We start from the raw sequence: 72089 nt of genomic DNA, 5'->3' as shown, positions 1-72089 counted from the left end.
AGCTGCAGAAATCTGACTCCCACAAAGACAGAATTCTGAGTTATAACTGACCAGCCTGAAGTTTGTCAAGTTGTGTAATTTGCACATGATATACAGTAATGAAGGTAAATGCAGTGGACAGCCGAAAGTACCGGCACTCTGGTGGGGCACTTCTCAAATCAGAGGTTGCAGATTTATCAACATAGGTGTTGTTGCACCGCCACAAAAGTAGGGCCCTCGTCTCTTAGTCCTTGGTCTCGTTTTCTTTTTAAGAGCACAATTGATGGTCCTCTTGCAACAACCACTGCCTAATTAGATCATGAATTACCCTTGTTTTTATCCTTTATTCTATTTGCTTAAACAGGCCAATCTAAAATTAAACTGCAGATCTTTGAATATTAGACCATAAAGAGCAGGCTTGCAGTCCTCTTTAACTTTTAACTGTACACACAGCACCTATTGCACTCCCCACATTACTCGGAGTGCTTTAATTTTCTAAGCATTTACAAACAACACCTGCTCTAAACACCGGCAATACATTTTGAGTTAGCTCTCCCCAGCCAGTGAGCCGTGTGGTCTGAATGGCTCATTGGCTTTATGATGATTGCATTTTGTGAGATAACCTTTTCTTGCTTTCCACAGATGTCAGTAATTTGGGGGGCAGTTTCTGCTAATAGTCGGAGCTCTTTGGTATCCAGCATCCTCAGAAATCAGTGTCGGCTGAGCGTAAATGAAATCTTCAATCATCACCATCCCCGTTTGAAGGTTAGATGACAATATAATGTACAGTAGATGGCACGTTGAATCTGAATTGAACTCCTTTTTATGTTCAACACTATTTGTTTCTTCTAAAATCTTATTTGCTCTGCTTCTCTCTCTCTCACCGTCTTTTCCCAGTGAGCTAAAAATGGTGTAAGTTGCTTCCTAATGACCGATCCTCTCATGCATATTTTATGCAATGTTCTCATTCACATTTGAAAAGAGGCTAATTCACAGCATAAATATTTGATACGGACCTTTTATATCCCCACCTCCCACATTTCAATTAACTGCAAAATGTATCTTTGGGCTCACCATTTGCGGCTTTGTTAGCCACCATGGAAACTATTCCCCTCATTACCGTTATGTTTGTAATGCTACCATAAAAACAGGCAACACAAAGCATTAGTGAGATTGCATTTGCCATTGATTAACCTTTGAAAGCCTCCTCAAGCCATCCCTGTTGACCACGTTAAGCACACTTCACAGGCCATGAGCAGACTTTTAATTTCCGATGATTCCAAGACAAGTGGCCGTGGCTTCATAAGTTGTGCAGTAGCGTCTCGGTTTCACTGTTAGACCAGAGAAACAGGAGGCCAAAGCACCTCATCAATCAAACTAGGAGTAATCAGACACAGATTGCAGCAAATCGCCCAGGAGGATGAGGATCAATGTAAAGCAAAATTAACCCGGGGACAAAATTGACAAAGATGAAACAACTGGTACAAAATTGGTTATGAATTCCAATTATGATAAATACCAGGGCTCAAGGCGCTAGCCCTTGTTTGTTGTGTTGGCAGTGGGTTCTTTAAAGGACGCCAAGTGGAAATCTTCTGCATGTGTTGATAAGGAAGGAGACTGGTCTCCTGACTAAAACGAAATCAAAAGTACCCGTGTTCACCTTATAAACTGGACCTCAGTGAAGATTATCAGGGCACCTTGTAAGACCCCGATGCTAGTATGATACTGCAGGTCACACTGCTTGTTTTAATACAAAGGAAAGAGCTCTTGAGAAAACAGAACACAGAGCACTTTGTTTCTGCATTTATCAGCAGACTTGTTTTCAGTCATTGTTTTTCATTTCATTCAGGAGTGTGAAAGGAAGGGTGCCAACAGTGAATCTACAAAAAACTAATGATGAATTCAGGAGGATGGACAGCACTGACAGATATAGAGTATCGCATCTGGATTTGTAAAGATCAACAGATCACTGGTTTAATGCCCTACCAACTGTCAATTGCATTTTCAAATTTGTCTCAAGAGGGATTTCTCAACAATAGCTTGACTTTATTATTTTGCTTGCAGGTCAGTGTTTGGTGTCTTATTTTTCGGTGAACACTATTTGAACTGAGCCAAACCAAAAAATACCACACTTCTGGGAATCAATAATAAACAACAAAAGATAGAGATTCAGTCTGTTATAAAATGTGGTTTCTCAAATCTGCCCATAGTAAACCCTCTTCTTAAACAAACCAATAAAGGATCTCTGCAGCAGCAGGCTGCTGGTAAGCTAGCTGTGTTGTCTGTTTTGCAGACACTGCCTTTGAATTTGATGATTGAAATTGGAACCAGACAATTTTTTAAATAGTGCAAGATAAATACATGCAGTCCTCGCCTACTGTGTGCTCTTAAAATTGACGGTTATGGTCTTTTGAAGTGCATGTTCAAAATGTGCCTGTTACTTTACATAAAAACTTAAATAAGCTGACAAGTCGTTGGGGACATCCAGCACTATTGTTTTGTGATTTTTTTTTCTCACTTGCTTACTGCAGCAAATTGTTGCATCATGCAAATCCCCATTTTGTTTAAGTCTGCTTCTCCATGAGATCACGTGATGTGGGGGATTCGCTCCCTCTGGTGCGATACCCTTATCTGTAGTGCGTGACTTGCCATTATTTGAAAATCTTGCCGTGTGTGCGTGTTTAAAATCGGAGAGAAGAAATCCGTTGAGTTCGTCCTTATGTTTGGGACAAAACCCGATGACAAAATCAATTAGGATTTTTAAAAGTCCTGTAGGGTGAGCCCAGCTTCAGTCTGTAAAGCCAGGAAGCCAGAGCGCTGACGCCACGGCCCCACCACTGCACAGAGCAGTGTTCACTCTTCATTCAAAATGTTTGTTGTACGTCTACTTTTTGTTGTCTTTTCTGTGTGAAATCCTTTAACTGATAATGATTCTGATTCTGATAATAAAATTATTAATTAATGACAAGACACAATCATAATTTATGACATCTTTTTAAAAAGCCAATATCAGTATAACCCTGACATGCAGTGTGTCAGATTTTCCAAAGAACGAACCGGAAGCCTTGACAGGCGTCTACAGCCTGAATAGAACCGAGCCATCCTCTCTATCTGTGACAAGCCACTGAACCCCAACCAGTTTAACTGATCCTTTCTAGAGCCGAGTTCTGCCGTACTCTTATCTGAAGGAGTGTGTTGATGTGACTGTGTCATGATAATGAAGTTAGGGCCACAGAAGCCTGTCTCAGTGACTGAGTGATCGCCTGAGGGCTTCTGCCACCACCCTCATTCATCACAGCGATGATAGTTTTCCCTCTCTCTTTTTTCCCCCTCTCTCTCTCGTTCTCCTTCTCTCCATCTGTCTCTCTCATTTCCCATTCCCAGTCCCTGCATTTGCATTTGTACCCTCTCAGCTGTTCATTAACACTTGATGAATGCTGCCGTGTAAAAAGGTTTCCTTAAAGTCATTTAGTTTGTGAGTCATGAATATTTTCTGCAATAAAACACACCACACCCATCATACGCTCTTTTTCTGGCTACACAGCTACAACAAGGTTCCTAATGCAGGTCATCTGTCAGACACCCACTCCTTATTGTCTGCTGCCTCTGTAGATGTGACACAGTCCTGGGCACCAGCACCTCCTTTCACCCCCGAGCAACCTGAAACCTTTGAATATGGGCAGGAGATTGGTGTGGCCTGACTTCACATCACCATAATGTCCCTCTATTTCACCCCACGAAGCAGAGAGGGTGCACGCCAAACATGCCCCCCCTTCCCCCCCTATTTGATTCACAGTTTTTGTCAATTGCTCAGACACATTTCTTAAAATTATGCTCCATTTCTTAAAACTCTAAACACAAATGCATAACTGCACACTCATCCTCACAAACTTCAAACTTCCATGTCAAATCCACGTTCTCTTATATCTAACCAACCTTTGCCTGTAGACCTCACACAAAAGCTATCAAATACACATACACTACAAAATAGCCATAACACACTGATGAGATCAATTCAGATTACTACCAGTTACACAGAAAGGACCCAAACACAAGAAACACAGACAGGCAGCTAATGAAACAAAAAACCAAAATTCAAACATCCAAAAATCCAAAAGTGCAAACAATAAAAAGCAATGCAACAAAGGAGAATACAAAAGTAATACAAAAACTAAGGACAAACCAGAAAACCATTAAATTTATCACACCAGTGTGTAGATGATGCTCGGTAAGAGATATTGTATGTTGGCTGTGTGTATTGTTTTGGTGGAAAGAATCAGTTTTGACAAGAGAATGTGTTTTGAGTGCAGTGTTTCATTCTGCAAGAGATATGTGGAGTTTTGTCAAAACGATTGTGTTGTGTTTGGAGTTTCTAGACCATAGACCTTCCACAGCCATGCCGAAAAAAACACTGCTCTCTGGGGTTTAGGTTGGGAGAATACGCAGGTAGAAAGATGTTGCTGAAACGTGTGCTGTTTGTGAACCAGCCCTCTCTAACTTCAGATGTTTGTGCAACCATTGTTCCAAAACCTTTGAGCTGAACCATGGCCCTTTTACCTGTCTGCCCTGAGGTGCAGATTGGTGTGTAAACAATTTTGACTGTTGTGTCTTCATGGGTTCAAGAAATGATGTGTAAAAAGAAGGAAATTATGTTTATAGTTGTGGGAAATGTGTCGTCTTTTGGTAGATGGTGTCATGGTTTGGGATGTTTAGTTAAAAGGCTCAGTTTAATTGTGTAAGCAATCGAGGAAAACTGCAACCATTTTTGTTGGAAAGTAAATCAAGTTACCACAAAGAGGCACAATAGATCTAAAGAGACATAAAACGACCACAAAGAGACAAAATGTACAATTAAATAACTCATAACGACAGCAAAGAGACAAAACGACAACAGCGAGATGCAAAATGACTACAGAGATCCGAAACAACTGAGATGTAAAATAACTAACAGATGCACAACGACCATGAAGACACACAAAATGACTACAAAGACATGACAAACAACTATGAAGAGATTCTGCTCTACTATAAAGCAATGCAAGATGCCCATGAAGAGACAAGAAACGATTACACTGAAATGCAAAACGACTACATAAAGATCCAAAGTGACTATAAAGAGATGTGAATGACTATGACAAAAGACTATAAAGACACAAACAAGTCTTTCAGTCTGGTGGCCTTGCTCCTATGTGGGAGGGTTGGGGGAGTGTTAAGAGGTCTGACTGTCGGCTATTTAGAGTGTTAAGGTGGCAGCTATTACTGAGAGTTCATATTAGATTACATTATTTCATTAATTACAGAAGAATTACATTCAAGCCAAAATAAGCATTAACACAGTTTATTATTGCCAAGAACCAAGGCTTTAAATGTGTCCTAACACATTATTGCCCCACTTCCCACCCACCCCCTTTCAAAGGTTCTGAAGCCCACGCCTGCCCATACGTCACCTCTGCTCGCAGTTTTTCCTGTCATCCTCCATCCTTTTTCAATCACTTCCACTGTCATCTCTCTCCTTCTCGCTCACTTTTTCGCCTCTTGCTACTCTTCCTCCTCACATGCCCTGATTTTGCACTTTACTGCTGCCATTAGTCTAAAGTACTGTCTCTCATGCATTAACCTTTGGCCCACATTGGCTCCCATTGGATCTGCCATGTCTCACGGAGGAAGAGCTGAGGTGTTGGAGGACAGACTGAGTGCACGGGCCTGATGCTTTCACAACAGCCACAGGAACGCAAACTAATCCTGTGCTGATTAACATCGTGCTCAGTCATACCTTTAGCAAAAGTTAATGCTTTACAACGGGAGGGTTTATATTAGCAGCGACAGAGGAACAAGATGAAACACGCGCTTTCATGAGCCTAATGACTCGTATACTAATTGTGATTGGTTGATTTGCTGCGCCGCTGCCAGATGTAATACCGATAGAGAGACAGGAGCGTTTTGATGATGGGAACATGAATGTTAAGACATTGAGAATGACCTTTATCAACCTTCTGCACCTGTTGGCTCTCTAATTGGCAGCGTTTTGATGTTTCACTTGGTGTAAGTAATTCAAATCTTTATTAAGTCCTATCTACTTGCACTGCCAGCGTAATATTAGCAGATAGAGGCAAATGTCGACTTACTGCAGTCGTATCTGCGGTAAAAAGGGTTTGTTGCATTGATTCAACCTGTGTAGTATCTGTGGATATCCACCACGGACTGTATTTTCAAAGGTAACGACCTCACAGTTGAACTTAAGCCTTGCTTTGCAAAATAAACAGCCTGAAATTTGGGCTGGAATTAGTCAAGGTCAGTCCTAAAAGGGTGGGACGTTGTAACGTGTTAAATAAAGATTCAAGCCTGTGCTTTCGTTGTAGTTTTTTCTGACAATTACAACTCCATTCTGCTCCTGCTGATTACATTTACAGCAGGTATCAATTAGCCCCAATAACAGTTGTTATGAAATTATGTCCATGTGAGTGCTTATGTTTCACCTAAATGCTGCATTGTAATTAAACACCAGCTCTGTCTACCGCTGTGTTGATGCTTTCTCTCAGGCAGATTTCACAAAAAGTTCATCTGTGTGGTTCTTCTGTACATGTGTTCAAAACTGGTCGTTACCAACAGAATAAAGTCCTGAGGGGTATCCAAGAGCACGTGACAGGGGGCAGAATTTAATGTTTGCTAAACTCCTCCCCCAAAACAGCAGCTGCCCAATCATAGCTTAGCAACCGTAACTGCTACAGTAACGTGTTCTCACTCCCAACTCGTCAAATTTGGCAGCTTGCTCAGTGGCATTAAGCTTTAAACTATCACGCTCTGCCTACTCCTCTAGCGTCAGTTTTGCACGAGAGGCTCCACTGTCAAGTTCGAACTTATACATTATATGCAACATCTGGCTAGACTTTCAAAATAAAGGCGCTGTGGACAAGTTTGCAACGATATGAAATGTACAACTTCTTGTCAGACTGCAAAAAAAGTGTACTGACAAACGGTTCACATTGTATTGCATATAATGACTTTTCGAATTGTATTAACAATGTCAAACAGCTGTGGTTTGGTTAGGCTAAAAAACGGAAAAAGATCATTCTGTCGGTTAAAATAAGTAACCTAACTCGCTTCACGTACCTGACATCAGTTTCTTCATTTACGTACGTTCACTTACATACATTACATAAATTAACAAATCACTCTCGACTCTTGGTCACAAAAAGGACATGAACCCTGGTCTACGGAGGGAAAGTCCTGTGAAAGTCCCGTCACCATATTAAACAGATTAACAATAATAACATTGCTGCAAAACCACAGATAAGTTAAAACTGTTGTAACTTTGTTTCTTTGGGATCAATTTCCAGTTTTTTCTCTCGTCACAATGCTCTGCTTAGGTTTGGCCACAAAAACCACTCAGTGAGGGTTTGGAAATCATCATGTGTAGGCTTAACTGCTAACATTTTTTCCGGGCAGACTTTATTGTCTTAAATGACATCAGTGGACTGAAACCGTAAACTTACTGGGAATTAAATCATTCTAAATTATTCGAAGCATTTTTCTGTATTGTTATCCGAGTTTTCATATGGGTGCACCTCGTGCAACATATACGCCTATAACCAAATATATTTGTAATAGGTCAATATCCTGTGGTGTAATCCAAGCCTCTGGAAGCCCGAGATCCAAAATTGATTTGAAAAGACTTCATTTTCACCCTTGATGCACAATTGTGCACCCTCTTGGGACGGGGCGACGTTAACACTTTGAATTTAGCAGCTACTCTGAAGATTTTGGCTTGGGTGTGAATAATGTGTTTATAAATCAATTAAGGATCTCGGGCTTTGGGAGACTTGGATGATGCTTGACGAGCTGTATGGAGACATTTTATGTTTTTTGTTTTGCTCTGAAGCTCCAGACATTTTTTGTTGACTACAAAACTTCACCCGACCTTCCATCAGTGGGCTGAGCACTACTCACCCCCTTATTAAACTGCTGAATTTTCATCGTTGGGTGCACTTTTCCCTAAAGTAATGCATTACTGTAACACATTACTCTTTTATTGCATTACCTTTAACACCGGTCACAATCTGTCCCCCAGTGGAAGAATCAGGTGTCGCCTGTTTAATCAAACCAGTGGTAATGAACGAGAAAGAACATATTTAAATCATCTTTCATAATCATAAAAAAAAAACATTGTATCAGATTAAAATACTTCTCTATTGCCAGCTCAGTTTGTGTCTCCAGTTAACAGACGGAGGCTTGCAGGTTGGATGTGGCTGTGACAGGTGATAATACACTAGACAAATGTGCACACTGTCATTGGAATAATACAACTAGATACCAGCTAGGTAATTAAAAGCCAACTGTACACCTTTCTAACCTGTATTGTGTAATCTCTGTGTCGTTCGGCAGTCATTTCCTCTGATTTTTAGAAAATAACATCTGTAAATAGCATAAAATGTTAGAACATTCAACTTTGTAATTCATGTTAGTGTAGTCCATGTCCAAATGCCATTGACATCCTGACAACCTCAAAAGAGATTTAAAGGCTTTGTTACATGCACACAATGTCTGACAGAAAATTTGTGATAAACCCTAAAACAACAACAATAAATATGTCCTTAGGACAAACTAGACGCACACAAAATAGAGTCGTTAAGTGGGGAATAAATAGGGTTTGCCTGCAATAAGACTGCAGTGTGGGCGTTGTGTAGTTACAGGATTTTCTGGTGTGACAGCCTCTGTTAGCATGTTGGATTAAGCACAGTGAGCTCTGTAATACCCCAAACCCTGCAGCCAGCAAACAGAAACACTGTGAGGTGGGCTATTGTAACTGAGAGAGACAGCTTTGGCGCTCCTCGGTCAACTTTGAATTCCTGCTTTATCAAAACATTTTGAACTTAAATCAGTTTGCAGAGACACTGCAGATTCCTAACTGCATATATTTTTGTGTGTGTGAAATGATGTCTCTATTTTGAGCTCTTGGTGTGCTGCCTTCCTTGCAAAGAGAATGTTTGTTTTCCTTTTGCTACTAAAACAGTCTCTTTGAATCCCCGCAGGACTCGGAGGCCTCCACTCTTGCAGCCTTGATATTGATGCAATTTGATGTTCACATCTGTGTATCTGTAAGGCATTTTTTTCTCTGGCTGGTTTCTTCAAGCACAATCTACAGTATACTTCAGTTTCCCTGCTGGAAAGATGATATAATTGGCCCGCACACAGTTATGGTTGCATCTTTTCGCAGGAGCCAATCAGGCATCATTAGTATATAAGCTAACCAAGAGCGTTCCGTGTGTCAGTGTTTCTCAGTACAAGCTGCTCTTGTTTTCTATCCTACCGTGCTTATTCAGAGGATCAAGAGTCTTTCGCAGCACGACGTGCGACACAGAATTGCAGACGCTTACCCGCACACATACACATGGTCTGAGACAGAATTGCTTTTAACCCACTGGCAAATGGAGAAGCAGGAGGAAGAGTTCAGGTTCAGAAACCGCGTTTAGTGTGACTGGCTTACATTCAGAGTGTATGTATGGCGGCCAGTAGGGTTGTAACACAACCTGTCTGTGTTTGTATGCGTTTATCTCACAACATGAGTCTACAGTCATGCTAGTGGCTCCATGAGGCTGCACTTAAGCACAGCTGTGTTACGTTACATGCTCACAATGAAACATGCTGGTGTTTAGCAGCAGCCCAGTGGCCATTACAAAATGTTGGCAGCTACCATTTCCATAAACCACTGAAACATTCATATTTGTTCATGTCATTGGCCTGCGTACTATATTGAAATTTCTACAAAACATGTCAGCACATTCACAGTACATGTTTATGACTTGACTTTCCAATCGGGAGGTGGAGGTGATGGTGCTGGAGGTACAGGTGAGAAGGCTGCCAGGCCAGTGACTGCAGTTCAATACTGTGTAAGAACATTTGTAAGCACGACATCACTGGATATTTTAAAGTGATAGTTTGGGTCTTTTGATGTGGGGTTGTATGAGGTACTCATCCCTAGTCAGTGTGTTACCTGCAGTGGATGACCTTCAGCTCTCCCCCTGCGTGGAGAAGCAGCGCGTAGCACCGTACTGCTGTAAACGATACCGGCAGCAAGCATATTTTAGCCACCTAAAAGAAGGCACGTATCCGTTTAAGTGAAAATTTTTGGCGCTTTACATCACTGTCAGACAGCCGCTGAAAGTCTCACCCAAACAGCTGATCTGTGGCGTACTACAGCGCCTGGGTAGGAATACAGACATTGTATGGTTGATGGCTGTCTGACAGCAATGTAAATGTAACCTTTTTCTCAGTCTTCTTGGGTTCGTTCTGATCAACTAGGTTCGGGTAAGGAGACTGGCAGTAGCACTGAAGCACGAGAGCAACTGATCTCCAGCCCACATAACACACAACACAGAATATGGTATAAATGTATATATTTAAATGTCAATTTCTCTCTTAACATAAAATAGTCAACCTTACACTCATTAAATGAAATGCAGTTCTTTCCACATAACTTAAATTCACAGAATGAAATAAAATTAGCTGACCCAGGTAAGTACCGGTATAGAAAAAAATAACAAAAATGTGTTTCTTTCCCCTCTAATGGGTTAAATTGTCTTTATTCTTCCCTGTTTCCGTTGTCTGTTTCAGTTTATTCATTGTCTTTCAGGGTCCTCCAAGAAGAAAACAGTTCTTTAAGTTCCTTTGTCAGATTGTTTTTTTTGCAAAGGGGTGAACAAAATAATTAAAAAATAAATTAAAAAATACTGAGATCTCAGAAAAAAAGTGCAACTAAAATGTGTCACTCCTCCGGACTGAGCCTTGTCCTACCACACTGATGTCCACACTGCGGTCCCGATGAACCGAAGCCTCCGTGCAGCATGGCGGGTGATACAGGTTGCAGTTGAACCAAGGGCCTTCACGCGGCAATGGCGGGTGATGTGGATCACAGTTGGGCAGAAGAACTCGTCCCTCAAAAAAACCAGCCTGCATAATATGCAGCGTAATTATTTATCAGCTTAAATGACTGTCTCTTTACTTCTTCCAGTGTACATTGAACAATACAGTTTCATCACTTAGAATATAAACAGCTCAAATACAGAAAATAAAAAACACATGAAATGCTGCGTCATTGTGGTATCTGAGCTACAGCGACAGCTATGGCGCTACGCTCGGCCTCATTACCAGGCCGCAGCTAAGCTAACAGCTCGGAAAACTGCTAACCGTTCGTCACGGTAACACACAATAACAACATATCACCACAACATCACAAAAAACACGTCTCAATACCATTAAACATTTATTGACTATCCTGACTGGCTTTTTCTTTCTGTACTGAACCAGAATGATACTGCTAATCAAGCTAACGGTGCAGCTAACTCACCAGAATAGTTCAGAAAAGTTCGAGGAAACACTGTCGGAGTTGCTCCTGGGATCGACTTCACTTCCCACCAGGTAAGTATCTCTTCACACTCACTTCCTTAACGACAGTTTTATCACAATATTCGCAACTATGATCACATTTGGTCGCCGAACGAGGACACTTTGCTCCGCGGCTACATGAGGTTTCTCCTTTCTCTGTTGCTCATCTTCTCACACACCGAGAGCTGCGGGTGATGCATTCAGGTAAGCTCAGAAATGACACTACCAGACGAGAAACAACTACGATACATTCAAAGGGTTCTGTAAATTAGACTACTATGAAACAAACCAGGGTTACATAAAGTATGGACCTGAATTTTTTTCTTGATTTCTAAACTGATTTATGGACATCAGATATCCTAAAGTCACTGCATAGTGATCTGCCGACTGTTGGAAGGTTTAGCATGTAGCAAGGTGTTTGTGTTTATGATGTTTAGATCGGACTCAGCTAGCACTGAGAAGTAGTGTTGTGGTGCTTGTGACAAATTCTGTCCCACTTGATCTGTTCATATCCTGATAATGTATTCATATTTTGCCTTTGCCCCTGTATTAAGAATACTGGACTCAAAGCTCTAGATCCCTGCATTTGATGAAGAACACAACCATTCCCTATATTTTATTTAATCATATCATTGCAGGCTTAACGTCTACAGTATCTACAGGGTGGACACCAAGCAAACATCCTGGATATGTTTCCAGTCCATTGGAGCTCAGACACACATTCAAGCAGACAGCTGACAGCTGAGGAAGACAGTTAGACTGTTTACTGCCTGAACGTCAAAGAAGAAGAAAAAGGCAAAGAAATAAGAACAAAATGGCGAGCTGGAATGAGCAGATGTCAGTTTTTATTCCAATGGTGTATTCAGATTGTGAATATGTGAATGCTTTGGTCGGGTAGGTGGTTGGTGTAACTGCTCGGTTGGTTTGAAAATCATTTTGATTACAATTCAAAACCCTTTCATCCTGTGACCAGTAAGCAATATTCATCAACAAGAGGAAATATGATGATGTGTGTTGTAAGTATACTTGTGCATACTTCCTGTATACTTGTGTGTAAAATGAAACTAACAATGAAAGGATGCTGTTACATTTGTTGAGTTTAATACATATCTAAAATGTATCTGTTCTCATGATTGTGTGAAGTACCAAGTGGTTTCACGTCCACAAATACTGAAACACCTCCTCCAACACTGGCAGCTGGCTTGGCCGTCCCGCCTACTTGTCACAACGCCACCGTTCATGCCGACTCTGGATGTCGTGGCAATATCTTGTGAACAGAGGACCGACCGCAGGAGAGAGTAGTCTTTCTTTATTCAAAGACCTGCAGGTGGACGCTTCAACATGCAATGTTTCTGGCTGAAGGCGCAATACATCCTCTTGTGGGTTTTCTTATATATACATGCACACAACCCAAACTCACACCCACATCTGGAGTCTATACATCACCACACTTGACAGTTATTACCTGTTGGGGCTCCAAGCCAAGTATGAGACAAAGGGGGATTGGTAACATAAGAAACACAAACACAGGGCATAACTCCTAACCCCTGAAACATGTCAACTCCACACAGAACGTGTTGTCAATAAACATAATCCCTGCCTTTTAGAGGCGACGCTGTGAGTTCCTGTGATGCTCATATTGAATTTGTTGATGAGCATCAGGACCTCTAATGAAAATTAAACAGCCCCTCAAGTGTTTATAGTCCTGGAATAAATTAAATCTTAGCCCAACAATTCTCTCTTGTTCTGTCCCTCATTTGAGAAAATAGGTGGAAAAGCTGGGTGAAGAAACAAAGAAAACTCTTGCTGGATAACAATGAATCTCATCTAAAACTAATCTCCTGTTATTCTCTCCTCAGAGATCCGACCCCGTCTTGCCGCCCCGTCACTCCCTCTTCCTCCCATCCCTCATCCTCTCTTTCCTTTCGTTCTCCCTCTTACCTCTTCAGTTTTAATGCCAATTCTCAGAGGCCTGACTGTGCATATAACCCTCCATGTCTTGATAAGCCTCTGATAAGCAGTCTGTCTCCTCTCCCCGCGGACCCGGGGTTTGAGTTTCTCTTTCTGACCTCTCTTTGAGGTCCAGGTTTCTTCCCTGCGGAGCAGCCAGACCCAAAGCTCTCATCCGATGACCCGTCCGAGAGAGCCATGCAGAGCTGACAGGATCAAAAGCAGAGGCGTCGAGCTCAGGGAATAGAAAGCTCTGTACATGTTCAGACTGGAGAGGAGGGACAAGACTCGCCAGCATTTCATGTACCTCTCTCTCTCTCTCTCTCTCTCTCTCTCTGTCTCTCCTTCTTTCTCTTCCTCTCTCTCCCTTTCTTATAGCGGGTTATTTTTTACTGTACACATGTCCAGTCGGATGTGCTGCTGCATACTAATGTGTTCACGCTCTCCGCGGCTTTGAGTTTTTTCCTTTGCTGACGTTCCCTGGCAGAGGTGTGATGTGCTGACCACAAGATGTTAGTAGGTAGATGTAAACAGAAGCACTGAACCAGAAAGAGAGGTGGACATGTTTTCCCACAAGGCACAACAACTAATCACATGATATTGTGGACGGATCCCACAGCTGCTGCGCAAAGAATTACACAAGTTTGACAAAGGCAGTGTGCACTTGAGAAGTTGAAGCCAACGCAACACGTTATGACTCTTTATTTCTTTATTCATTATTTTTATTTTCATAAACTTTGCGTGTGTTCGTGGGTCAGTCCATCAAAATTCAAAAAAGACATTTTCAATTACATCTGTATTATCATCTAGCCATGCAGAAGGAGTTTGACTTAACCTGAGTTTGACACTTCTGTTGCCAAGCCGACATGAAGAGAGTGAACGGATTTGTTTCCATTGTACTCTAAGCCCTGAAAAACCCTGTACCAAGAGGCTGCACTTAGTGACAGTGGTGCAGTGGGACTACTTGCTAAAATGCTCACAGTGACACTGCGAATATGTTCATGTTTAGGAGGTATACAGTAATGCTAACTCTAGTCTTGCATAGACAGATCTATATCCACAGCACTGTATCAGATAAGTGCTGTTTTTTTTTAATGGGTTTTAATTTAAATGATTAAAATAAGGTCTGTGGTTACCTAAGGCTTAACACATTTACATGTTTTGTTCTGCGACATAAAATACATCACTATATGTCCCACAATTAAATTATAAAGCGCTCACGTGTCTTACAAATGGCGGTTGATAACAAGTGGCTAAATGAGACTACAGAGGTCGTCAGGGACATTACACATCGTCTACTCACTAGTCCGTCTTTAAAGGCCGACTTTAGTTCTAAATTATTCTAACTGACTGCATTGTAGTCTGTCTGTAGCCTTACATTAGCTTTTTACTTTTAGCGATTTAATTTATGCCTTGAAAAACATAAAAGTGGTGTTCATCTGTGAAGATTATCTTGCTGAACAAAACGTGTAAGTATCATGAACTTGTGTTTTTCACAGAGCTTATTTTCAGCTATAATCCAAAATCCAATTAAAAAATCTCATAGGCTTTTTGTCGAGGGAACCAGGGCGATGCTAACATCTGGGTTAGCCTTCAAAATATGTCATCCCTACACCACTCTATTCTGGTACAGGGGGAAATAATGCTTTGCCTTGTTTGCGTGTCTTCAAACCGATCACAATCATCTTGGGCAGAGCTAAGCCCAGGACGTAGTCACAGTGCCCTTGCAAAATAGTATTCAGAGGGACGTTTTGCATGTAGGGAGGCGAGTCCTAGCATTAAAATGGCTAAATCCCGGCAAAAGAAAAGGTAACAGCTTCTAGCTTGTTCACGTTGATGCCGTTAGCAACCAGTAGACAGATTTCAGGAGGAAGGGGAAAACAGGGCTCCAGTGATCAACAGTCTACATCTATTAAGTAAAGATTATTCTTACACAAGCTTACTTTTGCACAACGTTGGTTTCTAGTTGAAAACTGGGTGATGTGTGCTTTGAACATTTAAGAACCAAAGCTTAACTTTTTGAAAAGGTGTATATTAACTCAAACCATGTTCTCCTGAACCTAACCAAGTAATTTTGTTGGCATAAACATTGTGATCTTGAAGAAGGCCTGAGGGCCAAAATGTCATCTAATTAAAGAGAACTGCATATGGAGCCAGCGTGTGAGATGATTTTTTCACCTTCTTGCCTAAACCTAACCAAACAGGGACAGTAAACTGAAAAGAAAGGGAAAAAGTGAACTTGAAATTTATTGAGAGTCCTACATTTAACCAATCCAGCTTTCTGGCTTTTCACGCATCATTAATTATGATGATGAAGGAACAACAATACGAGCCGCAAAGCAACAACATCACAACAGCATGACTGACCTCTGAACATGCAAAGCTCCCTGAGTTAGATGCCTTGCAGAGAGGAGGTGAAGAGGGCACCAGTGCTTAATATCACACTGTTTTACATTCATGTGATAATTAATTCTATTCAATGTGAGTTGGCTGACTGAACTATCTGCATAGTTATATACTACCCAGGATATATTTGACAAAATGTTAAATTGAATTTAGGTCAGCTGACCCTTTAATGTAAAACAATTAACTGTTTTGCTTTCTTTTCATTGAAGAACTTCCAATTCTCTTTCCAACTGAATTCATTGACATTCAGGACACCTGCAGCATGTTACATGTTATCTGTGAGAAAACTCTTGCTTCTGCCTTCATGGAATTCCTGGTTGTGTGCTTTCTTGCCATTCCTGAAATTTGTCAAAATTAAATCTGGATTTAGTGGAGATAATTTCTACTCCCACCGGCAACCTATAATCTCCTTCTTTTAGAGGCCTGTCACCCGACGAGATCTAACTGTGAGGAACAAGTTACTTAAATCATAAATTACACACGTCTTAATGGGATCTGAAGAGGTTTTTCCATTTCTTTTTAGTCTTCTGTACTGACGTGTGTTTACCAAATGTTTTTGCAATCGTAACGCTCGATTTACGTAGGACTAATTAAGATTTTCTACTAGATGATGGTGCTGAGTGAAAGCCAGAGGATAACCAAAGTCTTTTCAATCCATCCTGATGGGAATATCAATGTCTTTGTTAAGTTTCAGGGCAATCCATCCAGAAGTTGTCTTATGGTGGCGCTAGAGGAAAAGTAAAAGGATCACCAAAAGTCATTAGAAATCATCATCTGTGGACTATTACACCGGATCTGTGCAGTAGATCGGCCTGCAGTTGATGCTAAGAAGTAGAATTTGTTATCCATCCTGCAGGAACAGGATTCTGGACCTCCTGGATTGGGACCGGCAGCTATTTCATTGGATCCAGCACCTCCTTTGTCACCATCAAAATCTGCAGGCTAAATAAATTTTGTGTAATATTAAACATTTCCCATATAGTTAAGTCATTGTCAATATGCTTGTTTGCATATTTTGGATGCATTTTAAATCTGATTTAAAGAGAGACAGTGAATGTAGTCAGGTCACGCATTGATGCCTGAACCTGAGAGGTTTCTTGCACGTCACATGAGCAATGCTGGCATGTGGTCTAATGCTTTTTGGTGTCTAAATATTTTTACATATGATTACTGTGCAGGTACACAGCTCCTTCTTGAAACAAAGATTCTTAACGCGTTTTGGCCTTTCGTACACTTAAAGAAGTTTTAGATCCCTGAAAATGGGCCTTTGGAAAAACACCTTCCAGGGTGAAGATATTCGGAAATTCTATCAGTGTTTACGTATGGACTGGCAGAAATTGAGAAACACAAGTCCGTCATTGTATGAAGCATCGTTGGTAAATGTGAACTCAGAGTATGTGTTATGATGATGTTGGAGTATGTGAGTTTGTACAGTGACAGAATGAATGTTATATTGTTTGATGTAAGACACCATCTCTTATTTGAGACACAAACGGACATCGATAATACAATGATGGAAAAGAGAGACAAAAACGGCTGCTTACAATGTTTTTCTCCAAGAAGTGTGAGGAGCAGTCACGCTTCCCTCGTTCATGTATTTTCTGTACACAATCTGCTCCCTGTTTACAAAGGCATGTGTATGCCCAGTGTACACGAATGGCCATTTGTTATGTGTTTTCAGGTGTGTTGTGTTGATGGAGAAACGATGCTGAAACGCTCATCTCGACAGATTTTTTTTTTTTTTTTTAATGTTTAATTTAGCTCTGTGCAGAACCTGCAACTTTGATTCCAAACATAAAACTACACCTTCACAGCAGGGCTGCGGTGCCGTTTAAATCTCATGGTGCATTAGAGCGGCTGCTGATGCACACTCTCATGACAAGGTCTTTCGTGCCTGTGCAGACAATGTGGTCGAGGCATCCAGGAGATAGAGCCTGGCAGAGACTTGCTCGACCCAACTCTGATCACCAGCAGCGAAAAAGCAGATAAGAAGTGACAACGCAGTCTCCAAGATAACATGGGCTGGATTTAGGTGACAGTAAAACAGACTTGGGGCGGTTTTCTTTTTAAGTTTCAAGAGAAAGAACATTAAAAACAACATCAAAGGTCAGAAGATAAAATGCCAGTGTTAGCTGTGGGGGGGCTTCACCAAACCCAGGCACAAAATGCAAACGTAACAGATAGTGTCTCTAAAAAACATAAAGATCAATTATTCATAGATAGAAGAAAATGCAACTGGAGACATACTGAGAGTGAAATAGAAGCCATATTTTCAAACTATCTGAGCTAAATTCAGACACCAGAATCAAACTGAATATAGAGGAGGCACAAATGTCACTGCACAGTATTTGCAAACAACACATCAAGTTCGACAATAATCTACAATATATGTGCTATTTTGGGGGGTTTCTGTCTTTTTATCAAATCTGAACATCATGAAAATAAGCTTGTTACTACTCTAACTTCACTCTACAATCACTTTACTTTGGCAGGGTAGGAAAATTCTTTTCTCGATGCTTGAAGAATAAATCAGTCAACAGTATATCTGCCTGAGTAAACATTTCATAAGTCTTTTCACTTCTGCCTTTCTTGGTAAAAAATACAAGAGAGACAGAGTTCCTGGTCTGATTTTCAACATAAATGGGACAATAATCTTTGCTCTGAGATTAACTCCTGGGTCCTTGGTACAGCACGCACCATAACTGACCAAAGCCATTATGAGTCATCTTCCGAGCACCATGAATGTCTGTACATAATGTCATTGCATCCATGTAGTAGCTGTTGAGATATTTCAGTCTGGACCAAAGTGATGCCTCAACCAAGCAACAGACTTACATCCTTAAAGCAATATCAGCATCTCAAGAAACACCAAGGTTACGAAACTCCTTTAACCTACATAACATTAATATGTCCAGGTAATTTCCACTTCTGCTAAAGGAAAAGTTCCCAAAAAATGAAAATTCAGTCCTTTTCTATCCATCCCCATGCTGATGGAAAGTCGGGTGAAGTTTGTAGTACACGAAACATTTCTGGAGCTTCACAGCAAAACAACGTTGCAGCGTTCTCCTAAACGAGTGAAGTTGATGGCAACTTGTGTGAAAATATAAACGGCTCCATACAGCTTGTTAGGGCACGGACGCCCCCTGATCCCAAATTGATTTGAAAAGATGTCATTTACCCGCTTTCAAGCTAAAATCTCCACTGTAGCTGCTAAGCTAAAAGCCTGAACCGTGGTCCACTGACTGCTTGGTTAGTGCGTGACGGCTGCGTTGCTGATCTGCTGCTCACTCGCGTGTTCGTGTTCACATAGGTTGCATTACTGCTGCAGCGCAGCTTCTGCCTGCCCTATTTGTTTACATGGAGTTTGCCTTTGGTAATTATCAACAAATATGATGACGTGATTTTCATTTAACCCAGCTGAGAGTGAGAAAGCGGGAGGGAGGGAGAGAACGAAAAAGTGTGCAGGAAAAGACCTTTCCTTTGCCTTTCACCTGTTGTGTGTATTATCTCAATGTCTGCGACAGTCTACAGATATACATATCGACATCATACCAGCGCTTCACTACAGTTTTAATGACTTGATTTCTCAGGTCTGTTTTTGCCAAGAACTGCATGTGTCACGGAAAAATAGGGACTGCTCATGCAGGCTTTGTTAGCGCCTGTTAGCATGCACTTCATCCAAAGTGTGTGCATGAGTTTTTTTACATTTCAAAACAAGAGCCCAGCTTCTTCAGTTGTTTAGGAGAGTGCTTCTACGCTGTTTAGCTGTGAGGCTCCAGAAGTGTTTTGTGAATTACAAAACATCTTTGTAGTCAATAATGACTAAATTGTAATTCTTGGGTGAACTTGTCCTTTACAATGGATTGATTTTATCTAGAGCAGCAGAACCAGTATTTGTCAGGTCTTGGTGGACATCTGACGAATGCTGGACACATCTACAGAGCCTCGGGATAGCTGATAGCAGGACCCAGGTAACATTGTCTATGTTGCACAGTACAAAACTTTAGTACAAAGCCTTGTTTGATCCGCTCCTGTTGGCCCTGTTACAGTTACTGAATTATGCTGTTAATCAATGAAAAGCCAGTGTAAAGACACCCTTCATTTCTGAATAAGGCTTTTATTGTGGAACATTTGAAGGAACATGTTGTGGACAACTTATTGAATTGAAGGTTCCCACATGCACTTGAGAATGCTTTAGAAACTTTAGAATAAGCAAAGTTAAGTTGAACGGGCAAATGAAAACACAAAGAGTCACAGATGACACGGTGGATTATGGTGCTGCTACACTCTCATTCATGGGCTCTCATTATGTCCAACTCGGGAGCGGCTGAGTCATGTGCAACACCAAGTGGTAAAATTCTGTATTACCGTTCCGGTCCGGTTCTTGGCCTAATACCAGTTAAATAATAAAGCTGTTCCTGTCATTACATTATCCGTAGAAGAAATGGAGTCAGATGATCTACAAAGGAACTTAATACTTTAATTGCAGTAAATTAATGATTCAGTACAACAACAAAATGTCCAAGATACTTACATGTATTTGCTGTTTATTATTATTACATATTATTATTATTATGACTGCCAGGTGTTACAAACACCTGGCAGATAGAAACAAGAGTTGAGATCACATTCAACTTGAGCCATCAGGTCTTTACGACATCACCTCAAATGCACCTACCTGTGTACCTGTGATCATTCGTTCTTACTGTACCCCAGAATGTCAAACAGCAGCACCCATGACATCTTGAGTGCACGTCTCTCTGCCTTAGCTCATTAACAGCAACCGTAAGGATGCATGTATACATATTCAGTGACCCGGTTTTGTGTAATGCTGCTGTTGCTGCAGCTGAGCACGAACACAGGGCCATCTATAAATAATAGTGCAGCAGTGAGTTGGCTTCAGTTTGTCCTGACCCCGCAGAGTGACTGATTTTAGAGCAAGTCTCCAGGGGAGCCACTGACACTGACATCAGGGAGCACCTACAGTATGTGCAGTTCAAGGGGTTTGAGGTGGGAGGCTACAGTAGGTTTCCAGTTGTCTCGTGGGGTTAGTGCGACTTGTCTACTATCCCTCGTTGTCTTCTACATGAATAGCCAAAATTGTGAGAGCAGCTGGACAAAATCACATTTAGAACAAAAAAAAAAACATCTGCCCTCTCAACCTCTGTGACCTGCTTCCAGTTGGAAGCCTGTCTGAGCCTTCATATACCAAGCAAGGAAGACAAGTACGTAAACACACAAACACATATTGTAGCAGCGCTGAGCTTTACGCCCACTCTGTTTCAGTGGATACTGTACATGCACAATGAGGTTGAAACAAATTCTCCTGCTTTTGGAGCAGCTGGCAGGTTAAGTGCCTTGCTTCGGGGTATTAAGAAATTACATTGTTGCTGATGGAAGAGAGAGCAATACTTCCCATTCATGCAACGGCAAAAAAAAAAAAGGCACACAGTTTCCTGGCCAGTGTAGGGATTTCAGCAACACTGTGTAGTATTGGATCAGCAACAGTAAGACAACAGGGATCCTCGGCAGATATCACTGTGACTTTAGACTACTGTGTCGCTTTATCAAAAGCAAAGTGCTACATTCAGTGTAACTGTTATTGCTGCTAATCTTGCCCGAAAGCATATTCACAATCACATTCACAAACAAGTTGTGCAGAAACTTCAATGTCTTTGAATTTCACACCAGCTGGAAATCTTTATTTTGCTTCCAGGTTTTTTTTTTTCAACTTCTCATCTCGTTGCAGTGTCCTTCAGGTGTGATTGACACACTGTTATGTTTTTCACATATGAACGCCGGACAGTTATCCAGAGAATCAGATCAGGATATTGTCCACACTTACTTGTTCACACATGCAGCACACAACAGGAGATTGTCCGTGTCAGACAGCTATGACTTCTCTGTAATGATGACTGTTTTTGTGTTGATATCAGTACCACATGTATTTGGACATATCTGCAATATAAACAAAAGAGTGGAAAGTAATAAACAGGCAAGCAGAGAAGAGGAAGAGGCAGGTACACTCCGTGCATGAAGATCCCACTGTGGAAAGAACGCTGCAGCATTTTGAATTTGTGTCCAGCAGCAGCATGGCCATATGGAGACACGAGGGAGTGAGCGGGGTTATACTCTGGGCAGATGTTTTGCTGAACTTTCACAATGAGCAGTTTGAACACCATTTTTGCATGTCCTGGTGTACAGTTCAATTTGTGTTACAGCTGACTAGTGGTGTGTGGCAGTGTGGGTGGGGAAGCCTCGTTAAATGCACCGCGGTTGACCCCACATGCTCGGCTCTGCTGTGCACTATTTGTCCCCCAAAACAGAGACGACTGCCCAGCATATATCTGCAGCGCGAGTTTGGTCTTTCAGCTGTTTTTCATCATTTCTTCTTCTTTTTGAACATTTGTTCTATAAGTCAGATGAGGGGGAAATCATTAAGTTTAGACTAAATGTGTGTTTTTTTATAGTAGATGTCATTTATGTTCAAGATACAGTATCAGTTGCCATACCGCCAGACTATGGAGCAGCTTGATTCCCCAGGCTGTGTCAATTCATCATTAACACTCCATTATATATAATAGATGTAGCACAAAGGACTCAGACATAGTTTTGTTGTTTTTTTAAACCCTTGTGTTTTCAAAGATGACAGTAAATTGACCTTGTACAGTAACCTTTTATAAAGCTATACAACAGGCATGGAAAACTGAAAATAGTTATGAAGATCACACTGTTGCAAAGGCAGCATTAACTGGCTCTGATTTCAAACAATCTTAACTTCCACAGTTATTTCTGCTTCAACAGCAGCGCTGCTTTTGAAAAATATTTCCACTGATCAATCTCATCAGCAAACGATTCATCAAAGTGGCAAAACAATGGCTTCATTAAATTCAGATTTTACAACCACTAATCACAAAGCAATTGTGGTGCAAAAGAACCCACAATTCACATATTGCTCACATGTTACTCCATGGTAATTTAACACAGTTTACTTTGCATATAAATCCAATGAGTGCAATTTCCCAAGTCAGTGACAAAGCTGGAATCCAAAGGTAAGTGACAAGTGTTTCTTGCGGACATATTTGACGCATTCATCACACGAAACAGGAACAACGTTGTTAAGCTCAGTGGAAGAATCACACACAGCAAGCCTTTCATTCCCTTTCAGCCCTCTCTGAACTAATGAAGAGTTATTACTGAGGTTAGTCGACCACAGGAAAACCCTGTCGCTGACTCGCCTGCTGTGGAATTAAAGTTAATTGTCTGTACCGGGGATTAGGTGTAGGCCAAAACCAAATCAGTCTGCTGTTCGAGGTGCAAAGTCATCCCACATCCTCAAATTGAAGTATTACTTTCAAACTGTATAACATCACTGTCCTCCATATCTTTGTCACTTTTAACATCTCCTGGTAGCAATGGTGCTTTCTTTTTTTTTTTAACTACCATTCAGTTCAAAGTGAGCTTAGACCACAAAAACCATGACTTTCTTATTCCAAACCTTTCCCCAAGGATGATAATTCTACACTTAACGTAAGACTGTAATAATCAATAACTCATTCCAGCTTCGTGTTTTATGCCCCGGTGTCATGCTGCCAACTGCTCTGCAACTGATAAGAGACTGCTGAATTAAAACATACGTAGTCTGCTGAAAGAGAGCAGTACAGCATATTTTTAACGATTAACAGGGAAACTGGATGACTTCAAAAATACAGATTTACCAAAGTGTTTTTCTTTGTATGGCTTAAACTAACCAACCTTATCCACAACCAGAATGTATGAGTTGCAGTTGGGGTCTAAATTAGGGTAAATCGATCCACAACAGTGTAAGTCACCTGTGTAAGGGCCCTGACACATCAGGCTGATTGATTGGCTGTCAAGGTCGTTGTTGAGAGTCTGCGATCGTAGTATTTGCGATGTGTACCACACTAGTGGCACTGCTGTAACAGTAGTATAGTAGTATGCTTGCTAGCATTAGCCTCAAGGGCTAGACTATTTGACGTTGATTGGCAGCATTGTCATCTACCACAAGATGCCTCTCTCACTGGCTGTTCAGAAAAAGTACAGATGTAATCATCCAGATTATTGTAAATATCATAAATGTTTGATATTATCAGGGCAGCTTAATAATGGATGTGTAAACCTCTCATGATAGATCATCTGTGCAGAACAAATACATAATAATAATATAATACATAATAATTGTACAGCCTACAGGAACAGCGTCATTAGACTCATCAACACAAGCAGGAAATATACCTATTTTGAAATACTTACTTTGCTAACTGTACCCAGTTCACATTTTCAATGTCACAGATGTTTACTACAGGTTAAATATAATAATCCTTGATAATTTAGTGTGTTACAAGTGACACATGAACAGCCAATCATATAACAGACAAATCCCAGTTGTGCTTCTTCCCTAGCTCATTTAAACAGCCTATCATATCCCTGCTAGGGTTGGGCAGTACCAGAAAATGTTGGTTTCGATCCGATACCAAGTAATTCAAGGCCAATATCGCCAATACCGATACAAATACTTTTTATTATGAAAACAGGACAGTTTTTAAAGGCAAATAACAAAACTACTTATTAATGTAAAGTGAAAGTGCACACATACAAAAAAGGTTATCATATAAAATAATTATTATTATGACTTTATATTTAAAAAATGTACTCTATTCAGCCATATTCATATTTCAGGTTTTTTTTTTTTTCAGTTTCATTAAAATAAAGGTTGTAGGTAACAAGTTGCAATGGGCTCAATATATTATTTGGATGTTTGAATAAAGTCTGCTATATTTAATCAGTTTGACTAAAACATATATTTTACTGTATATACCTGGATATATTTCCTGCCTCTCTGCCAGTGAACTCTGTCTCAGTGTCGGGGGTCTGGGTGCTGATGAGGCATTTCCCTCCTTCTCCTCCTCCTTTCTTCTCTGCTGAGCTTCGTGTTCTCTCCCGTGTTTTTGTATGTGTTTAAATAAGTTTGTGGAGTTGCCACAGTCGTGAACAATCATCATTTCCATTTATAGCTGTGAAGTAGCTCCAAACGAAGCTCCTCTTGTGGTCAGCCATCACTGCATGTCGGATGAAACATATAAATAAATGAGCAAAATGTACAAAAGTGAAACTGATCCCTTTATATCGGTCCAATTGAAGTTTGATCTACAAAAGGAGTACGTAGTATAGGTAATATCAATATTTTTTGGATCGATCCGTCCACCGACTCTGCCTGCAAAACTCAGCCAGTAGCTCTGGGAATGTTGAGTTTTCTTGCGGTCTGACATGGCAGTTTTTGAGCTGTAGTTGCGCTGGTAAACACACCAACCTCATTGGCCTCTGTCCCTGTCTTCTACTGCTCCTCTCGGGGTCACTCATCCTCCAGAGCTGCCCTTCGCTGCAGGAATGTCTCAGGGCTCGTTAGGCAGAACAGACATGCTCCTGCCAAGGTGCCTGCCACTGCTCCGCCACCCGGCCTGTTTGCACTACCTATGAGCCCAGAGACACTGCAGTTAGGACAAAGTAGCAGGTTTGATTATCAGGGTAACTACGACTCACAATCTATACTATCAGCACCTAGCTGAGAGATAAATACAAGCAGAACCCATTAACACCGGAGAGAGAAAATGAGTGCTGACGGAGAGGAAATTGTGACTAAGCAAGATAGGTCAGCTTGTAATTTTATTTGTGGGGTTTTCCTTGTGTGCCAATACATAAGTGTTTGATGACACAGGCATCAATACATCACAAACATATCAGACACAAACTACATGATGTTTTAGAGCCAACTTAGAAAAATCCTGAATTGTTTCGAAGTGACTTATCACTTGCAAGCTTTTCATTTTGCTACTCCAAACATTAGGCTGCAATTTCTTAATTTTAAGGTGTCCAGAGTCAAAGTTAAAACTAATTAGACCCCAAAAACCCAACCTTTCGTGAGACCTTATGTATTACCATAGGCCACAGCCAGTTTGGGCTTAAGGTTGATACAGATAATGTTTAAGCTGAGATTTTTGCCAACAGTCAATCTATCTCCACATAATGCTCTTCTTTTCAGGCTGCAAAATGACATAAAGTTTCTGTCTGTCAAAGTATTTGCCTTCAGGGAATAAAGTTAATTTCGTTACATCAGCTTCCCATACTGCATTGTTGAATTATTTCTGTAGAGTAAGAACTTTGAGAGCAGTGAGCTTTGCAAACTTCTTAGTTCCCTCACTGCTGACAGAGCAGAAAGACAGAAGAGATACACACTCAGTTTGGACTGATACTAGGATTCTGAAGACACATTTCCAGTATTTTTAGACTACATTGAAGATCTTAACACTTTGACCCTTCAAATATTCTGTTTTTCTTGCAGTTGTATTCTTGTCAGGGTAGGAAACCCACTAAATGCCCTGCAGACCACACTGAAAGTTCTACCACAATAATATATTGTATGTATGTCTTGTTTACAGCTTTACAGGAACCCTTAACCAGGCCGTCCTCTTCAAAGAAACGATCATATGGACTGACTGTAAAAGCAGCTTATTACAACCTATATTTACATTTCCTGACAGGCGGCGACTTCTAGTGGCCGAAGTAATTGTGAGAGCAGCAAAGGAGGATGTCAGCTGAAGTAGTATAAAGAACGACACGTACGCACTGGGGAAGGTTGGGTTGAACAAGTATAGGACTTTAATCCAGGACACGATTGGTTTGTCTTTTAATAGTCACCTCCGGTTCGGTCGAAGTAAATACTGAATTTACAGAGTCAAGATGTGCTTTGGTTGTCTGGCAAAATTCAGAGTGATCCCCCCTATCTTCTATCTTTACTGACATCCATCTCATTGCCTATCCTGAAGTTGGTTCTCACTAGTCTCTGTATGTTGAAGTCTGAACTCTGCAGCGACCTCCTGTTTCATCACTCTGAATCATTCATTATTCCTTTCTGAGCAAAGAGCTGCAGGAGGCTCCACTGCGTAGAAGAGATGGATCGGATTTGAGTCGGTCAGCCGTGTGTTTTAACAGAGACTCTCCTCTTGACAGTCAGCTGTAAGAAACACGAGGATCAAAGTAGAAGAACTGGAACAATGTATGAGTACCGACTCTGTGAAAAGACAATGACAGCTAAAACTAAGCTTATTGTGGCAGTCTCATTTCCACACATCAGCCTTTGCAGTTCTGCAAAGAAAATCTCTTGCTCGGTCGACAAACACCCAGTTCATTAACCTGTGGGGAAAAAAATGTTACCGCTGACTGTATATCATTAGCATTAAGCTGAAATCCGTAGGGAGGGCTTGGCTGTTTGTTTGCTGTGAGCTTAAACATTCATGCTCATCCTGTTGAATAAACAGGCTCGGATTATCCAAGCAGCCAAAGACAACATGCTAGCTGCTCCAGCAACAATTTCAAACTGATCCACTAAGACGCTCTTCTCATCAGGAGCACTACAATATTTGCTCGACATGGTAGATATTGAGACATATGCCAAATGACCAGCACTGAAAATCTGTTCATTAATTTATTTTAAAAAAGGTTAAAATTTCAACACATTTAAAAGTAGCAGAATTATTTATGGGGCACATTTTAGGTTAATTATGGTATGTCAGTCAGATAAATTATTGATATCCTTAACATTTGAACATCATGTATAATTAACATATACTAAATTATGACCTTAGTTTGCCCAAATTAGATGTATGAGAACTTTTGATGATGAGAACAATGTATGGCCTATAATTTCAGAAAAAAAAACCATTGCTAATAGTAATTAGAAAATGAATTTGTAGCAAAATGTGGCATTTTTCTCTTTAGTCAGATTGTATTTATAACTATTTTAAGTCTCAAAATTCGAAAGGATAAACTGAAGAGGATCAAATATTTAATAGTGTCTGTGTAGAGTTGAAGTCCATGTGTGGTAAAAGATGACCACAACAGCAAAAATAGTCTCTCTAGTACTCTTAAGTACTCCATCTATCCCTTCTGTGTGGATATGTGCAACTAAATGAGTGAAGCACAGAGTTGCTGAAACAGAGCATAGAAAATGTTCTCCCTCAAATACTTAAGCAGCGTAAAGGTCAGATAACAGGCATTTCTTTTTCCTTTATGTCCTTTGCATATTTTTTTTCTCAACATGCAACCAAACCCAAGTGAGTAGGAATGTTTAGGTCAATAATGGGGTTACTGGAAGTAATAAAACCAGCTGGTGTCCATTTTTGTTCCTGTCCAACCATGCCTTAATAATAGAAAATCTGTCATTTAAAATATTCCAATTGATTCTTGAATTTTATTTATTCACCTTTTCTCTACATCTTCCCCTCAGTTGCTGTTCTTGCATCCTTGTGGATCACTTCTGTCCTCTAGTGGAGAAATATGGAAAGGGTCTAAGGAGTCCTGTTTATCAGCAGCTAATATGTGAAAATAATGGCTTGGATGACCTCTGTTAATAAACAGAGGCATTGCTGAGTTTTTGCAATTAATCTTTTTACCCATTTTGTGATTCGTACTTGTGCCCTCTACAGTATGACCCTTTAGTAACCCATATGCTTTTACTGTAGGATATTTTTAGCCAATGCACCATCACCATAGGCCCACAGTAAGTGCATCAGTACATGGAGCATGGTCAGTCCCTGCAGGAATGGATCGGAGTGTGGGTGGCCCAGTGGGATTTGAATCTGTCTCTGTTCTCACAGTTGCCTCTCAGCTGTGCACTGAACAAGACTGACCCACAAGACACAGTAATTAACAATTGATTTTTAATTTCTGTTAGCTTACAGTAACCTTGTAGTTTGTTTCTGATATTTTATCCACTTATTCTTTACAAACTTAAGATCATTAAATCAGCAGAAGAATCAAAAGAAAGTTTATCAAATGTATATGACAGTTTATTTGATTGTATTGCAATGTGTGCCATATTTTATGGTCACTAAAATTATTACTTTTAAAGGAGTATTTGTAAGATATGGCCAGAATTAATTCACATTATCAACACAAAAGAAGAAACAACAGTGTTGACATTATGTTGAAGACGTCTATGTACTGTGCTGTGAAGATGTCTACTGAAGTTAGTATGCTAACCAAATAGCCCCGGCCCATTCTGTTTGGTAATATCACTCTGTACACAATAGTCTGATACAGTAGTCCCCTTAGATTCAGCTGGTTTAACATGATAAATGATCAATATGAACTCACAAGTTGTCAAGAAATGAAAAACTCTTACTTAGATTTCCTTATTAAACAGGAAAATACAACTGTACAAATATGAATTCAAGTTTCTCTCTTTTAAGACGAGCTGTATTGCTTGGGTAACTCATCGTTGCATCATTCGAATTCTACATAAGCTTAATCCAACTCACCTTACCTGAGCCATGAGCTAATTAGCGAACGGTAGCTAGCTACAGCCAGCCTTTAAAGGAAAGTTAAAAAATATTGCACAGAAATAGTAATGCCTTTCACTGTTTTACCTAAAACATCCCAGATCAAGCTGTTGCACTGGGTTTGCAGAATGAGAATAGGTGGACTCTGTGTTTACATCATTGATGCTTGGTGCTCCCACACAGTGAAAGCTGATGGACAGTGTTTCCTAGATCTCATACTTTTAATATGATTGCACCCGGATGCCATTTTTAATTTTATGTATGTATGTATAGATAACTGTATATAAATGATATGTTTAAATCATAAAGGAGTTTACCAACTTTCATTTTGTTATGCAACCCTGTGTTGCATGATGACAGAAAATCACCTGTACTTTAACACATAAGTATAGAACATGAATAAAATTGGCCACAAGGTCTAGAGCGAAGGGTGATGTCTTCATACTAAAACATGTAGTATGTTCCAAATTCTTCACTAAACAATACTACACATTAAAATGCACTTAAGTAAGTACTCAAAATGACTCAAATCCACAATGCATTGAACAAAAAAAATGGCCGAACTGCACACATGTATATGTATACATACTGTATATATATATATATATCAACATAAGTTACCATTTTAACTGTTAAATTGATATATTATTAGTACTTGTATGTTCTATGCATGAACTAAATATGTACTATGGCATTAGGTTACTGTGGTTTTAACAAAAAAGTGTTATCCTGATGTCTTTCTGTCTTTTTCCTTTTCTAAATAATTTCTATAACCTCATTCAAATGAACACTCAGCAGATGGACTTTTTCTAGTAGAAGACATAAACACATCTTAGTTTGTATTTGTTGCATTCTGCTTAGCTGTAATTGCATATAATTGGAATATGCAGCGCCATCTGTTTTAACCTCTGCTCTGTATATCCGTATGTCTGACTTCCTGCTCCAGTGTGACTGACTTCATAAGTGTTGGTGCTGATCTTTAATTACATATGGCACAAATACAAAACTTTAACCTGAGAACATTAAAGTTATTGCTTTGTGGAAACGTAGCTTATTACAGTATTTAAACAGTTACTGTAACTGTAGTTTGGCACCTCCAGTTTATAATGTCCTCACTGTCAGTGTTTCATGTCTGGGGTCTAACCACAGGAGGTCACTGTTGAACAACTCCTGGAATGGCTTTGTCCTTCTGTGCTGGTTTCTGTGTGTGGTAAGGATAGATTAAATATTAGATAACAACCTGTCACTTTTTTGTGACCACGTTTTTATTGATAGATGTCTGTTCTGGGGCATCGGTAGACATGGAAACATTTTATGTGCCATAGTAGCACATACACATATACGTAGGTGTGGACATGTAACCAGTAACAAGTGTATGTTTACGTTGTTGTTCCCTTCCTCAACAAATAAGCCTATTTAAGCCTACAAATATTATTTTAAAGTAAATCTTACGTCTTTCATTTTTTGTCATACAAAAACCCATAATCCTTTACCTAATCCTAATCCCATGATGCGTGTCCTTGCAAAGGTTACCCAGCATTGAAGTAAACAAACACATTTTTATTTTCTAGCAAATCGTTTCAGTCAACTTCAATTACACTAATTAGACAGAGTGAATGGAAAAAACAGTGACGGGGGAGAGTAGTCCATAAGTGTTATCCATCGTCGCACATGGATTGACACCGTGGCACAGCGACGTCTGTACTTAATATTTACAGCCAGTTACTGCTAGGTGTATCTTAATGAACCACCTAGCAAAGCTAATCTTAGCTTGCTAATGTTTTCCCTGTTAAGACTGAAAAGTAGTAATAGTAGTAATATGGAATATATCTGATATATCTGACCTGAGACTTGGCCAAAATGCTGTTAGCGGAATAATTTAAACTGAAAAGATTTTACATTTCACATGAGGGGGGTCACGATATCAGACTTTTACTACAATATCACCGTGACCTAAAAAATTCACAATAAAAGTATTATGGTAACATCTATGGAAAGTTTTAAACAAATAAGACGATTAATTCATCTTTAACTTTGTTACAGAGTGTTTGCCTCTTTTTTGGCAAATGAATGCTGAATTACAGCACCTGAGATATATTATCTACAGATATTCTAACAGGTACGGTGCCAGATTTTTTACTATTTTGCTGTGCTGCTGTGTAGATCTGCAGTCACAGTGAGTTACCTGCAAACCTCACCCCTGCTATCGGATTTTGGATTTTATCGCCTGGTAGCCTAGCAGGCCTAGTGGTGTCCAAGAGAAGACTCACGGCAACACATCTCTCTGTATGTGAGTCTGTCCTTGTGTTACACTCTCTCTGTGTGCAATCCTGCAGCTGAATTGACAGCTGTATTATTTATGATCGCACTTGTATGTTTGAAGTGGAAACTGGATTATTCTTGTGGGTTTTAACTTCAGTCACCGACTTGTTCCGGGTGGATTCGTGGGGAGCCACCAGTCATGTGAAGCACTGACACATGCTGGATTGTCTGGTTGTATCGGGCCTGTTTCTACACAATGAACTGGTCTGCTGGATCTCCTGTGCTGCTGGACATTGGTGGATTGCTGTCAGCTTGCTTTGAGTTAACGTGCTAACATGAGTAAAAGACGTAGCCTAATATGATATTTGGTTGGCATACTTTTGATTAAAACAAAGTGTTAAATGACTTAACAATGCAAACTTTTTAACTGATTGTATTATTAATGTAATTAATAATTTTCAAGATTATTTCACAATACTATTAAAATGTGAGAGATGCAATTAATACTCCCTAAAAGGAATATTGGGAGTTTAACTGAAATAAGTTGTTTAATTTGATCAGCTGTTAGAACCAACACATTACATACGGTCAGTAAATGTTATCCCTCTCTGTGAACAACCTAAATCATTTTTCTCAGCACGTTATATTTGATCATTTATTTAGTTCCTGTTTTTATTTCCTCAATGAATTTTTCATTTTGCATTAATAATGTATTCCAAAGTTTTCATTTGCTGGCAACCAAAATCAACTCTCCTTAAAAAAAAGTAAAGGGAAAAAAAAGCGATTCGGGGCGCCCTTGTGGTCCTTGAGATTTAAGATGCTGATCATGTAACTGCAACGTCCCTGGTTTGAGTAGACGTCTTTGATGCATTTCCCCCATCTCTTTCTCCATCCTCAATCAGCCTTATACTGTAAAATCTTAAAAAGGCAGGTATTTTCAGTATATATGTATATTTAAATGAAATTGGAACGTGGAATGTCAGCACACAAAATATCCAGTATCTTCAACTTCTGTCTAAATTACAGACCCAAAACAAATCCTCGAAAACCAGTTCAGTTGAACATTACTCCATGTCTGTCTTTCTGCTTTGTCCACCATGGAGGAGGAAGGTAGTTTGCTAAGGAAAACAGCACTTACAATCCTCATACAGTCAACAGAAATAGTTCAACAGTATAACAACTTTATCAGGCAAGGCAAATGATAGTTTTATAACTTAAGAGACAGATATGAAATGTAACCTTGATTTCTTGTGGGAAATATTTAAAACACAGGAGAGAAACAAATTGTTAAAATAATAGCTGAAAAGCACACGTGCCTCAGAATTTGTTTGGTATCTGACTTACAGATTAACAGTTCCTTAACTCAACTTAGTAACAAATGTTCTGAGGAATGAGTTTGTGCAATTTTTCAGTGACACACAGAATCCTGCATTGCGTAACAGCTGCGTCTTGTTTTAACAGTTACCAAACTGAGGTCAGAATCCACATTATTTGTTTACAAGGCCATCATCAAACAAACACTTGTATAAACTGTGTCATGAAGTGTAGTGTAGCTTTCACAGTGACATACTTCTTCAGTGTGATTTTAAAAAACTCAGGTTACGTTCATATTTTTTAAAATAATGATCATACTTTTGCTTTTCAACTGACAATCTGCTGTGCTTATTTTTTTTATTTCATATTTACTCAAGAATAGAAGAGGCCGAGTCGACTTGCTGAAATGCAACCTATTCTGTTTGCTCAATTGATTTCTGCAAATGATTACAGAGAAGGTAAAAACAAATAGACCCTTACAGGAATAGTCTTTTTTCATCACTGAATGATAAACAAAGTAAAGCCTGACAGCACAGGGGCATGAAACCATTGAAACATTTACTGCATTACGCCAAAAAATACCCTTTAATTTTTTTAAAGGGTATGACTACCACTGTCATCAGTGTTATTATTTTGCTTTGTTTTTGACATAAGGTGTTTTCGAGGTTTATTTTAAAGGATCCAGTGTGTCATACAGAGTGTTGTGTGTGTTCACCTTCCCTTTTTTCTGTTCCCTGTCAGCATGAGATTGTAGTTGGAGGCCGGAACAGACTTGCGTAAATCATTGAGCAATCTCTTTTCGCCTGTGAAATCCACAGCTCTCTCTGTGTATAACAGTGTTTCAGTCTCCAGTTTTTTGTTCTGCTTGGCGGCTCAGGTTGATGGAGATAAAATGCACGTAATAACACGAAGCTGTGTCCTACTTTTGTGGATGTGCGCACTGACCACTGTGAAAGGTCGAGGTAAGGCCAAGAAGTTTAAATAATTTGTACGTTCCTTTTTATCTTATTATTTAATTTATTGGGGGTTTTTTTATTTTTCTTTCCATCCTACAGACTGCACACGTCAACAGTTTTTAGGGGGCAAACTGTATGATGCAAATTTTGACACAACTAATCTGGAGGAAAGTTATCCTGGTGGAAAACAAATAAGAGTGGGCTGCAAAGTTGGTTACGCAGGCTTTTTCAAAATCATCTGTGTCGAGGGAGACTGGATATCTAGAGGCACTAAATGTCAGCGTAAGTAAAAATCTTTTGCAGTTTGGAATTCTTTTTTTGTTTTGTCATATTGAGTGGTGGAAAGTACAACACTCAATATGCAACATGTAATAATAATTTATTGTATTATTATTGTAGACTTTATATCATATCATACAGTTTTCTTATTGAATACATTTGCTGCTACATGAACCATTTGCTATATTGCTGCAATTTGGGCCTCAGCAGTATATTTAGTCATGTTCTCTTTCATTCACCATTATAAAGCAAGATCATGTGGTCACCCTGGCGATGCCCAGTTTGCAGATTTTCAACTTGAAGAGGGAAACGATTTTGTCTTCGGGTCAAAAGTTGTATATACCTGCCACAAAGGGTATGAAAATATTTATAATCATACATTTATACTGTGTCTCCGATGTTTGGTTGTGCTTTGTGAATATAATACAGTACTGTATCCCCATTGTGTGCCCTGCATAACAAGTGTGTAATTTAAATTATGCCCTTTAATGAGACATTTCAATTGTTCATTTTCTATATTATACTCGCTTCAGTTACCAAATGGTGAGTCGCATAACCTACCGGCGTTGCATGGCTGCAGGCTGGGATGGTGTTGTTCCTGTCTGTGAAGGTAAGAGCGGAAAAAAAGGATCTTGTTCATCCATCATCATGACACACAGAGGGAAATGTCACTGTGTGTTAATGTCTTTGTTACTTCTCTGCTTATAGGTCAATACATGTTAGTCTTTTGGTTATCTAATTTATTTATTTATCATGTTTTTCCTTCCAGCTCAACAGTGCCCAGTGATTCATGTCAACGATAATGTCCAGGTGAATGGGGACCCAGAAGAAGCAACCTATGGCAATGTAGTTCGCTTTAGCTGCAAATCTAACACTGAAATCCTGCTCGGGCCAACGGAGATCTATTGTGATGAAAATGGATTGTGGAGTGGCGAAGCTCCACAATGCAAAGGTAAAGCAAGCTTTATAAACAGAATGAAAACAATGAGGCACAGGAATCCACTACAGTTTAATCACCCAGCAACTAATAAAAACAACTACTGACCACCTAGTAGCCACCATGTAACACCATAACAGTCAACAGAATTCAGTCAAGTCAACCCCAGGATCCCCGAGTTAAAAACTGCTTTTTCACACCACAGCCTGTTGAACTGTTAACTCATATAGTCAGGGGGCCAATTCTGAAAAGTGCTTCCGTTAAGAGTTTCGCGGACATGTTTGGGTACAAGATGACAACCCTTTTTTTTTAGTTAGAAGGGACCTATAAGTGAAATTCTAGGGTGGTTGTCAACCTGAAAAAATATTTTTGTGAGTTTTGGGAGCAATTTTAAGAAAATTTTCAGGTTTCCTGCTTAACATGACCTGCCCACAATAAATGTCAAATATCTCCACAACCACAAGGACCACATACACAAACTTGATATCAAATGAAAGATTACACTCAGGGGATGTCTGCAGAAGTGTCAGAATGAAAAATCTATTCAACAGTGTAAGAGCAAATAGGGCTAGATTTTGTAAAAGTGAATCTCCGCCTAAAGAGAGCCAGTTTTTAAAGTGAATATCAACTTGAAAACACAAGATAGCAGCCCCAAACTTGTATCATTCAGTACCCAAATGTAGGAGAATTAGTCATGCCAAGTTTAAAGCTTATAGTGTGAGACAGTGCAACACTGCACAAATTGTGGTGCTTAAATGTCCAGGCGGAAATCTAGAATATTTATTTGACATTTCATAACAAATTCCTTCCAAATTCAACAGCTGTCTCACTTCCTCTAGAGTTAGTAACTACTAATGATTTGTAGTAATAACTGTGTAATATTTTATAATACATTTGAGGCAACTTTTGACAAAAAATTGTTTAATAATCACATAATCACAAAATTACAGAATCTTCATTCACCTTGGCAACGAGCAATTTCCAGTAAACCCTGTCGGTAGAACTTTGTTTTCCCCATCCAAACTGTCGTCCTCCAATGATAGCAGACAGCTGTGAGAAGGCACCTAGAGACCATGTCCATGTGCTCAGTCAGAGTCCTGGTCAGAAACACAAGAGAAGAGTTTATAGTTTTAGTTTTGAGGATGCTTTTACTTTCACAATACAATACGATACATCACACCAGAGGACATAACATAAGCCTGATCTACATGACAAAAACATATCAGTGATGATTATGTTGGTACCTGAGTATTTTTGCACCAAGCTGCACAGGCACACCCACATGCCCCACAACAATATACTCCTTCGACATCGACACTGCCTGGCACTGTACTGACTTCCACTTTCCTTGCATCCACAGGTTGTCAGCTCCAAACATCTGGCCTGTAAAGGTTCTTTGGTTAAAAGCTGGGGAACCAGTACACCATCCTTCATGTGCCAACCACAACTAGTTGGTGATGGCAACTTTGGATGAGTCACTAGTGACTGTTTCCAAACCATTGTTTGGTAGTGGGCCCTCATGAGATGCAGAGTCAAAGCATCCTTTGTTGGTGGTAAAGTAGCCACATTAGCTTTCACTTTCCAAAACAGGGCACAGCGAACTTCATAGATTGAGTCACTGGTTGATTTAGGGTCATACAGTTTGCATACAAACTGTTCTGCCAAACACAGAGTAGCTGGTACTTCCTCCTCACCAAAGGTGTGGAGAAGATGAGGGCACTGCTGGAACACTTTCCATGCAGTCTTTTTTCCTTTTCCAGTAAATTGGCTAGTTGTATCACAACCAGTGATGGAATGAAATGCCAACAAACCATTGATGATCTCATTTGGCAGTTTAATATCATGGACCTTGATGTAGCGTGGTTTCTTGGCTGTTCCTGCTTTCATCCAAACTTCTGGACTCAGTCGGTGTGCAAACACAAGAAGTAACACCAGTTCATCTGTGTCTCTGCACTGAATGATGAGCCTCTGATAGCCTTTGGCTGTTGCATCAACTGCATGTAGCAATATGCGGGTATCTGCCTCTTCATGCGTAGCCTGAAGGTGGTAAACATCAATTCCTGCTCGTGATGCCACTTTTTCAGGGTCGTCAAATCCCCCACTTATTACAATTTCCTGACCACAACAGTGCACATTCCTTTCAAGCTCATTTGATAGGAATTGGGTCAGGTTGGCCTTGTTTTCATCCATCTCAATGAAGTTATTCCAGTCAGCAGGTATCTTTACATCCCTACTGACAATGGTGCAAATCTTTCGTAGAGTAGTGCTACGTTTTGCTCTTGTTCCAGCCTTTATCGAGTTCTGTTGGTACTGATCAAACACTAGATCCACTCTAGTGATGTTCACATGTAGATGACCCATCACTTTCTGCATGAAAACGTCAGCATAATCCCTATTGCTCTTACTAAGGCCATCCCATCAATGATGGTGCATGTGCTCACAATAGATGGACTCAGCGCTGTCTCCTTTTCACCAGCTTGTAGTATGGTGGCTAAGTCAGCTTTGTCAGTAGGTCAGAGCACTGAATCTGTTGTGGCAAGTGACAGGTGGACTGCACACAGTTGCTTTTGGAGAAGCTCCATATTTTCCATAGTCATTTTGACAAATAAAACATTTTTGCCAATTTACATCACTTGTTTTTTGCCTTGTTTCAGATTTTAGGCTTACAGCTCCCTCTGGCTCCATGTTAGCTCACCTGAAAGGAAAAAAAAAAGATCACTAACTCTAGCCTGATTGCATCTTATGAGGAGAAAAATAAAAACATGGATCACCACAATGTCATCTGACATAATATGAGTTGGCTTGCTAACAGGCTGGCTAACACTTATAACTAGCAGAATGTAGAGTAGGCTGTGCATAAAATAAATTGCCAACATATATCCTCAGTACACACTCATTCACATTTGTAGTATGTAAGAAAGTACATTAGCTTAGCTTTGAAGTTTAGCTAGTTGGGATAAAGCGTCGCCTACCTTTTTCTGACAACATTTGGTGGTAGAAGTAGCAGTAGATGGTTTTGTTTGTAGACAATTAGACAAATAAAATATATTATCTGAAATACATTACCCTGTTGAGACTGTTGACACCTGCTGTGATCATCTTCACTGTTGCCTCATTCCAAGAATTCCACTTCATGCCTCAATCGACAGCTGTGCTGACAAAACATCGCCCCCTATAGTGCAATACTCCTTTGGTATATTGATTATTGTTTTCTAAAGATGATGTTTGCATATGAATTGGATTATATTGCAAATTTGCTCAAAATTACAGGAGGAGGTTCAAAGAATAAGGAAGCACTTTGGGGGGAAAAATCCGATTTTACCACCTTTAGAAAACAGTCATGAAATGAACAAAAAAATCATTTCCTAAGCTGACAACCTGGCTAGAATACATGTTGAGGGGTCAATTATTGACACTGGATAGGTTGTCAGCTTGTATCCTGAGGTGTCCACATAAGGTACAATATCAGTTTTGGCCCCCTGACTAATACTGTAGTAGACAAAAAACAGTTGATTTCTACCAGAATACGTCAAATTCTTCACTTCAGCAACTGATGAATGTGTGACCCAAAACTCAAAACACCCATTGTGTCAATCATCTCAACCTGAACTTATGTGATAATAGAACTGATTAGGCCCCTTGAATGAGCATCATGGATGTCATTAAACATCTTAAAGCAATAGTTTGACATTTCAAAATTGATGTCAAGCTGCTCAGGTCCAAGCTACCACAACGAGCCACTCACTCTCTGCTGCCCTAGCACCCTCTATTGACCAGCCACCACCGATAAGAAGACTGTTACCACTCTCTTATCTGCCCATTAAATATGGCATGAACGCCAGCTGATGGTTAGCTTAGCTTAACATAATGAGTGAAAACAAGAGAAAACGGCTAGCTTACCTCTGTGTGAAGGTCAGGTCAGAATCAACACTTTACAAAATTACGTAAAAAAGCTATTTATTTATTTATCATTATTTACCTATTTAAGGTCATAGACACCAGCCACCGATATACATCTGATTTAGTCATCAATGCGTTATTCCCTGAGAAGTTAACAAAAATGTGGAAAAATGCCCTACCTCACAATGGTAAGGAAAGTGAGGTAAAAATTCCTGGATCCGTCCCTTTATCTGGATCTGTACCAAAAGTCAATGGGGTCTATTCTGGGCCAAGATCCATCCTCCATCCAAGTTTTGATAACTTTGATTTTGCTACGATTTGCTGTGATGCAAACTTTTACACTTTAAAATGTTAATAGTGGTCAGGAGGGATAATGCTTTTTTAGGCATTCTTGGCTTAACTTCAACAACAGAGATGTGACAGGAAATGAGAGAGATGACATGTATCAAAGGTCCCCAGCTCGTTGCCAACACAATGTTCAGCGTCTTAAATACAGTCAGATTTACAGCAGGTTAAGTTCAATTACTCAGAATAAATCAATATGTTAGTGAATCAGAACAGTCGTTTGTTTTGCGGAATTGATTTTATAAAAGTGAAATGTTGGTAAATGGGAAATTTCATGTCATTCAGGACTTTTACTTCTGTATTTAATCCTATACTACTCCATAATATTTGTCTTCCAATGGACACATGTTGTAATTCTGTTCATGCTCGCTTGTTTTCTTCAACAGCGATAAAATGCAATGCACCCGAAATTGAAAATGGTATTGTGCATGGAAATATCCGTGAGTACAACGAACATGAAATCCTGCATTTTGAGTGCAATCTCAAATATAAACGCACTGAAGACAGACCTTCAAAATGCACAAAAATCGGAATAAGAGCAGAGTGGAGCCCAACACCTATGTGTGAACGTAAGCATGAACTGAGTAACCCAATTAATTGGTTATATCACACTGCTCCTGAAAATAAGTGCTGGATGGCTGACATAGTACTACTTTGTGTCTTGGTACAACAAACTGACAGATTGTGTTTAATTTCCCAACAAATGCAGCCGTAAAATGTAGACTGACACTGCCGCCACTTAAAGGAACCAGCTATGAACCTGCTTACAGAAATGTGTTTACACCTGATGAACAAGTTACAGTCACGTGTGGAGAGAAGTACTGGATTTCTAACCGTCAGGACACCTCAGCAGTAACTACATGCGATGACAATGGAGACTGGACTGTCAGACCTGTATGCCAAGGTAAAAAACTACATGAGCTTTAGTGCTGCTGATGATAATTAATCTTATGTCAATTGACTTAAAATGCAAAATTTCATTCCAGAGGTTACATGCAGAAATCAACGCGAGCCAAATGTGTATTCTTGGGATGTCTACCGGGGGCAACAAAAAACACTTGGTGATACTGTAAGATATACTTGTAGGTCAGGCTACAAGAGCACAGATGGCACCAACCTGGCCAAATGCACCAGAGATGAGTGGAGACCAAATCCTCTTTGTCAAGGTATTGTGAAGTTAACCTTGTGATGATGACATTAATGTTCTTTATTATTATTATTTAATTTTGTGACATTGGGTGAGGAGATTTTTGTCCTGTTAGGATCAAAATGTTTTTCGCTAAAAAGATCCAGGAACTGAATTTCCACAATATACAGCCACTGAAAAAGAAAAGCATTAGGGTTTTTTTTTTTTAAATCAATCATAATCAATCATACAGCTGTTTATTCAAGTTTACCACGGACCTGGTCCTTGTCCAAGGAGTAATTGAAGGCCCAGACACTGTCAGGGGAGAGTTTGCTGTCCTGAATGTCTCTGTCTTGTTGAACTACGACTGAAGAGCAGTCATTCACACAGTTAGCAGTTACTGGGAGCCAGAAGTGTAAATATTGCAATGATGAGAGAGAAAATTAAGTGTCAGCTATTTCTATAATGGATTCATTTTTTCAGTCATTTTTCAAGCAAAATGTCAAACATTTGCTTGTTCCAGTTTGTTAAATGTGAGGAGTTGCTGATTTTGTCCTCATTTCTGACAGTAAATGTAGAATCTTTGGGTTTTGGACTGTTGGTTGGACAAAAGAAGCTGAAGACTCTAGGAAACTGAAACGAGCATTTTTCAGTCCAAAAGATTAATCAATTCTGCGGTTGTGTTGCTATTCTAACCTTTTTAGTCTCCAGTTACAACATACAAGGTAAATTATTTATTTTTTAAACTATGTTTGATTCCTTTGAGACCTGCAGAATCTACTTCAAAAAAATGGAGTGGTGATGAATTGTGTATTCTGGTGGTACAGCAGCAGATACTCCTGTATCTTTTGCCAGATGACAGCAGGATGAACAGATTGTGGCTTGGTTGGGTGTTGTCTTTTACAGGCTGGACACACAGGATGCGTCTGCATCGCTGCTGCGTGGTGTTACCACTCACTTTTCATTTCGGTGTCCATGTCAACAGGTCAGACCGTTCACACAGGATGCATGAGATGTGCTTCTCACACGCGCGTCAAGCTTGGCTGCTGAGTCGCGTCATCTAGAGATTCGCCTATTTCTAATGCAACACACACATGGTTCTCAGCAAAAATAGAGCTTAAAACGACCTGTAGACAGTCATATGGACATCATACCAGCATTTTACTACAGTTTTAATGTCTGTATGTGTAGAATATGTCATAGACATGAAGACAATACACACAACAGGTGATGGGCAGATATTTTTCCTGTGCACTCTTACACAGCACCCACGCAGTACACAGGCATCCAGTGTGTCCAGCCTGTTAGTATCCTTTGGGCTCTGTACAGACATCTCACTTCACTGGTGTCACTGATGCTCTGTAGATGGTACCAGTAAAGTTCTGAGCAGTTTTAATCCCCCACTGTGGAGGCTTTCTGTCCTGATCCACGCACAAACCATGCTAGTTTGTGATGTTTCCAGTCAGGATGCTATCTGTTGCTCCTCTGTGAAAAATGACCAGAATCTCTACTAGTTCCACCAGGAAGTCTACTTCTGAAGCCTTTCTGTGCTTCTTCTAACAAGGGTGGTTTAGTCTCCAGTTCTATCTTAGTTAATGCTGCTACTACCACTGAAGTCACACACTCTCTAGATAGGTTACAAGCCCATTCTCTCCACATAAAATAGTAAATAATTAACTGCATTTGTTTTTAGAAATCATTTGCGAAACAGAGGATATCCCAAATGCAAATATTGTCAACCCCAAGTGGAGATTCAGAAACAATGACCGGGCCAATTATGAGTGCAAGGAAGGTTATAAAGGACGTCCAACTCGAATCTGTGGGGCAAATGGTTGGACCGGGGATTCACAATGTACAGGTGAGGAAGTACAAAACACACTTTCATTGTTGGCATGTTTTGTTTGCGACAAACTGACACTTTTTACAGTGGAAGAAACATATCTTAACAAACAAACAAATCTTAATGTTTTGCATTGAATGCCGAATACACAAGAAGTCACCAATGATTTAACATTTTGTGGAGGCCTTTCACAAAGTTTAACTTTCTACTCATGCAGCAACTCTTAAAATCACACGATTTGTAAGGGAGTCTGGTCATATTGCTATTACCAGTTCAGTGGTTAGTTGAAACAGACAGTGAGTTCATTAACAATGGCAGGTTAAGAGAGAACAAACACGTGATTTACATTCCAGTGAACCACATGGGAAACAGACAGCGTTTAATCCATTATGAATGTTGTTGTGGCCTCTTCTTGTTGTCATGCGGTGGACAGCGGTTGAGGAGGCGGTCCTTCATTTCGTCCAAGACCACCTCCGAATGTGGTCTGACTGATCTGATCTTAAAATGCGCCCTCAATGCGTCTTGGGGGTGGTCACACCTGTACTTTGAGCTGCCCCCTTGTGATCGGATCACGCATGACGATACCAGGTCACCACTGATCATCCTGTCAGACAGACTGTGGGGAACGTGTCCACAGGGGCGTGATGTCACGCTGGACGCCCCTGATGGGGCGGGCAACTCAATGCCCCTTCTCTGAAAACACAACACGCCGCTATCAGGATGCATGGCACAGCTTCTTACATAGATAATGAATGGGAGGCATTAAAATGACAGAGCCTGTTGACATGTACCTTCAGAGAGTTCAATCCAACCAGCTGCGCCCAGAGGAACTGTCATTACTACTGCTGTACAGTGACACTTGGAGGCCATTTGTTCAGTGGGATGCCTGCTACTCTACTCCCCTGAACTAGACTAGAACTAGAACCCAGGGTCTAATTTACATTTCTTAGCCACTAGTTTTCACCCACTGAAAGTCTTTACTCCAGCAGTAACCAATGACCCCAGAACTATCAGGGTACACTTTGCTGTGCTGAATGTCTCTGACCCACTGAACAAAAGCCTCACGATCCAGCAGGATAACTCTTAGGACTAGAGACAGAACAAGTGAAGTGAAATATAACTCTATTAACCTTTACCACCAAATTACCACAAAGTAGTCAGCTGATCATTACTGTTTTGTACACAGCTGTGTCACTACTCTAGCCTTTCAGGTCTGCATTTCTAACCTGTAATTCTACCACTACTACCAGCCTGTTGCTTACAAGAGAGCTTAAAACAACCTGCAGACAGTCATATGGACATCATACCAGCATTTTACTACAGTTGTAATGTCTGTATGTGTAGAATATGTCACAGACATGAAGACAATACACACAACAGGTGAAGGGCAGTTTTTTTTTTCCTGTGCACTCTTACACAGCCGCCACACAGTAAACAAGCATCCAGTGTGTCCAGCCTGTTTGTATCCTTTGGGCTCTGTACAGACATCTCACTTCACTGGTGTCACTGATGCTCTGTAGGTGGTACCAGTAATGTTCTGAGCAGTTTTAATCCCCCACTGTGGAGGCTTTCTGTCCTGATTCACGCACAATCCATGCTAGTTTGTGATGGTTTCAGTCAGGATGCTTTCTGTTGCTCCTCTGTAAAAAATGACCAGAATCTCTACTAGTTCCACCAGGAAGTCTACTTCTGAAGCCTTTCTGTGCTTCTTCTAACAAGGGTGGTTTAGTCTCCAGTTCTATCTTAGTTAATGCTGCTACTACCACTGAAGTCACACACTCTCTAGATAGGTTACAAGCCCATTCTCTCCACATAAAATAGTAAATAATTAACTGCATTTGTTTTTAGAAATCATTTGCGAAACAGAGGATATCCCAAATGCAAATATTGTCAACCCCAAGTGGAGATTCAGAAACAATGAACGGGCCAATTATGAGTGCAAGGAAGGTTATAAAGGACGTCCAACTCGAATCTGTGGGGAAAATGGTTGGACCGGGGATTCACAATGTACAGGTGAGGAAGTACAAAACACACTTTCATTGTTGGCATGTTTTGTTTGCGACAAACTGACACTTTTTACAGTGGAAGAAACATCTTAATGTTTTGCATTGAATGCCGAATACACAAGAAGTCACCAATGATTTAACATTTACTGTAGCCATTTCACAAAGTTTAAGTTTCTACTCATGCAACAACTCTTAAAATCACACGATTTGTAAGGGAGTCTGGTCATATTGCCATTACCAGTTCAGTGGTTAGTTGAAACAGACGGTAAGTTCACTAACATTGGCAGGTTAAGAGAGAACAAACACGTGATTTACATTCCAGTGAACCACATGGGAAACAGACAGTGTTTAATCCATTATGAATGTTGTTGTGGCCTCTTCTTGTTGTCATGCGGTGGACAGCGGTTGAGGAGGCGGTTCTTCATTTCGTCCAAGACCACCTCCGAATGTGGTCTGACTGATCTGATCTTAAAATGCACCCTCATTGCGTCTTGGGGGTGGTCACACCTGTACTTTGAGCTGCCCCCTTGTGATCGGATCACGCATGACGATACCAGGTCACCACTGATCATCCTGTCAGACAGACTGTGGGGAACGTGTCCACAGGGGCGTGATGTCACGCTGGACGCCCCTGATGGGGCGGGAACTCAACGCCCCTTCTCTGAAAACACAACACGCTGCTATCGGGATGCATGGCACAGCTTCTTACATAGATAATGAATGGGAGGCATTAAAATGACAGATCCTGTGGACATGTACCTTCAGAGAGTTCAATCCAACCAGCTGTGCCCAGAGGAACTGTCATTTCTACTGCTGTACAGTGTCACTTGGAGGCCATTTGTTCAGTGGGATGCCTGCTACTCTACTCCCCTGAACTAGACTAGAACTAGAACCCAGGGTCTAATTTACATTTCTTAGCCACTAGTTTTTACCCACTGAAAGTCTTTACTCCAGCAGTAATCAATGACCCCAGAACTATCAGGGTACACTTTGCTGTGCTGAATGTCTCTGACCCACTGAACAAAAGCCTCACGATCCAGCAGGATAACTCTTAGGACTAGAGACAGAACAAGTGAAGTGAAATATAACTCTATTAACCTTTACCACCAAATTACCACAAAGTAGTCAGCTGATCATTACTGTTTTGTACACAGCTGTGTCACTACTCTAGCCTTTCAGGTCTGCATTTCTAACCTGTAATTCTACCACTACTACCAGCCTGTTGCTTACAAGTTCATACTCTCCACATGGCCAACGAATGTGAAACAAATGTGTAAGGTAGTATATAAATGCCTTTTTTTCCAGAGATAACATGCAACAAACTGAATATCCTGAACATATCTAGTAAATAAATAACTGCATTTGTTTTTAGAAATAACTTGTGAAGGAGAGGATATCCAGAATGCAAATATTGTCGTCCCCAAGTGGAGATACAAAATCATTGAACGGGAAGCCTTTCTGTGCTTCTTTTACCAAGGGTGGTTATAGTCTTCAGTTGTATCTTAGTTAATGCTACTACTACTACCACTGAAGTCACAAACTCTCTAGATGGGTGACAAGCCCATACTCTCTGCAAAAAATAGTAAATAAATAACTGCATTTGTTTTTAGAAATAAGCTGTGCAAGAGAGGGTATCCCAAATGCAAATATTGTCGACCCCAAGTGGAGATACAAAAACAATGAACAGGCCAATTACGATTGCAAGGAAGGTTATGAAGGACGTCCAACTCGAATCTGTGGGGAAAATGGTTGGATCGGGGATTCACAATGTACAGGTGAGGAAGTGCAAAACTCACTTTCATTGTTGTTCATGTTTATTTCTCTTTCTATGGATTTGTTCTTTTAAAAAAGGAAATAACCATCCAGTCAATCCCAAATGTACTGCCTTCTGGATAAGTCAGTTAGAAAACTGTGACGCTCCACTGTGATAAATAAAAGTAACCACAAGAAGAGTGAAACGACAAACTACTACAATTCACGTGCCATTGAGTCCAATCTTGAGCCTGTAATGTGAAAGCCACGGGACATGCCAGCATTTCAGATTTATAGTTAGTGGCAGGGGAGTTATGTGCATGGTCTTGGATTCTTGAGGCGAAGTAAAAGTGATCACCAAGCACCAAACAGCTGTAATCGCTGTTGTAGCTCTTGTTGCGACAACAAGGTTTTAAGGTGGTAGAGATCAATCTAGCTGGGGAAAAATTAATCACTATGTGTAAAGGCAACACAGAATCAGTGATTTAAGGACAAACAGGCTGACTAAACAACAGCAATGACACATGACAAAGGTGTGACGGGTTGTAAACATCTGTTACCTGTTCTTTTTCTAACCAGTTTTCTGGTTGGTGGGTGTGTCTTATTTTATCATTCCACTATTACAGAATTTCATAGCGACACAATTTCAAAACTGATAACAATCTGTTTTGAATGCAAAACTAGTTGGTACTCCTTTATGATGATTGTTCAATGATTTGATAGACAACACCTCCATGCCTCATTTCCATTTTTACAACATGTCTTGCAAATACAGTTGTTTATTTGACATTTTTAAACATTACATATGTTTACTTTTGGGTGTTTTGTTAAATGTTCTCTATTAGTGTGCTCATTAGTGTGTGACTGACTTCACAATTTCATTGAATTTGTTTCAGAGGTACAGTGTAACAAACCTGATGTCCAAGATGCTGACATTATCCACAATAATAAGGAAAGTTACAGCCACAAGGAACAAGTCCAATTTGAATGCAAGAATAACGTGAGAAAACGTTTTACTGTTACCTGTAAGCGCGGTAATTGGATCGAGGTTCAAAGTTGTGCAGGTAAGAACGTACAACTACAACAAATACATTCCATCGTTAGTTTAGTTGGATTAATCTAAATAAAAATCAGGTTTCTACTCGATGGACGGTCCCTCCCATCAAGACTTTCACAAAGTCACAGACAGCTTTAAAGAAGATTCCAGTTTTAAAGCAAAATGTACCCCGCTGCATTTTTGAGATTTTGAATGTCATTAGGTATGTATAGAAGAATTGGAATTTAAGATTTCTAGGTTTGTGTTTAGCCTTTCAGTGCCCTTTGTACAGATGTGCAGCATATTCAAAGGCTCTAGGACGCACCTGAAGTCACACCTATATTTTGTGCAAGGTATCATGGGAACTAGAATAATGTGGATAGAGTTTGGTGCACTTACCAATTCACACATTTTCTTTAATTTATTGATTTGTTTGTTTTTTGTTATTGTTTGATTGTTTGTTTGTTTGTTTTTTGACAGGCCAGCTATTGAAACAGAAACTGTTAGAATTTCAGAAACATTTTATCCAACACTAAAATGTCTCAGGTGGCCACAACTCATTCAGAACAGCCTGTCCTCACTCCCAACGTGTCAGTACTGCAGCCTGGTGGCCTTATGCATCTCAGTTTGACACTGTAGTCACTCCCATGGCTTCACTTCTTGAAGCACTCCTGTAGTGTAGTAGTATTAAGCCTGACACAAGGGGCGGTATCTCACCTACACAAGCCTTTATATATACTATATATGAAATATTTTGTTTTAAAATATTTGAATGTGACAGTAACACTTGGAGGTAGTCTGACTGACTCCATAATTTCATTGAATTTGTTTCAGAGGTACTGTGTAACAAACTTGACATCCGAGATGCTGACATTATCCACAATAATAAGGAAAGATACAGCCACGAGGAACAAGTCCAATTTCAATGCAAGACTGGCGTGGAAAAACGTTTTACTGTTACCTGTAACCAAGGCAATTGGACCGAGGTTCAAAGTTGTGCAGGTAAGAACGTACAACTACAACAAATACATTCCATCGTTAGTTTAGTTGGATTAATCTAAATAAAGATCAGGTTTCTACTCGATCCACGGTCCCTCCCATCAAGACTTGCACATTCGCTTGAAAATGATGCTTGCAGCTCATGCAGCATGATGCAGCCTTGGAGAACAGTTCTTGTCTTGTTTTAACACCACAAAGAGTCTTAAAGCCTCACTTGTGGCCAGATGAGGCTGTACTTGAGCTACTTTGAGCGAAATGCCAGCATGCTAAAGTACTCTGACCCTGACAGTGCCAATGTATATCAGGTATAGTGTTTACCAGGTTAATGTTAGTGTAGCGTGTTAGCATGTTTATATTTGTTAATTATTACTAAAATAGAAGTACACCTCCTAAAAGCACAAAAAGGGTGAAACCCTCAACTACTGCAATTCATGCTGTATGAAAGCCTTCCCCTTCACTTGATGAAATCCTTATAGCAGTCTGAGGACAGCAGATCAGATATGTGTCCAATCTTCAGCCTATAGTGTGAAAAACATGCCTTACTCAAGCTAAAAGGCACAACACATGCTGATCATACGTGAGTACTTTGATTAAATCATAAATACACTGAACCAACAGGCTAGTTGTGGCTCTAATCCTCCCGCTGTGTCCAATTCACACAATGTCAATGCTTATGCATGATTTCAACCTAATGTGTTTATGACCAAGATGCAATGAAATTTTAGATCTGTATTTAGTGGCAGGGGAGTTATTCAAAGATCGTGTTGATAACATTTTTATGTCAACAATTCATTTTCAAAAATAAAACATCTTAAGGCCTTGAAGAATGTGCATAAATAAAAGTTTCTCTTTTCCTTAAAAGCATTATCATGATTGTGAATCAGTAATTTTAAAATTATTGTCGGGTCCAAAATTATTGTGTTGTTTATTTCTGTGTAATAATTCTGACAGTTGGTTACAGATTGTAAAAAGGTTTATTAAGCCAATAGTATATCGCCGTTGGTATCACGTAGTGTCTGTGTTTCTTCAGCGACAAACAGTCTTGGTTGTTGCCAGTTTTTGGGAAAAAACATAAAAATGGCTGATTATGCCCCAGTATACTGTACTGTCCTAAAATTAGCCTGCTAGTTTACATTTGCTAACTAAGGTTTACAACTAGATAAAGTAAACAAAATTCCTCATCTAGATTTAACATAATCAACTCCACATTTCTTTTCATTGGACCTGACATTGTCATGTCTAAAAATGTGTTGATACTATCTTCGTATTTATGCTATCTGAATATAAGTTCTTCATTTGTTCTTCATTGACAGCATGTCCAAAACCTGATGTTTCCAATGGATTTGTTATAGTTAGCAAAGACAACTACATGCTGTCCTACGCCTGCAATACCGGTTTCAAGCTTTTCACCAATGGCTGGTGGGGTAAAGCCAAATGTCTTGGCAGCAAGTGGTCTGGACTTGAATCAGTTCAATGCATCGGTAATTATTCTTTATTGGCTTCCAGGTGAAATTGAAATTTAACTGAGGTTTTGGAATCGGTGAAGAATTCCTGAGGACATGAAACAATTGGTATTTCCTGAAAGACAGATCAATCCCACTCTACATTGGAGTAAATGCATCTCACCCATTCTTCATACAAAACAAAATCCTATTTGGCCGTAGCAACAGCATATTTTACAACAGGTTACATGAATGAATTATGTGTTGGATTGAATTTGTGAGATCCCTGTGAGATGCAGGCTGATTTTAAAAGATGTTAATTAATTGGTGATATCTTATTAATTAGCCTAAACCTAATTGTTTGTTATTGTATCCACTCCAGAGAAAACAAAGTGTGGAGAAATTCCTGCAATCCCTAATGCAGATACGAAACCTCAACATAGAGCTTATGAATCAAACGAAATAGTCCCGATTATTTGTAAGCCGGGATACCAAGCTCAGGTTGAACACTTAAATTGTCAGGAAGGAAACTGGATTTCAATTGGAACATCACTCGAAACAATCTGTACACGTGAGTCATTTTCAGTCCTGTTTTATCAGAGGTAAATATTTATAAAAAGATTACAGGGTGTAACCTAATGCTGTCCATGTTTCTATCCCTTGCAGCTAGTGCCAATTCCTGCAATCCCCCACCTAAATTTGAGAATGCTGTTGTTGTTGGGACTTTATATCAGAAGATATTCTCGTCTGGATCTGTAGTGAGTTATAAGTGCCGTGCTAAGAATACAACGGATGAAGGAAACACAGAAACACTTCGATGCGACGATGGGCAATGGCAGAATAAGAGCATCACATGCACACGTAAGTAAATTGAAAAACTTTCACAAAGTCACAGACAGCTTTTAAGAAGATTCCAGTTTTAAAGCAAAATGTACCCCGCTGCATTTTTGAGATTTTGAATGTCATTAGGTATGTATAGAAGAATTGGAATTTAAGATTTCTAGGTTTGTGTTTAGCCTTTCAGTGCCCTTTGTACAGATGTGCAGCATATTCAAAGGCTCTAGGACGCACCTGAAGTCACACCTATATTTTGTGCAAGGTATCATGGGAACTAGAATAATGTGGATAGAGTTTGGTGCACTTACCAATTCACACACTTTCTTTAATTTATTGATTTGTTTGTTTTTGGTTTTTGTTTGATTGTTTGTTTTTTGACAGGCCAGCTATTGAAACAGACAAACACATGTGATTTATCAGATTTACAAAGGCAGTAGAAAGATGTTTTGAACATCAATAGATGAAGATGGAGAACTGTTACAATTTCAGAAACATTTTATCCAACACTAAAATGTTTCAGGCGGCAACAACTCATTCAGAACAGCCTGTCCTCACTCCCAACGTGTCAGTACTGCAGCCTGGTGGCCTTATGCTTCTCAGTTTGACACTGTAGTCACTCCCATGGCTTCACATCTTGAAGCACCCCTGTAGTGTAGTAGTATTAAGCCTGACACAAGGGGCGGTATCTCACCTACACAAGCCTTTATATACACTATATATGAAATATTTTGTTTTAAAATATTTGAATGTGACAGTAAAACCTGGAGGTAGTCTGACTGACTTCACAATTTCATTGAATTTGTTTCAGAGGTACTGTGTAACAAACCTGACATCCAAGATGCTGACATTATCCACAATAATAAGGAAAGATACAGCGACGAGGATCAAGTCCAAATTCAATGCAAGAATGACGTGGAAAAACGTTTTACTGTTACCTGTAAGCAAGGCAATTGGACCGAGGTTCAAAGTTGTGCAGGTAAGAACGTACAACTACAACAAATACATTCCATCGTTAGTTTAGTTGGATTAATCTAAATAAAAATCAGGTCGATCCACGGTCCCTCCCATCAAGACTTGCACATTCACTTGAAAATGATGCTTGCAGCTCATGTAGCATGATGCAGCCTTGGAGAACAGTTTTTGTCTTGTTTTAACACTTGAGCTACTTTGAGCGAAATGCCAGCATGCTAAAGTACTCTGACCCTGACAGTGCCAATGTATATCAGGTATAGTGTTTACCAGGTTAATGTTAGTGTAGCGTGTTAGCATGTTTATATTTGTTAATTATTACTAAAATAGAAGTACACCTCCTAAAAGCACAACAAGGGTGAAACCCTCAACTACTGCAATTCATGCTGTATGAAAGCCTTCCCCTTCACTTGATGAAATCCTTATAGCAGTCTGAGGACAGCAGATCAGATATGTGTCCAATCTTCAGCCTATAGTGTGAAAAACATGCCTTACTCAAGCTAAAAGGCATGACACATGCTGATCATACGTGAGTACTTTGATTAAATCATAGATACACTGAACCAACAGGCTAGTTGTGGCTCTAATCCTCCCGCTGTGTCCAATTCACACAATGTCAATGCTTATGCATGATTTCAACCTAACGTGTTTATGACCAAGACGCAATGAAATTTTAGATCTGTATTTAGTGGCAGGGGAGTTATTCAAAGATCGTGTTGATAACATTTTTATGACGACAAATCATTTACAAAAAAGGCGCTATGACACACACCCATAATTGGTGCAAGGTATCATGGGAATTAGGAATATTATGGATATAGTTTGGTGCACTTACCAATTCACACACTTTTTGTATTTATTGATTTATTGGGTTTTTTTTGTTTTGTTTGACAGGCCAGCCATTGAAACAGACTAACATATGTGAGGCTGAATATGCACTGATTTTGGCTCCTAGATTTTATTGGCTTTACAAAGACAGAAGAAAGATGTTTTGAACATCAAATAGATGAAGACGGAGAACTGGAATTTCAGAAAAAATGTATCCAACACAAAAATGTCTCAGGCAACAACTCATTCAGAACAGCCTGTTCTCACTCCCAACGTGTCATAACTGCAGCCTGGTCAGTGGCCTTATGCGTCTCAGTTTGACACTGTAGTCACTCCCATGGCTTCACTTCTTGAAGCGCCCCTCTAGTGTAGTAATATTAAGCATGAACAGCGAGAACAGTCAAGGTGGTTTGATGGGTCATACACATTACTTGCCTCTCGAGACCAGGGTTTGTGTCCTGTGTGTGGTCAAAAGTGAAGAGTGATTTGTTTTACGTAAATCATGCCACATTAACCTAAAGTATGATCTTTTCCTAAACCTAACCAAGTTCTTTTTGGTGCCTGAACCTAAACAAGTCATTTTTGTGGCTGAACCTAACCAACCTTCAACCGTTTCACAACAGTAGGAATAATCCAAAAGTCATCATATGTCACAATATGTGAAATGTTTCAGCAAGCGTTATTTTGAAAGTTTAACTGGAAAGAAATTCTGATATCACCAATCAGCCAATATTCTTGTAGAATATATCCATAAACGCACATTTTTCAAGTTAGAGTTTATAGCCAAACTCTCTTCGTGTTCCCCCTGTGTGGAGAAGCAGTGTGTAGCACTGGCAGGGGAAGCACAGTAGAGCATGACACGGGAGTGGATTTTCACTCCCGTCCCATCCCACTCCCAGAGAAAAAATCCCATCCCATCCCAATCCCGGGCCGGAGTAAAAAAAAAATCCCATCCCGTCCCACTCCTGTAGAATGACTCCCGCTCCCATCCCGCTCCCATCCCACTCCGTTTTTTAGTGGCCGGCCCGTCCGGAAGTCAAAGCACTGTTGGATGTGTAGTTCTAACGCAAGTCAAAATAGTTTTGGCTCACTGAAAGATGACTACAAAAATGGACGTGTCTGTCCTTTTGGTTGTTTAACACGGCTGAAAATCATCATCTATTAATGGCGTTCCCGCTCCTGCCCGCTCCCGTTGATTTTTATTCCCATCCCGTCCCAATCACGGGATTAATAAAACTTTGACTCCCATCCCGTGGGAATCCCACGGGAATCACGTGACCCGCGGGAATTCCCGAAAAATGTCATGCTCTAAAGCACAGCATTGTGCTGCTAAATGGCACCGACAGCAAGACGTATTTTAGCAAACCTAAAAGAAAGCCGGCTTAAATAAAAAAAAAAATATATATATGTATATATATATATATATATCCAATAAATGTCTGCTATATTTTGCTAACATTTTTGGTGCTTTAGTTTGCCGTCAGACAGCAGCTGAAAGTCCGACCCAAGCAGCTGATCTGCGGTGCAATACAGCACACAGCTGGCACAGCTGCATAGGAGCTGAACTGGATGGTGAATAGGAATATGGACATGGACAAGGTTGAAGGAATGTAGTGCCAAAGGAAAGAGGTGGCTGATGGCAATGTAAAGCACCAAAAATGTTCAAAACATAGTGTACACTTAAACGTGTATATATATTCATATACAGTATATATATACATATATATATATATAAATTTAAGATGGGCTTTCTTCTTTTAGGTGGCTAAATTACATCTTGCTGCTGTCACTGTTTAGAGGTACAATGCTCTGCTTCCCTGTCGTTGCTACATGCTGCTTCCTCGCATAATGGGAGAGCTGACGGTCATCTACTGTAGATATTAATATATAGACTAGGGCAGGGGTCGGCAACCCACAGTATTAAAAGAGCCATTTGGGGCTGTTTCCCAACAAATAAAACCCACCTGGAGCCGCAAAACCCTAAAATGAAGATACGCAGCATATATAGTTTCATTACACTTGTGCTATGTATATAAGAACTAAAGTTTGTTTCATTTATGAAATCAAGGAACTACAAACAGAACACGACTGACATTATATTTCTGTTTGTAACATAGCAAAACACCAAATTATTTTGAACTCTTTTGAAACTGGCAAGTATAAGTTTACTTTCAAATAAAATACATAATGCAGGCCTGTTTAAGTCCCTTATTATTTCTGGAATTAAAAAAAAGAAATCAGCCCGCTCCAACATTCTAAAATGATACAGCTGCAGCATATTTACTTTAATTAAAAAGAGTAAACAAAAAAAATGCAGTTTATATTTTGTTATGACTATATTCTATTTAAGTACGCTGTCATCCTCTTATATCCACAGTCGCGTACAGCAGTCAACCGTCAACCTGAAAATAAAACACAACTACGTCAGTTCAGGGTCCAACATAAAAATATATATTTTATATATTATATAGATATATTTCACTCCATTTGTGCTTCTGAGCAAGAGTGGCCTTTTGACGAGGAACATCCTCAAGATCAGCTGTCAAGCTCCTGAACTTAGACACCCATACGTCTTTGTCAGCTATGTCGGCCAGTTCGATCTCAAGATCAGGTAGACTTACATCGGTGTTCAGGGGGGTGACGGGAAAGGATAATGTGTTTTTTTCCTCTCTAAAAATCACAGAATCTTTTTCCAAACGCAGTTTGCATTGCGATGATTGCACGCTGCAAATGCTCGTAATGTATCTGATTGTGTGCTTCTTTGAACTCTCTCAAAGAGGGAAAGTGAGACAGCGTGAAACACCTTTTAATTTAATGTTACAAGATCACCTCAATCTCAAAAATAGTAACTATTACATTGAAAAACATAATATATAAAGTACAATCTTTAAATTCAAATAGCCATTATTTTTTCAAAAAAATTTTCAAAGCCTCAGGGCCATGGCAGAGTGATGGAAGAGCTGCACGCGGGTCCCGAGCCGAACGCGGCTCCCAAGCAGTTGCTGAACCCGGACAAGGGGTAAGTACCTCATATAACCCCACATCAAAAGGCCCAAACTATCACTTTAAAGTACAGGATATGAACCTAACATCACCATGAGTGATAAAACATACCTGATTATCCTTAGAACGAATCATACAAGACAAAAGCACATGTCCTTCATATTTGTCAGCTCGGATTAAACCATAATAGCTTTGTTTTTCTGCAAAACATAGACAGGGTATTAAGAACCAGGTGCATGATTTACAACTACTGCATGTTGAGATGTGACACTGAACACAGATATTTTCTCCTGACCGTTCCAGCTCAGAAGACGTGCTGATGTTGATCCAGGCCCATGAAGTCTCAATAAAGATGCCAAAAAACAGAGCTTTTCTATGGTATTTGTACATCGGCTGTTTGATGATGCATCATCTTCATAAGAATGATCCTGGTACATATAATCATTGGAATGGCTAACATTGAATGATTGATTCAATTATTTGTGTAATAATGACCAGATGTTATGAAGGTCTGTCCTGTTAAAAGAAGAGGAAAAAAAAGCTGTATTTGGTGTTTCTATTTTTGTGACAAATAAACAGAGAGAAAATGCAAAGTGAGGTAACATTTTTTATTCAAATAGTCTGGTGGATTTGAAGAGGCCACAGATCTAGATCACAAATTCCACTCATTATTTACTCGTCCTCAGTCACCATTGTCACATTGTCTTTGTAATCTGACAAACATAAACAATCAACAGGTTGTCACGTCACATTGTCAAGACTTGTGACGTGACTGTGAATGTGACGTCTGTTTCACACCATATGATTGGTTGATGCCTTAATTCAGGATGTGGAAGCTCAGAAAAATGACATCATTACAGAAATGGGAGCCACTTTTCTGCCATTAAAATAAATTGTGAAATCAAATCAAATTTAGATAAATGAATCGCATGTGAAATAATGACCAGAGTGTGTAGGTATATAAATGTATGTAAGAGCAGTACATTCTATTAGCCTCGGATACATCTGAGGGTTTTTGTTTGTTTGTCAGTCAATTCAAGCAAATACAAAATAAAGTTTCAAAAAGAGGCTTTGGCTTTTTCAAAATAAGGTTTCATCTTGGCATAAAAATATACTGTGACAATTGTCTCTCAATAGAGACCCACTAGTTATGTTTGAATTCAAGAGTTTAATCATGGATCTTAATTACTCAAACTGTTTTTCAGGGAAGGTAAAGTGCAGTTATATAACGCTTGAAAGACATCCAAAAATGTTGAAATATGAATTAATTGAATTAAAGCAAGAGCACATCGCACTTCAATCTCTGCAGATGTTTTTTTTCCTTTTTTAAATTCTGGCCTAACTGCAGCAATAGAAGTTGAGAACATTTGAAACAGGTAAAAATGGGACGCAATATAAAGTGGAATAATTAAAGATCCCTTCCAATGAAAAGTAAATTTTTAACCTCGTTGACCTGTCTAAATGGTGTATTTTAATATATTACAAGACATATCATGAGCAAAATAACCAGTCAATGCCATGGCTGACCACTTCTGCTCTAGAAAAGCAGTGAACCAAAGACAGCTTCAGACAGCCAGGGTTCCTTATGACACAAACCTAAGGAACCAATCCAAGGTGGTCCATTCTGTCTCATTAACATAACGTTGCTGGGAAACTAGCTGTATTTAGAAGAAGTCAGGAGTGCAGATGTAATTTTCTATATTTTGCATTCTGAGTTTCCCTACTTTCTAAAAATGCAGGTACATTCAAGCTGCTGTGGAAACGAAACATCTCAATTTGCATATCAATACAACCTTGCATACTTAATAAGGCAAAGTCATAGAGTTGCATCCAAGCCATTTTAAAGCCACTTACGGATATTTTTAAAGGAAAAAACTTTCAAATATGTTATTGTGAAGAACAGAGATGCGTTTTCAGGGGTTTAATGAATGCCAGGAGAGGGACTTCAAATCACGTCAAGAGCGGCTATTTAAGACTGGATGTTCGCCATGTCGCAACTTCGGGGTGAATGTAGTTCCATACGATGTCTTCATATTGAGGACATGACTAACAGTTGCACATGTTTTGTAGGAATCCAATTTGGATATTTCCTCAGCGGTTTTGCTCATTGGATAGGCATGAATCATTATAGTGCAAATAAACAGTTTTGTTCTCTCAGTACCATTTTATCTTCTTGTCTTATTTACTGATTCAACAGCATGATTTTCACAATGGACTTTGTACTTGTATTATCAACTCTACACATGCCACATTGAATGTGGCAATCAATCCTGGACAGACACTGTTTAACCATCTGCAGAGACTCACAAACATATCAGACTCTCAGGTTTAAATTATGTGTTTTTATGCAGGTTATAAACTAGTCTGTATGTGCTGCCTGTAAGCTAAACAATGTATGTCATATTTAACACTGCTGTGTAATAGATATATTATTTGGGACATTTTAGTATGTTTTTAGTATAAAACCTCAACCGATCTTACCGATTTTACTGTTTTGTATTTGTTGTGCAGCACTAACCTTGTTGTTTTTAAAATGTGCTATACAAATAAAGTGGATTGGATTGGATTGGATCATCCCAGCAGGTCACATTTGATGTGATTTATCATTAATGTGTTCTTACATCTGTCAGAAATTAAATTAAGTCAGTAGAAGAATATTTTCTCAGTGAATGCAGGTTGAAAGTGTTTATGTTATATTCTGGTTGAAAGGCAGATTCCCTTTGCTGCATCATATGAATCAACTTAAAAGTAGACCAAAGAAATGTGTTATTAAGAGTCTATAAATTGATCAATTCTTCCAGAAAGATAGTGTACCTGAACTTTTCTGAAGTTTCCAGTAATATGTTGACAGTGCATGTTGTTTGTTCCCATGTGTCATTTTGTGTTCATGCAACCTTGTGCAATCCCACTGGGCAGTTCATGTTGTGACCCATAGTGCTCCCTGTGGACTGCAGCTGGGGACAAACATACAGGAATTGCAGAGAAAAGAGAGTTCGTTAAAGGAGTAAGCCTCAGTGTGTCACTGCACAGCCGCTTGTCAAAATGCGGTCGTCTTTAATCCTTATCTTTCTCCAACTGTGGGGCAACGTACAAGTTTCTGTATCACAGAATGGTAAGACATCCTCTTTTTTAATTCTCGCTTTCTGAAAGAGCACGTTTGTTAAGTTAAAGGGAGCAGAGACATTCAAATGTATCCATGTCAATGTGTTTTGATCGTTGTATTGGCTTATTACATAGGATTAGAGCATGAATTAAACATTACAATCTCTCTAAATTATTTTTTTCACATACAGAAAGATCTTGTGATTCACATGTTTTTGATACAGCTTTGCAAACTGGCATCCGTGGCACACAACTGTTGAGAAGACTTGACCATTTTCCTCTTTTTCCCCATGTTGCTGTTTGTTAGTAACTTGTTCAGAGCTCCCAGATGTTCCTCACGCCTACTTGTCAGAAGAGACCGAAAGAGCTGAGTACCAAGAAGGACATGTGATACATTTCACTTGTGAAATGGGTTACATATCAGGTCCAACCATCAGATACGTATGTACAAGTGGAGGCTGGTTGGCCATCCACAAGGGACAATGCTACTGTGAGTTACAAGTCTTTCTTTTCTACTCTTTATTTTGTTGCAACTTGGGTGATTGCAGTAATCAGGATGGGGTAAGGGTCTCAAATGTGAATGTGAAAGCTGCATTTGATTATATTTTCTAAATATCTGTTATCATTTTTGACTTAGGAGAAAAACTGAGTGGATGAGAATTTGTTTTAGTAGAGTGCATACCTCCACCAAGGTCTAACAGTCCTATTTAATTCAATCAAGCCTAATCCAATATCAAATAAAACATATTTCAACCAGCTAGATCTGGATTTTTATTTGGATCTGCATCAAACTGGATTCATATATAGCCACCTAATGCTCCATGTATTACTCTCTGAGAAATTAAAGTAAAAATAGACAACTTCTCAACTTTCTCCCTCTTAGGGTTTCCCCGTGGTATTACTGTTGCTGCCATCGACAGCGTTAGCAGCATGCCTACCGCTAGCAGCCTGGCTACTGTCAAAAGCAAAAAACTACCATAAGAATCCCAATTTGACTGCAGAAGGCACAGTAAAACACTCGGATGCACTAATAAGTAGGCACCTTTTGTTACTTACCGATCTAGTACAAAGAAGTTGTAAAGGGAGAAATATATGAACCTTGGTTACTATCGCTCTCCCTCTTCACCTTCTTTGCCTCAGTGCTGTATCGTAGGCAACTGGACGTCCAGTTGCCTACGATACAGCACTTATAATTACCATGTCCTGGATGACTGGGAACCTTCATCAACATACCTGGGGATAGTGACCGGGGAAAACAATGTCTCTCCCCATTTTGGTTGCGCAATGGCAGACACACTTCCCTTGTGTCATAATTAGACCTCCATTTTTCTGAGAATTCTGAGAGATTAGTTCACTATAAAGCAAGGTTTAAAGTGAATAAATCTCAATGCTAATGATGACAATGTTTGTGAAAGTGAGAAAAAAAATCCTGGAGGTAATCAATCAGATTATGGTATTGAGAGACAGCTGAACAAATGTTCACTTATGTTGCTGACAACAATTTTTACTAACTACAAATCAATCTGCCTCTTCAAAGCAACAAACCAATAACACAAAATCCCACCCAACAGTTTTCTACTCCAACACAGTATAAAGCCCAGAGTTCAAAATCGGATTTGAAAAAAAGGTCACGTTATTTAGAAGCTCTTTGGTTGATGAATAATCTTTTTTTTTTTCTTTTCAGTGAGACCATGTGAACTTCCTGATGACACTCCCAATGGTTATTATCAACTTATCCATGGAGGAGAATTTGTTTTTGGATCAATTATCAGATATTTTTGTAATGAAGGGTACGTGGATCTGGAGTGATTTACAGAAACTAAAATTAATAGTCATAGTATTAATGTATGTCAGTTTTATGAAGACATATCTTATCTGATTAGAACAATAAGTATTATATTGTAAAACAGTCATTGCCTGGTGTACAAATTACATACTTAAAGCCAAATACATTAAAAACACAACAAATATTTTTTATATTGTGTTATAAACCATGTATTATGTGTATATATACACAGCTTAAATACCAAATATGGTGAGTTGTCATTAACATGGTGCAATTGTTTTTGAATGGTGTATGAGTGAAAACACAAAAAGCGATATCAACCTGGCATATTGTTTTTTTCTGTCCAGTTTCTCTGATTGATGGTGTTTTCATCTCAGAATGGTAAGCTTTATCTGTACTGTTCATTGCAGGTATCAAATGGTGAGCAGGGTTGACACAAGGACTTGTATGCTGAACAAATGGTCCAGTCACGTGCCAATTTGTGAAGGTAAGTCTTTTTAATTGGCAGGACTTGCTGCTTTACTGTCAACTTCAAAGTCGCACTGGACAGTATTTTTTTACGTACAGTACAACAACATACAATTCGAGGGCTTTGACCCGTGAGACTGCTGATCGTGTCCAGTGTGAAACCAAAATGTTGACTTATTTTGACGAAGCAACATAGATAAGTGAGCAATAAAACACAAAAAAACACAAAACTGTGGTCCACTGTACTTTGTCTGACCTGCCCTCTAACAAGAAGTGCAGAAAATTTTGTCTGGTCCGTCCACCTTTTCATACCCCAGTGGTGTACGTGGTGCATCTGTGGAGCAGGGCTTTTTTGGAAACGATTATGTGTCGTTTTGGGAGCCACTGGTAATCGGCATTAAAGGAATAGTTCACTCTAAAACAAAATTCAGTCATTATAGACTCACCCACATGCTGGTGATAAGTCCGGTGTAGTTTCTTATTCCTCAAAGTGCAGCTGGAGACCGGCGGGGGTACTCTCCGGCAACGATAATCCATACAACGAGCTTAAGTGGCGCGCGGGAGAAAATGTCCATAAAACTACACAAAAACTTTGTAATATTCCTCCATACTGCTCGTCCGCTGCAATCCAAGTGTCCTGAAGTGGCGGCATCCAGAGTTTACTCAAAACAACGTCATTTAGTACATTTTTCTAGCCTAAACAGTCACTATGCTATGTTTACACGGAGGCACGCTCCGCGTTCACGCGAGTCTCCCTCGCAGCCGATTGCACTACAGAAGCCGCGCCGGACAAGATGAGCGAGACTCGCAGTAGATACACACCGGTATTTACATGCTGCTGTGAGCCACCAAGTGACACACAAACACAAGGGGGATGTGCTGCACTGGTGATTTGAAACTTTGAAACTCACAGCAGCATGTAAATACCGGTGTCTATCTATCGCGAGTCTCGTTCATCTTGTCCGGCGCGGCTTCCGTAGTGCAAACGCTGCGAGGGAGACTTGCGTGAACGCGGAGCGTGCCTCCGTGTAAACATAGCATAGTGACTGTTTAGGCTAGAAAAATGTACTAAATGACGTTGTTTTGAGTAAACTCTGGATGCCGCCACTTCAGGACACTTACATTGCAGCGGACGAGCAGTATGGAGGAATATTACAAAGTTTTTGTGTAGTTTTATGGACATTTTCTCCCGGGCGCCACTTAAGCTCGTTGTATGGATTATCGTTGCCGGAGAGTACCCCCGTCAGTCTCCAGCTGCACTTTGAGGAATAAGAAACTACACCGGACTTATCACCAGCATGTGGGTGAGTCGATAATGACTGAATTTTGTTTTAGAGTGAACTATTCCTTTAAGGTTTGAGGATGTGTCCCGCTAACATCTGGCTTTTGTTGTGAATGTCAGTGCATATATCCTGCATTTACTCCTGCGTCAAATGACTCTGCAACAGCCATGGGCAGTGGCGAAATTTTCTGTGGGGTGGCCAGGATGGTTACGTGATCAATTTGGGGTGGCAATGTCTCACTAGAAAATATAGGGGTATTTAGAGCACCTAAACCACACACCTCCACAATATTTGGAACGCAGGTAAATAATATTCAGTGTATCTAACTTTTTTTCTTGATGCTTACACTATACAAATGTAGCACAATATACAGACAACTGTACTGCGTACTGTGCTGAGAGGACTTGGGAGATGTTCAGCTCAGCTTGTAGCGATGACTTATGAGCTCATTCTCTCGGTGTATCAGGATTACAGAGACATAATTTGAAAAACAGTTGTTTTTATAATAGCCTGATCAAGCTATATACACACACATATGAATGATGGCCAGCAAAATGGGCCAACATAAGGATCTAACAAGGAACAAATTGAGATTTGATTGCAGTCATAGGCATACAAGGCTTAAGAGCTACTGTACAAATGCAGAAAAACAGTTGTATATGTTGTTGCATTTTGTTGATGGTCTGGAATGCTGTTAGAATAAAACTAATAATTATTGGTCCTCCACTTAAAATTACATAGGGAAACATTTGAACTCTGTATCAAAACCCTCTGACCAGGCTATTTCAGCTTGCACTGAAAAAGAACCCCTACAGTATCCCTCAGTCAAAAGTTCAGCCTGCTGTTCATGCTCAGTCACAGAACTCTCTGGCAGGTAGAGACGCACCAGTCAATCAGACAGCATACATTGGAAGTTATGTTACAATCACCTGCACATATCCAATAGTAGACGTGGGTAAAAATATCGATTCATCAATGCATTGCAATATATTTTTTCCCAATTCAATATCAATTCAGAAAATCCCCTGAATCAATTCAGGCAAGCAGCGGCTCCGACCACCCGCTGTCCCTCGCCAGATGCCTCTCGGTCCCCGCCTCCAGCAGCTGGATGCGCCTCGCCCGCAACCTCACTCGAGGGTCGGAGGGTGATGTGCCGCGGAAACACCGGCGGAGCTGCGGAGGCGGGTAGCCGATGTCTGACGCACCGCTCTTTCGGAGACTGTAAACTCCCAGCGCAGCCAGTCTCACCCTGGCCACTGCACCGTGCGCCCGTGGGTAGCACTCTCCTCTGGGGAGAGAGGGGGGTTCAGTGTCAACGTTTTACCCCCTTGCGTCTAGCCGGAAGGCGGAGGGACCGCGGTTATGTCTATGTTTATGTCAGACAAAAATGAACCATGCAGTCCCAGAAACAATGGCACTTTCTCAGCTTAACTATGGTTGCACTATTTTATAACTATGGCTGTTTTCGAAACCGCATACTACCGTACTGCCTACTACATACTGCGTTATATGGTATACTGCGTACTGAATGTGGGATTCAGCATGCTACTTCAGCAGACCGACGCCGTTCACACCGCAGTATGCAGTATGCAACTTTCCCAGAATGCATTTCGTGGCGACCGGCAGTGGTAGTTGTAAAATAGGCGCAAAGCTGTTTTATTTTCCGCTGTAGCGCTGTTATTATGTCACTTTATTAAGTTTTAATATGTTTTCATGCGAGAAAGTAACCGTTTAGATCCCCAATGTGCCGTTAGTTTACTTAAATGACAGCTGTTTAGTAATTTGCCTCGATGTTGTGATGAAGTGAAGCTCCAGAAGGAGCGGCTCCTCTCAGAGTCAGCAGCCCCGTCTCCAGAGTCATTCCGCCGGCCAACATGCGTCGTCGTCCCGGGGGAGACAGCAGGCCAGTTATCTTAACCGCTGCTCTTTGAAGATGAACCGCTACAGGGAAGCTTCATGTTTGTAGTGGACAGTATACAGTACAGCGCTGTCTCGGGAGCTCTGTATGTACCGAAATCACCAAATATTAATAAAAAAAAAGTTTTAATTAACAGAGTGCTTTTTTTCATTTCATGTGTACAACAGCCTGGATTTCTATTGTACCTACAGTATAGCTTTCGTCACAATAGTCAAGTAGCCTATGCACTGTACTTATGTTGTGTGAACAAATATAAACGCTGTACTGCTCCGGAGTACGTGACGAGGACGTCATGATCCAGGCTCCCGCGCATTGCATTGTGGGAAACAGTAGGCAGAGAAGACTGGTCGGATGCATACAAAAAATATTTTCCAAATCAGTGCGACATCCGGGAACTTTTCGCATACTGCAGATTTTGCTTTTGTTTGCATACTGCATACTACATTTTGGCCAAATCAGTACATACTAGCAGTATAGTATGCAGTTTCGAATACAGCCTATGTCCAAAACACAGGATGTGCGCGTATCTAAAGTGTCCAGTAGTGCCGACGCAGTGCAGGAAAGGTTCCGCACGCCGGAAAGTAGTGACAGCTGTGATGCAGTGGTTGCATGGGTGGTTGGGGTCAGGCCAGGGTGGCCAATAGGGTGGCCAGGATTCAGCGTGAGGTGACCACGGCCACCCCCTGCCACCCCTGCCACCCCTCCCCTCCGCCATTGGTCATGGGTATTATTAGCTTTGGCTCGGTTGTGATGAACACCCAGGTGGAAACACTAATTTTCAGCTTTTGTCAGGCACGCTGCTATGGCGTGAGTTGAAGTTAAGTCTGCTGGCTTACATACTTTTCCATCTATCTCTGATCAAGCAGCGCTCAAGCATTGTTCAGGCAGCGCTGAGTTTGAAAGAGGCTGAAGTAAAAGATAATAAAAAAGTAACCATCGTTAGGGTTTTACATTTCACATAATCAGTTAAGTAACAATAAGGATATTATTAAAAATGAATGTGGACAATCAGCCCCTCCCACTGTAGACCTCGATCAGGAGGATCTGCCCACTGTTGAAACCCCACTGTGGGATTTTGGCTGATAAAATAATGATCTATACAATGACTTCTTGCCTTTTTTTTCTTCATTAACCTGACTGTTGTGTTCACTCAGCTTTGAGCTGTGAACTTCCGCCCGCAGTTGAACGGATACAAATAAATGGTTTACCAGATAATGAAGGACCCATACTTCCTGATCGCTTCCTCACCTTCAGCTGCGACGATCCAGGGACATATCTGAACGGCAGTTCAATGCTGATATGTGGTAAAGATGGAAAGTGGGATAGGCCATTCCCCTCCTGTGAAGGTAAACACTTTAAGATCAAAAATATTTCTACACACAATATTGATGTGATAAAACTAAGCATAGCATACATACATTACAATGATGGCCCCCTGTGAGACATAAACCCAAGTTGCCTGAATGTCACAGTTTTTTCATCTGATAATATCTGTTTCATTTGTTCCAGACATCACTTGTCAATTTCAAGGGATGCACAGTCATCTTAGTGTAGTTGGACTGTCATCAGCAAATAAAACAGTGAGGAGTGGACATACAATACGGTTTCAGTGCAACAGTCCGTACACACTGGATGGATCTGAAGCGACTGAATGCCTACAGTCTGGGGAGTGGAGTGCACCTTTTCCAACTTGTGCTGGTATGTTCACTTTCATTGGCAGTTAATCCCATTTTTGTGTATTTTACCCACCTTTTATTTGCATATGTGAGTCACCCATGTTTTTAGGCAAACTTGAATATTAATTAGCAGCACAGGGAATACAGAGTATAGAGATTTACAGTACCACTTATGGAGAATATCAAAAATGTATGGTAATTAAATGAGGACCAAAATCCAAATATTTACGGTCTTTAGAGAAAAGGGCTCCTACACACAAAACTTGCTGCAACAAAGGCCGACTGTGTTGCTTCACTTCATGTCTCCTTTATCTTAGCTAAAAGGCTACAAAAGACTACAGCTGGCAGCCAACAAGCTCGTACATTCTGCGCCTGCATGAAATTTAGTAAACTAATATAACCGTTCCAGCTCGTCCAAGTCTCAGGAATCCCTGAGATTCCAAATTGATTTGAAAAGACGTAAATTATACCCTTTTTAAAGCAGAGCTTGACCGCACGTCCAGGGTGTCAATAACATCTTTTCAAATGACTTTGTGATCTAAGGGCTCCTTGGGACTTGGATTATGCTGAGCAACTGCATGGAGCCATTTTATGATTTGTTTTTTTTTACAGTTGTTTTTTACATTTTAAAACAAGTCCCAAGCTACTTCAGTTGGTTTGGAGAACGCTGCGAGACTGTTTTTTGCTGTGAAGCTCCAAAAATGTTTTGTGGACTTGACTTGATCATGAGGCTGAGTAGATAAAAACTGAATTTTATTTTTGGGAGAACTCTTCCTTTGAGCTAGCAAATATCAAACTATTGATTTTGTTTTTGTATTGATTGTTCAAAGGCTCTTGAGGAAGGCAAGAAACAAGCTGTGGTACAACACTGACATTTACATTTAAAGTTGATATGGTGGACTTCTGAGTAATGTCTTGTCTATGTATGCATACTGCAGATGTCAAGCAACATGAGCATTCATTTAGAGGTGTGTTTTTAACTCTGTTTTGGTCTCCCCCACTTCACAACAAAATTATTTGGCTTGGTTTGTTCATTTGAACGGTATGTTCACTTGCTAGTTGTTAATGGTGTATGTTATTTGGTGCTGGGCAGGTACCAGTCGGTCTTTAGAGCTTTTATTGTTAACAGCTGCTGGCTGATGACAAAAAAGACCCTATAAGAGCCATGACAGTGGACCAAACGGTAAAGCTGTGGGCCGTCAAGTCAACAATAAGCTACCGCAGAGTCGGGCGATGTTTCTTATATGTGTTCACCACCGACCTCTTTTACATTGAAATAGAAGAGTGATTGATTGCTAATATGGAAAATTGACTATTGTTTCTTTTTAAAAAGAAAAAGGAGAATAAGATATTTTTTTATTTTTTCTTATTTATTCTTATTTTCTATGTATTTTTTACGTATATTTGCATACAGAGGTACAGTTTTATATCTTTAGGCATACATGTAGATTCAAATCACATTTGGATTGAAGAAATACAAAATGTCTGATCTTAAGTCTCAAATGCTACTGTTTATACTCTATAAACGTCTTTACAGAACAGATTCTCTTTTTCAAAACAGAAAAATGCCAAGTCACAGGTGTACCAGACGGCGTACGCATCACCACATATGTACCGAACAAGCAACTAAGGAGAGGACAACAGTTAAGGTTTGCTTGCCAACATTATGGACACTTTCTTCGAGGGAAAGCGATGGTTGAATGTTTGGCAGATGGACAGTGGAGTGCTCCCTTCCCAACATGTGGAGGTAAATCAATTCTGTCCCATTGATCCTTATAATGTGCAACGGAGAAAAGAAATGATCCATGACCCAATTTGCGGAAGTTTTCCACAGTGAGCAGAGAGGATTTGATGCATCCCTGCCAAAGAATATTTTAGTTTTCTTTCTTGTTGTTCACAGGTATGTCAACATGTGACTGGGAAAACACTGTGTAACTGCCTTTCAGAGTGAAAGATCTTCTGTTTTTTTTTGTCTATCCAGGTAAAAGAACTTCAAATTTGCACCACAGTAATGTTTAAACTTGTACTTTCTTTTAGGTCCTTTGGATTGTAATAATCCACCCCCCCTCACAGATGGAGACACCAGGGAAAGTCTTCGAGGCCGTTACAGTCATTATGACAGGGTTGAATACGTCTGTCAGAATTTATACCAAATGGAGGGAGAGCCTTACCAAACCTGCAGAAATGGCGAATGGGTTGGAAAGATGAGATGCCTGAGTAAGTTAAAAATCCCTTTACATGTTTCATGTTGCGTTCAGTGCGAATTTTACTTAAAACATGTCCCACCGGTGTCTGCATGTTGCAGCTTGGTTAATATTAACAGGATTTAGTGATTCAATTAATTAAATAACTTTTACCCAAGCTCAGTATAAGTATAAGGTGCTTGTCCCTTATGTGGGTCTTCTCTGTTAATTCCACTTTATACTTCTACTCAACTACATATTAAAAGGAAAGTATCATACTTTTTACTTAAAGGTGTACAAAGAAATTCAAACTCAGAAAGGTAGCATTTACAATATTAATAAGGATTAATGGTGATGATGCAAACTCTGAGACATTTATTTGATGTACAGCATTTCTTTAATTAAGGGGAGTTAGCAAAATGGCTTCGGCTAGCAGTCCGGCCACTGTCCAAAGCAAAAACCTAAAGCAAGAATCCCAATTTGGCCTACAAACCCTGATCTCAGTGCTGTGAAACGGCAGAGTAAAACTCTTGGCTGTTTTAATTAGTAGGCAAGTTTTATTATTGATTGATTAAAGGAAAGCCGATTTTGAACCATCTTAAGTCCCGGTGGTGAGAGGAAACACATCAGCGTGGGAACAACGAGTGAATACTCGTTAGTTCACTCTTGTTTTACCTCGGTTTCAATAACTCTCCCTCTTTGCCTTCTTTGCCCCCTCTGTCAGCAGGGTTATTGATCTTTCCAGTGTAGAGTTTCCACACTTATGCCAGTTGTTCCACTGTTACCTGGGGATAGTGACCAGGGAAAACAACACTTCTACCTTCCTTTTTGCCGTAATGCTGCCTTCATTTCGGTGGGCAGCCTGTATAGCATAGTGAAGGCAAGGTTTGTCGGGAATCTGGATCCACATCGAAAGTTAATGTGATCTATTCTGGGCAGAGACCCGTCCTCAATCCAAGTTTTGTGGAAATCTGCTTGGTAGTTTCTGTGTAATCCTGCTGACAAACCAACAAACAAACAAACAAACACAGGCCAAAACATGACCTCCTTGGCGAATAAAACTGTTCTTTTTTTTAATATATAAATAATTTTCTGGTCAGTTGTGTTTTATATGCAAAATATTGTAACAGAATATGTTCCTTGTTACATTTAGGAAGATGCATTTAGTTTTAAAACACTGAATATATGTATTTAAAATAATTGAATGTATGTTATAGCCAAGATTAGCAATCATTAAATATATACAGTATACTGTACAGTCATCCCTGATATTAACAAAGTCTTATTTGTCTGTTACTTCTTGCAGGACCCTGCACTGTGGATACTGAAGCCATGAGCAGACATAATATTGTCTTCAAATTTACGGGTGATAATAAGCTGTATGCACCCCATAATGATCACCTCACGTTCACATGTGTCAGTGGAAGAAGACCTGGCACAGTGAGCATGCGTCAGCGTTGTATTGATGGTGTGATAGACCTGCCTACCTGTCACTAAATGTTCAGAGTCAACTAGTGGATGGGCAAACATGTAAATGATCCACCAAAGTAAAAAGTTAGACCAGTTATGTACTGATTCACTGTCTGTTCTTGAGTGCTTTGTTTGGTCATCTCAATAAAACGTGTACTTTCATTTGGTCTGTTTAATACCTACAACATCATAGGCATGAACATACGTTATGAGGGTAAATTCTACGTGTCACATCTTATTACTTTCCAGAGGAACTCCACGTGTTGAAATGACAGATTCAACAGACTCACTGTTAATCACTGTTGACGGTTCTTATGCGATGAAATATCTTACATCCTGCAAGCTGCAGTAACAAAAACAAAATCTAAACATTTCAAGATCATTTTGTCTAGAAGTGGGTTACAGATAGTCAACTAAATTGGGGCTCCATCTAGCCGAGACGTCCAGATGATGTGTTTTGCTTGCTGGGAGTAATCATATTGTCTCTCATTCAACCCACAAATGGACAAATCATTCAAATGATGACACAAATTTGTGTTTTGCGACACGATGTTGTAACCGCAATCTAGCTGGTTGCTGACAGTCTAAATCAAGGCTGTAGACTAGAAGTTCTATTTACATTCATTGACTGGCTCGATTTCAAAGGATGGGGCTAAAATCAGGCTATACACAGCCTGTCCAATTTAGAGCAAGCTCATTGCAACACACAGACCATGCTGAAGAAATTATACCAACACTTTGTATTTATAACTGACACTATAAACGTGATGTGGTAAAAACTGCAATAGGACAGTTTTGGCTAGAAGTGGAAATAGCAGGTTCTGTTGGGAGCTTGATTGTGGCTGAGCATCGACCATGTCAAAGAAATTAAAATAAACACGCTTTAATCACTGTCGACTTTTCCTACGTGATGAAATATCATACAGTACATCCTGCAGGCTGCAGTAGAAACAAAAAAGAAATCTAAGCAATCTCAACATCCTTTTGACTAGAACTACAGTAGAACTACTACAACCCCTAAGTTAGGAACCACTGGAATAAACTACCAAACTCTAAGAAGTAGTTTAAACTAACTCTACCCCGACTGACTGCAACAGTGAAAAGGTGCTGACACAATGATACATCAATATTAACAGTCTAATGATGTCATATATAAATCATCAGTTACAGGGGGCACTTTTACTTTGATGCTTTAAGGATATTTTGCTGGTACTTAGATCAGTCATAAGTAGGATTTTGGATGAATTCTAATGCATGGAGTTTATTTTTACATTGTTGTACTCGCACATTCACATCAGCAAAGCATCTGAGCACCTCTTCCACTGCTGTATGTATGCAGAATGCCATAAAGTCATTCCTGCCATTAACAACATTTGTCTATGATCTCCTGCAGGCTGAATGGTGATACCATTAAAAATGACCTAATAATGGATTTAAATTTTGCCATGACTGAAAGCCCATATTCAGCCCATAGTAGTGAACTTGAGGTCAGGTGTACCAAAGGAAGACCCACTGGCACAGCAAGAGTTTGTGTGTGTGTGTGTGTGTGTGTGTGTGTGTGTGTGTGTGCGTGCGTGCGTGCGTGCGTGCGTGCGTGCGTGTGTGTTTTGATGGTGTAATGACCCGCCCGTCTTGCCAGTAAAAGCTTTAGTTGACTGGAAGTGACATGAGCTGGCGGGACAAACATGTAAATGATTAACCAGAGGAAAAAGGTAAACAAATACTGTAGAACAGTTCACCATCAATCATCCGTCCTCAGTTCAGAGTTGTCATATGTGACAGTTTGAGTCAAACTTACAGTAAATTAACTGTCTTCTGCTTTCTCAAATGGATTTTATTGTCTTTCTGGGTATATATTATATATTCTGGCAACAGGGGGTGCTAAATAAATACTGTGAAACAACAGAAAATAACAGTAATTGTCTGTAGCCCCTTTTAGATAGAAAATGCGCCACATTTGCAGCCAGGTAATGGCTGCAATTTGCCACCTTGTCTTTGTGAAACGGAGGCGTAATATTCCTCCTTTTCAAAAAAGCCGGCACGGGGTAGGCGTTAACATGAGACGTGACGTGAAGCACCAAGTTGGGCTGCTTCTTCTCCCGGCGAAAGCCACGTCAGTTAAGCTCCTCGGCGACCTTTTCATACAAAATGCCACCTTTCACAGTCCCCGTGATCTGGTTATTGACAATTCTCTCGGCTGTGATGGTTAGCATCTCCTGGATCTCAGCAGCTTTCCAGTTGCTCATCTTGATGTCTGCGGATGAAGTGATGAACTGACTGCTGTGATCAGCTGTTTCCTGCTTTTAAAACTCCCGGCTGTGGCTCGCACAACAGTGCATGTCAACGACACCTCCGCCCATATCATGCAATTGCCAGCACATTGACACCTTGGATTTACATAGCAATGGAGGCGGCAAAAAGTGTACACTCCGAGGCATCATATAGGCGGACCAAAACAGACCCCCAATATGCTGCGCTCTGTCTAAATGCGCAGACCTATCCGCAAAAGGACCACCAATTTGGCAGCTTGCTGTCCAATGTAAAAATGCCTTGTAATTAAAGTCAAAACTGGTATTACAGTTTTTAGCTTTACTTTCAGGGGAAATCTTGGCCTTTTAATGTTTTATTAAGGATGTTTTTGCTTGGTCAGACACTTAAAAATCAAATTGCAGAAGGGAGTTGTTATTCGTTTTATTGAAAAGTTCCATGTGTAAAACCTAAATTTAATTCACATTTAATGTAATGAAATTATATATCTTGAAATGTGGAGTAACTACAACTTTGCGCTGGTACTCAGCAAACTTTTCAGCCAATATTAGCCATTAGTCATCAACACATCAGTATTATGGTATGTGTCCACAGGATCCGTTGTTTCCACACTTTCCATTCATTGTCTATGTAAGCAGCCGTGCAATGCATTCTTTCAAGAGACAGGGTGTTGTGTTTCCCGCTCCTGATTTGCATAAAGTTGAATTTTGGCTACTTTTGCAAATCAGAGATGTCCAGTGTGACACGCCGCCTCTGGAGTCTACAGGAAAACTATATAAACTAAATACTGTGGAGTTAAAATTAGGACACATTCAGAAACTGTGTGGCTCATTTCTCACCTAAAACGTCTTCAGAAACACTTTTCACTGAGCGTTGGCATTCTGGACAATGAGAAGCTTTTAATGGATACTTGTAATATTTATTAGTCAGGCCTCCAATGCTGTAAAAGTTAAGCACAACAGTCTTTTGCAGATGTATGTTTTTATATATTTAATAAAACTACATGTTTTTGAAAACATTAGGAATGAG

The 72089-nt window shown here is 39.9% G+C and overlaps 2 protein-coding genes and 1 long non-coding RNA gene across 3 annotated transcripts; 2 read left to right on the top strand and 1 right to left on the bottom strand.

The window, feature by feature from the left end:
• Positions 1–9980: 9980 nt before the first annotated feature.
• On the bottom strand, positions 9981–11508 carry LOC311258762. The gene is made up of 3 exons (XR_014622775.1): positions 11324–11508; positions 10771–10926; positions 9981–10068 (listed from the first exon to the last, which is right to left on the bottom strand). It is a non-coding gene; the product is annotated as an uncharacterized lncRNA (long non-coding RNA).
• Positions 11509–33480: 21972 nt separating this feature from the next.
• LOC311259149 (complement factor H-like) lies at positions 33481–55618 on the top strand. Its single transcript, XM_084356069.1, has 19 exons — positions 33481–33613; positions 33707–33889; positions 34136–34241; positions 34420–34496; positions 34656–34838; positions 39455–39637; positions 39778–39972; positions 40055–40234; positions 41888–42052; positions 43883–44047; positions 45651–45815; positions 46689–46856; positions 47663–47830; positions 49141–49308; positions 49652–49840; positions 49936–50130; positions 50915–51082; positions 54834–54922; positions 55210–55618. The coding sequence occupies exons 1-19, from the start codon at positions 33544–33546 to the stop codon at positions 55243–55245; spliced, it is 2853 nt and encodes a 950-aa protein (XP_084212195.1). The 5' UTR covers positions 33481–33543; the 3' UTR covers positions 55246–55618.
• A 2194-nt stretch (positions 55619–57812) lies between these two features.
• Positions 57813–68954, top strand: LOC311259150 (complement factor H-related protein 1-like). Its single transcript, XM_084356070.1, has 9 exons — positions 57813–58018; positions 58316–58498; positions 59693–59798; positions 60205–60281; positions 64618–64809; positions 64973–65161; positions 66701–66886; positions 67177–67356; positions 68629–68954. The coding sequence occupies exons 1-9, from the start codon at positions 57949–57951 to the stop codon at positions 68817–68819; spliced, it is 1374 nt and encodes a 457-aa protein (XP_084212196.1). The 5' UTR covers positions 57813–57948; the 3' UTR covers positions 68820–68954.
• The last annotated feature ends 3135 nt before the right edge of the window (positions 68955–72089 follow it).

This window comes from Pagrus pagrus (assembly GCF_965226575.1).
Source record: "Pagrus pagrus genome assembly, chromosome: 6".
Classification (NCBI taxonomy): Eukaryota; Metazoa; Chordata; class Actinopteri; order Spariformes; family Sparidae; genus Pagrus; species Pagrus pagrus.
The sequence above is the reverse complement of the archived record's forward strand: the minus strand, read 5'-3'. Positions and strand labels throughout refer to the sequence as shown.

Bases quoted from the DNA above. Each gene is read 5' to 3' on its own strand.
- LOC311259150 (XM_084356070.1), top strand. From the start codon at position 57,949: ATGCGGTCGTCTTTAATCCTTATCTTTCTCCAACTGTGGGGCAACGTA. The intron at 58,019-58,315 runs GTAAGACATCCT...GCTGTTTGTTAG, and splicing joins AGTTTCTGTATCACAGAATG to TAACTTGTTCAGAGCTCCCA. The intron at 66,887-67,176 runs GTAAATCAATTC...ACTTTCTTTTAG, and splicing joins TCCCTTCCCAACATGTGGAG to GTCCTTTGGATTGTAATAAT.
- LOC311259149 (XM_084356069.1), top strand. From the start codon at position 33,544: ATGCACGTAATAACACGAAGCTGTGTCCTACTTTTGTGGATGTGCGCA. The intron at 39,973-40,054 runs GTAAAAAACTAC...ATTTCATTCCAG, and splicing joins TGTCAGACCTGTATGCCAAG to AGGTTACATGCAGAAATCAA. The intron at 40,235-41,887 runs GTATTGTGAAGT...ATTTGTTTTTAG, and splicing joins ACCAAATCCTCTTTGTCAAG to AAATCATTTGCGAAACAGAG.